The following is a 72,089-nucleotide window of genomic DNA, read 5'->3' on the forward strand; positions in this document are numbered from 1 at the left end:
TGGTTTCTTTAATATGAAATGAAAAGAAAAAGCAACAAAAGAAAAAAGTAAATTGGATGTTATTCAAATTAAAAACTTTGTGCATAAAATAACACTATTAAGAGAGTGAAAAGAAAGCCCACAGAATGGGAGAAAGTATTTGCAAATCATATATCTTCTAACGGATTAATAACCAGAATATATAGAGAACAACTTAACATCTAGAATTCAACAACAAGACAAACCATCCAATTAAAAAATGGACAGAGGACTTGAATAGATATTTCTCCAAAGAAGATATAAAAATGGCCAATAAGCGCATGAAAGAATTCTGAACATTATTAGTAATTAAGGGAATGAGAATCAAATCCACAATGAGATACAACTTCACACCTACTAGGATGAGTATATATATATATATATATATATTTTAATATATATTTATATGTATATATATTTATATACATATATATAAATGAAAATATGTTTTGGAGTGGATATAGAGTAATTGGAACCATAATACTTTCTTGGTGGTGATGTAAAAGGGTGCAGCTGCTGTGAAAAACAGTTTGGGAGTTCCTCAAAAGTTAGTCATAGAATTACCGTATGACCCAACAATCTCCCTTCTATGTATAACTCAGAAACATTGAAAATAGACCCTCAAACACACAACTGTACATCAGCATTCACAGCTGCATTATTCACAGTACTCGAAAGGCTGTAACAACCAAAGTGTTCATCAACAGATAAATGGACAAACAAAATGTTATATGCCTGCAATTGAATATTATCCAACCATAAAATGGAATGAATTTCTAATACATACTACAACATGGATGGATCTTGAAAACATGCTTTGTGAAATAATCCAGACACAAAATAACCAGTATTTAATGATTCCACTTACATAAGATACCTAAAATAAGTAAATCAAATTAATAGTGATAGAAAGTAGGATAGTGGTTACCAGGGGCTGTGGGTAAGAAGGAATGAGAGTTATTGCCTAATGGCTATAGAGTTTCTGTTTGAGGTGATAAAATATTTTAGGAATAGGTAATAGGATGGTTGCACAACACTGTGAGTGTAACTGATTGCACTGAATTTGACACTAAAAATTTTAAAATAGCAAATTTTCTGGGCTGTTTTCTCACTCTTTATCCTATAACCCTAGAACCCCTTTATGTGGGTGCCAGAAATCCAAAAAAGAGGGGATATATGTATATGTATAACTGATTCACTTTGCCATACAGTAGAAACTAATTCAACATCGTAAATCAACTATACTCCAATTAAAAAATTTAAAAAATAAATTTTAAAAAATGACAATGATAATCTGATAATAACTTCTACTTTTAAAATGAAGATACAGAAAACTAGATTGGAAGATAAACTTGAAAATTTCATTCAGGAAGTCTGTGGTATATCTTAAACTAGGATTATTGGCAATTCACCTCTTAACACAAATCTTCTCACCAACATCCTCAATACACACTGCATGTGCACACACCCACAAACACACACACACACCGTGTCCCTTAATTCTCATCATGTACTGGATGATCTTTAATGTATTTTAATAAATTACTCTCTTTAAGTTAGTGATTGCCCATTTTAAAATGTAATTTACACAGAGGGCAGTTAGATCTTTGCAGTATTCATTATGCTAGTATTTTAAACTCAAAGATATATCTGTGAGGGAACAGAGTTAAGGATGTCTTTAAAAAGTGGTTATACTACTGCATACCTATTAGAGTGGCCAAAATACAGAACATTGAAAACACTAGGGATATAGACAACAGGAACTCATTTTTACTTAATTATTTTTTATTGGAGTATAGTTGCTTTACAATATCGTGTTAGTTTCTACTGTACAGCAAAAAGAATCTGCTATATGTATACATATATCCCCTCTTTTTTGGATTTCTTTCCCACTTAGGTCATCATAGAGCACTGAGTAGAGTTCCATGTGCTATACAGTAGGTTCGGTTTGGTTATCTATTTTATGCATAGTACTGTACATATGTCAATACCAATCTCCCAATCCATCCCATGCGTCCTTCCCTCCTTGGTATCCATACATCTGCTCTCTACACCTGTGTCTCTATTTCTGCTTTGTAAATAAGTTTATCTGTATCATTTTTCTAGATACCACATATAAGTGATATTATACGATATTTGTTTTTCCCTTTCTGACTTACTTCACTCTGTACGAAAGTCTCTAGGTCCATTCACATCTCTGCAAATGGCACAATTTCATTCCTTTTTATGGCTGAGTAATGTTCATTGCAGCACTATTTACAATAGCCAGGACATGGAAGCAACCTAAATGTCCATCAATAGAGGAATGGATAAAGAAGATGTGGTACATATATACAGTGGAACAGGAACACTTATTCATTACTGGTGGGAATGAAAAATGGTACAGCCACTTTGGAAAATGGTTTGGCAGTTTCTTGCAAAACTAAACATACTCTTACATATGATCCAGTAATCTCAATATTTGATATTAACCCAAAGGAGTTGAAAACTCATGTCCACCTAAATAGCTGAACAAGAACGTTTATTGACACTTTATTCGTAATTGTCAAACCTTGGAAGCAAGCAAGATGTCCTTCGGTAGATGAATGGATAAATTGTGGTACATCCAGATTATTAAATATTATTTAGCAATAAAACTGAACTCTCAATCTGTGAAAAGACACGGAGGAAACTTAAAATACATACTACTAAGTTAAAGAAGTCAGCTTGAAAGACTATGCACTGTATGATTCTAATTACACGACACACTGAGAAAGGCAAAACTATAGAGACAATAAAAAGATCAGTGGTTCCCAGAGGTGAGGGGAAAGTGAGGAATGAATAGGTGAAGAGCAGAGGATTTATAGGGCAGTGAAAATACTCTGTATTATACTGTAATGGTGGATGCATGTCATTATTCATTTGTCCAAACCCATAGAATGTAGAACACCAAAAGTTAATTTTAATGTAAACTATGGACTCTGAGTGAGAATGATCTGTCAATGTAGGCCTGTCAATTTTAACAAAGGTACCACACTGGTGGGGATGTTGAAAATGGGGGAGGCTATGCATGTGTTGGAGCAGGGGGTATATGGGAAATCTCCATACCTTCTGCTCAACAAAAAAATTACTCTAAAAAGAAAGTCTATTAAAAACAAGTGGCTACTATAGATTTAATATTGAAGTATATGTGCAGCTCCAAATTTCTTAGATTTTTAATTCCTTTTGCAGTGGGATAGACATGATTTTGAACTATATGGGACTGGTTCTGACAGTTCTTTCTTATTTAAAGTCCTCAAATATTTCCATTCACTTCAGATATGGTTTACAGGTGGCCAAAATTACAAGCCAAATGGTTCACCAAGCAGTTTTGGGGCTACATGGTAATACATGGTGTCTCCAGCAGTAGTGAACTGAGAAGGCAAGTATCAAAGTTGAGTTACAGATATTTCTCCTACTTTGACCTGATTTACTGAATAAAGCTATCAAACGTCTACTCCAGAGCTTGTAAAAGCAGTTGTAAGTAACAAAGGATGAAAGTCTTTGGACTCAGACATTCCAAGGGATCCACCACTTTCTACTGTGTAGCATGTGCAAGTGATTCCATCTCTGAGCCTCAGTTTCCTTATCTAAAATATGGTAATAGTAAATACCTCCTAACAGCATTGTTGCGCCTATTAACTGAGATATGATGTAAAGCAACTAATCCAATAAATGATGGCTAATAATATCTAATACTGTAGTAGAATCATGCTCCTTCTTGTGAAATGATTTTTTGTCTGTCTGTACCACCACCAAGCCATGAGATTTTTGCTCTTACCAGTCATGAAAAATCAGATCTGGCTCTGGCTTAACTGCTTGGATGACTCTGGCCTCTAGGGATGAATAATCTCACACTTTCTGTTCTGATCTGAAGTGGGTATAGTTCTGTTGGAGGTACAATTAGAGAGAGTCAAGGCACACAAAGGTTAATAATAGAATGTACTCTTTAGCTCAATACCTTAAATTCCAAATTATTTGTGAAACAACCCTTCAAAAATGTGTTTGCATTGATACTTTATTTTTTCTTAATGTTTATATATATATATATATATATATATATATATATATATATCTGTTCTTTAAGATTCTGCTAATTTCTTACCTCTTCCATGGTACCTTTGCTGAGCTTTTTTTCTTATTCATTCTTGAAAAATATTTTTGGTACCTTAGTCCCTGCTCTTATCACAGTCTTCCTCAGAAAAGACTTTTTTGTGTTGGTGCTCATTGTCCCATTAGATAAGGAGCTCTTTGAGGGAGGAAGGCCTCTGTTTTGGACACTTCATGCATTCTGAGTAATACCTAACACAGTAGCTCAGACATATTAAGCAATTAGTATATATTTTTGAACTACCTCTGTTCTTTGGTCATCAATATAACTCATATGTACTAAAAATTTATCTGTGTTGTATATCTGTAAATTCAGTGCTTTAAATTCCTGAAGAACATTGTCAGAATACTTCAACCAGCAAACTCTTTACCGACCTAAAACCCTTTAAAATTATCACAGAAATATTTGTTACTAGAATACAAGAATATTTTCATTCATTCTCTGTAAAATCTACTTCATCAATTTACACCTCATCTAGACACATACTCAATGACGTAGAAACTCAAATTTCTGGCTGTGCTTTAAGCCCCCCTGCTTCTGAATACAAGACAAGAATGTGAGGGCTTTGTTACTGTACTGTTTTTATATCCAGGCATAAGTTATAGCAACAGAGAGCAGAGTTTCTTTGTGCTTTTCACTGGCTCTGGTTCGCTGCCTTAAATGGAGTAAGTCAAAGCCATGTTTTCATGCCATAGACATGCTATTCAAATACCAGTATGACCACATTTGAAAAGCCACCCTGTACCACTTTATTGTCACAGATGTCCTTTACATCTAGCAAGGGTTGTTTCTTCTCATGTCAACAGTAATTCACTTTAACAGCTGTCTCTTTTGACAAGCTTAGTGTCAGACTCTAAAATGACAGGGTGACAGTTTTCTTTTTCTTGAACAGAACATAGCAGATTAACTATTTGAATACAAGAGCATCAAATGTATTTAGAGCACATTTTAAATTTGTTTCTAACTAAGATGAATAGGCTTTGGGATCTTATTTATATGATTGTACTGTGTATTCAGCCACTGAAGCTAAAAATTCAAAGTATTTTTCAGGGTCCTTCATTCTGTATCTGAAGTCTGTTAATGTAAAACTAAAAAATTAAAAGGAGGTAAAGCAATTATTGAAAAAAACAGTGGAATTTGAGAAACTAGTGGAATAAGAACTTGAGTTGCATTGTCCAAACTCATCAAAGTTCTGTGTGGATCAGGCAAGAGTTAAAGTTCTTGCTAATATCACAGCTGATGGTATCATAAGCTAAATTTTTTTTCCATTGTAGACTGTGAGCTCATCATCTTCTCTAAGTAAAGCTAGCTATGAGAGTTGGTCCTGTGTGAAATAATGTACATAATGACAAGTCTGGTCTATTGTACTTTCATGGCTACCTTTTATGTGTTTTTCTTCCTTCGTCTAATGTCTGACTGCCTCCAAGTAAAACCCAGGCACTTTACCTGTCTCCTGTTTGATCCTCTTGAGTTAAACAAAAATTGAAGTACTTTCTGCCAGACACTGAGCTGTACACTGGGGATACTGGGAGGAACAAAGGCAGATATAACCCATACCTTCATGGAGTTTTCAGTCTATTAAGGTATTCATTTTCTATGAATACCATAACAAGTCATCATAAACTTAGCAGTTCAAAACAACACAAGTTTATTATCCCACAATTCTGTATGTGAGAGAAGGCTGAACACAGTGTTGCTCAACTAATACCTCTGCTTAGAAGCTTACGGTGTCAAAATCAAGGTATTCATAGTGCTGTATTCTCTTCTGCCGACTGTAGAAGAGAATATGTTTTCTTGATCATACAAGCTATTGGGAGAATTTAATTCCGTGTGGTTGTAGGATTGAGTTCTCCATTTTCTTGCTGGCTGTCAACTGAGGGTTGTTTCTAGCTTCTAGATGTCACCCACATTCTTTGTCTCATTGCCTCATTTCTCCATCTTCAAAGCAAGCAATGAAGAGTCCCTCTTAGGCTTCAATACTCTCTCTCTCTTTTCTTCTACTACATCTCTCTGACTTCAGCCGGGTTTCCTGCCTTTAAGAAGTCATGTGATTAGACCGGGCCCACCTGAGTAATCTTCCTATTGCAAGGCCCATAACCTTAATAACATCTTCAAAGTCTCTTTTGTCTTCTATGCTAAACATAGCTACAGGTTTTGCGGATTAAGGCATGCATGTCTTGGGAAAACCATTATTCTGCCAACTTCATGGGAAGAATAGAATAAAAACAAGGCTGTTAATTTATAAGAAAAGTACTGAATGCTATTTGGTAAATGTTACAAGAAGGACCTAACAGATAGGTTCTGGAAATATCTTCCTAAGGGAACGATTTCTAAGCTGCGTTATGAAGAATGAGTAGGAGTCAGCCAGAAGAATAATGGCATGTGGGAGAAAAGTTTCAGAAGGAAGAAGTAAGTATAAAAGTCTACAGATAAGAAAATAGTACTGAAGATACAATAGAGTCCATTTAAAGAACTGAAACAAAACCAGTATTGCTGCATCAAGGTGGGAAGTGGGGGGTGGTAGGGTTATAGGGCTGGAAAAGTGAACAGGAACAATGTCATTTGGGGTCCTCTGGCCTATGTTAAGTGTTTGGGTCTTTATCCTAAAAACATTGAAAGCCCATTGAAGATGTCTACCTATAAATGCCCCCATGCTTAAAACCTGTGGCATAGCGCCTAAAATTAAGGTGCAATATTATGTGTACCTTGGCATTTAGAAAAAACTGAAAAGGCCTCAAATGGCCTAATTGCAAGTTCCTCTTCCTATTATGGTCACTCAGAAAGGTTCCCTATCCTAACAACCATTATTATTACAGGGAAGGTACAATGACTGCTTATCCCTGAGAATAAGGTTTCAGTTCCATGACAGACCATGGAATTATTAAACAAGCCAATCATATAATCCCATGGGAACCAGGTATTACCTCCTCCTCTTAATATTATACTACTATGCTTGTTTCCCATGCCCCTGGTTTAAATTTGTTTCTGAGGACAAGCCCCATGTAGCCCTGCATATGTTGTCTCATCCTCCTCTAATCTGTGAGTATATGTGACTAATATACTGCTGTATATCTCATCTTTCCAGTGCCAGGTATTGTGTCTTTGGTCATCCACATAACCCTAGCAAAGGAATTCTATCCACACCAATGGGTAAAGAGCAGTTGAGTAAAATAAAACCTAGATCCCTTTCTTCACCCACAATTTTCATCTAGACCTTAACTACTTGTTAAGAGGGCACGTATAGTAATAAAAAATAGTAAATTGCACTAAATAATTTAGAGACAGATAACAATTTAACACCCTCCCTCAACCCCGGTCATGTGGGTTGGTAGACAGAGGATGTGTATTTTTATAGAGGAAAATCAGGGAGTGTATGGCCTCTCCCAAAAGAGTTTATTAACCATGTAATTATATTAATATAATTGGTAATGGGAGAAATATTTGGGGCATGGAGCTTTGACTAATGGCCCTCATTATACCACTTAAGCAACTAATGCTCCTCATTATACCACTTATATCCGTGCATAAAGTAGGTCTTGCCGGCCAGCTAAGAAAATCCTCAGGCCCAAAGTGAAAAGAGTTTATAATCAGGAGCCAAACTATCTAAATTTTATATCCAGTTCTACCACTAACTTGCAATATGACCTTAGATAGATCATTTCCCTCCTCTGTTTCTCAGTATTTCTATTTGGAGAAAATCCATAAATGGTTAGACTTAATAGTCTATAATTTTATTCACTTTTCACATTTTTAATTTTATAAAAATTCATGAATAAGACTTTAAAGAGATCAACTTATCACTGAACTCATAGACAATAATAAATATTGTGTAGCCTTTCAACAAGTGATGAGCTATTACAAATTCAGCTTCTGTGGTACAAGAGAATGATGTCTTTTCTTAGTTTATTAGAGTTCATGGAAAGTGGGTAAACCTTTCAGATATTAATTTCCACCTCTTCCAATAGCATTTGTGAAAGTCATGTTAAATAGTTTACTTGTCTGTCCCAGAGTTAATGCTTATTGTGACTTTATCACAATAAAATGTCACATCTGAGAATTGATTTATAAGGCTGCTTTGCTGAATGATAACTACCTTAATCAATTTGCACTTTTTCCATCTTAATCAGTTTTATCTAACAGGAAGAAGAAAAATTACTTATGATTAGTTTATAAAAGGTCAGTTCTCATTTCACTATGTATCTCTGACTTCCCCTAAGTGCTTACAGTTTAAATTCAGCTCAACATAAGGTACCAACTCACCTCTCCTAAACTAGGACTCAATAAAGCTTCCAGGAGCTGAAACTAAGGAAGTCGAAGAACTAATCACTATGGGTATTCTACATCCTTACAAGAATAAACACAGGCCTGTGATTAACCATATTGTTGGGGAAGAACATATTTTCCTCTATCCTTCTAGTTTCTTCTGGCTGGTCTGAGAATTAAGATGACATGAGACATATTAACAGGAGAAAAATCAAACAAAAACTTTAATGACATTATACATGGGAGAGACTCAGGAATATGTGTAACTTGCCAAAATGGCCAAAACCCTCACCTTAAAGATCATCCTCAGCTAAAGACAGAAGAGGATCTTGAGAGTGGGGACAGTTAGTTATGCAAGATTGCCAGGAAAAGCACAAATAACAATAATTAGTTTGTTATGCAAATTTAAGTAATTGCCTTCTCCACTGAAAAAAGTTTCGAGAAATTTGATAATCCTTCATTTCCTCATAGAGGAAGGGAGACACTCTTACAAAGAGATTCCCTTATAAATGTAAATGTTTCTTACAAAAGGGTAGTTTCTACATAGTTTTCAGTTTTTCTCATGTTTGATGTTTCTCAGAAAATAACAAAATTAAAATAATAAATATGACAAAAAGACATAGCTTTAAGGTGTTGAATTCTGCTCCCCTACAATCCCAGGACTCTGTCTCTAAGAAGACATCAAGGTCATAGTTGTCCCTTTTTATAACAACCTCAATATTCAGCTATGTATTAACAAACATGAGCTTACCTCAATGTAATTTTTTGTCTCAGTTTCAGGGATACAGCTATAGTCCTCAGTAATGTCCTCCGACAAAACTGAACCTCACTGCTCTTACATTGTGTGTTTTGTTCAGTAGACATATCTTCAACTAATGAAAGGAAGGAATGGTAAAAAATTGGTGATGAACAAAAGTAAATTAAATTTATCCCATCCCATATTTACTTTCTAAGACTTAACTGTATTACTCACCTATTTATAATGGCTTATTCCACTAAGCATAATGTCCTCAAAATTCATCCATGTTGTAACATGTGTCACAATTTCATTCCTTTCTAAGGCTAAATAATATTCTGTTTTTTGTATATTCCAAAATTTGTTTATCCATTCATCCATTAATGAACACATAAGTTTTCTTCCACCTTTTGGTTATTATGAATAAATGCTACTATGAACATTGGTTACAATGATATGAGTCCCAGCTTTAAATGTTTTGGAATATATACCTAGAAGTGAAATGCTGGATCACATGATAATACTATGTTTAATTATTTTTAAGAAACCACCAGATTGTTTTTCATGGCAACTGCACCAGTTTATATTTCCAACAGCAATGCACAAGGGTTCCAATTTCTTAGCATCCTCAGTATCACTTGTTATTTTTCTATTATGTTTAATAGCCATCCTAATGCATGTAAAGTAGTATCTACTTGTCATATTGATTTGCATTTCCCAATGTCTATTGATGTTGAGGATACTTTCATGTATTTATTTGGCTACCTGTAGGTCTTCTTTAGAGAAATGTCCTTCAATTCAACAACACAAAAGAAAGCAACCCAATTCAAAACTGCATACCACAGTTGATACACTACTTTATGCAAGAGCTATATAAATGTCTAGGAGCTACTATGTGTGCTCTGAACAAAGCCTTATGTTCTGTAGCCACAGGGATGACACTGCTGAAAATCAGACATAGTAACTTATCTTGCAATTGAGTAACTTACAAAGCAATTTGAACTCTCAGACTCACAAGGTATCTACTGTTAACGTGAGAGTATCAACAGGGAAAGAATGAGATCATGTAGGTTTGGATGGGAAAAACCTTATGAAGCTGGGGAATTGAGCCCTTAAATTATGATGAGTTTTTTGGCCAGTGGAAGAGGTCTTCCTACCCTCAGTGGAATTGGTCTCCCAACCCCCAGCAAAAGTGGCTTCCACAACCCCAGCAGAAGTGACTTCCCCATCCTTGGTGGCAACCACACCCACAGAGGTATTAGTCTTTCCACCTCCACCTCAGGGGATAAGCCCAACATTGCTTGAGGAAATGTTAACTGTCTCCCCTGAAGCAGATGTCATGGAAGATAATGCTGATTCTGCTCGAGATCCACACCCACAACATCCTCTGTGCTTCTGGGCCAGTAACTAGACTCAAGTCCCAACAGAATCCTAAAGGTAAAGTTGAAGGTATGATCTATGAGAAGGTACAGTACACTCCAAAAGAACAACTTGATTTTTCTAATTTATACAAGCAAAAATCTGGGAAACATGTATGGGATTGGATACCGAGGGTGTGATATATTCAGAAAGTTGGATCAGTGTGCATTTATTGATATGAGCCTATTAAAGCAGAAATTCTGGATTTAATGTTGCAGCTCGAGGAGTTAAAAATATCTCTAAAACTTTTTGGCTGATTGGCTGAAATGTGGATCAAAAGATGGTCCACTGTGAGTGAATGAGAAATGCCTGATCTTCCTTGATTTAATGTAGAGAAAATGATTCTGAGGCTTATGGATATTGTAATGTTGAAAGCAATTTGTCATTTAAGATCTACTCACCCACATTGGGAGGGTTCAGAACACACACCTTTCACTAATACTTCAAGAAATAAATGTGTGAGGGGAGCCTCCAGAATCCTTAAAGTGCTCTGTGATTGCTCTTTTCTGTAGGTCAGACCTTACAGTGGGAACTACAGCCACATAATTGAAAAACCTAGATGCAGTGTGAGTAATTGGATCCTTGGGTGGCAGGAGCCATATGGCAGCATTCAACTGCCAAAGGCAAGGTGGGTGTGGTTGCATATGCTGATTGGACATAGTAAGAAGGAAGTAGTAACTTCTGTATACTTATTTGTAAGACATTTGCATGTCATACACCTATAGGTGAAACAAAAAGTAGTCCTTTATAATTTTGTCATAAGGTAATTCCATCATCTGCAGATAATGACTCTCATTTTGAGAAATAGGTCTTAGGCTACTACTGGGATCAGTAGAGACTGAACACTTAACCAAGGACCACCAAGTTACCATGAAAACTGAGCTGTCCATAATAAACTGGGTGTTATCTGACTCAATAAGTCATAAAGTTGGATGTGCCCAGCAATACTACATTATCAAATGGAAATAGTATATACATGATTGGGCTTGCATAGGTTCTGAAGGCACAACTAACTTAGTTGAAGAAGTGGTCCAAATGAAGCAACTGACAAAGGATTAATCTCCAAAACATACAAGCAACTCATGCAGCTCAATATCAAAAAAATAAACAACCCAATCCAAAAATGGACAGAAGACCTAAATAGACATTTCTCCAAAGATATACAGATTGCCAACAAACACATGAAAGAATGCTCAACATCATTAATCATTAGAGAAATGCAAATCAAAACTACAATGAGATATCATCTCACACCGGTCAGACTGGCCATTATCAAAAAATCTACAAACAATAAATTCTGGAGAGGGTGTAGAGAAAAGGGAACACTCTTGCACTGTTGGTGAGAATGTAAATTGATACAGCCACTATGCAGAACAGTATGGAGGTTCCTTAAAAAACTACAAATAGAACTACCATACGACCCAGAAATCCCTCTACTGGGCATATACCCTGAGAAAACCATAAGTCAAAAAGAGCCATGTACCAAAATATTCATTGCAGCTCTATTTACAATAACCAGCACATGGAAGCAAACAAGGTGTCCATCAACAGATGAATGGATAAAGAAATATGGCACATGCATACCATGGAATATTACTCAGCCATAAAAAGGAATGAAACTGAGTTATTTGTAGTGAGGTGCATGGACCTAGAGACTGTCATACAGAGTGAAGTAAGTCAGAACGAGAAAAACAAATACTGTATGCTAACACATATATATGGAATATAAAAAAAAAAGAGAAAGAAAACAAAATGGTCAGAAGAACCTAGGGGCAAGATGGGAATAAAGACACAGATGTACTAGAGAATGGACTTGAGGATATGGGGAGGGGGAAGGGTAAGCTGGGACAAAGTGAGAGAGTGGCATGGACATATATACACTACCAAATGTAAAATAGGTAGCTAGTGGGAAGAAGTCTCATAGCACAGGGAGATCAGCTCGGTGCTTTGTGACCACCTAGAGGGGTGGGATAGGGAGGGTGGGAGGGAGGGAGATGCAAGAGGGAAGAGATATGGGGACATAAGTATATGTATAACTGATTCACTTTGTTTTAAAGCAGAAACTAACACATCACTGTAAAGCAATTATATTCCAATAAAGATGTTAAAAAAAAAATGAAGTGGTCCAAGTGCCCATGGTCCTGCTCTAGCTACACAGCCTTCTGTATCCCAGCCTGCACCTATAGCCTTATGGAAAACTTCCTATAATAAGTTGACAGAAGTAGAGAAGACTTGGACCTGGTTTAAAGATGATTCCACACAATTTGCAGTCACCACCTGAAACTGGACAGCTATAACACTACAGCCCCTCCCTGGGACATCAATAATGGAAAGTGATAAAGGAAACTCCTCCTAGTGGACAGAACTTTAGGCAGTGCATCTGGTTCTTTACTTTTCTTGGAAGGAGAAAATGCCAAATGTTTGATTATATACCTACTTATGAGCTGTTTCCAGTGGCTTAGCTGTATGTCCAAGAACTTGGAAGGAACATAATTAGAAAATTAGTAACAAAGAAATCTGAGGCAGAACAACATTAGCACAATGGCAAAGTAGGAATTTTCTACCATCATCCCTCCACAAAACATCTATTTTGACAACAACCCATGGACAAGAGTATCTTTGTGGAAGTTCAGGAGCCCAGCATAGAAATGAAAGAATACATTAGAGCAAAAAATCCAAGATTAAATACACTAAAGAGGGTAAGAACAGTGTCACTTTAACTACATCACACTTCCCACAAGACAGCACAGCTCAGTGTCAAGTGAGACCACCTTGATTTGTGATTTCTACGACAGGGAAAGTGAGATTAGAGTCGGTGAGTCTCTGGATTCCCCAACCAAGTGAGATTCTGCCCAAGACACTCACCTCTTTCATGCGTCACCTAGAATACTGATGTGATCCGTAAAGCTGAAGGACTGGGAGAGTCTTGGAGCACAGCAACTTCAGAGCTCATGAAAGGAATGCAGGTATTACTAACAGCTTTTTGGACCCATTCAGGAAGCCCACACATGAGCTTCTTTTGATGCCTTACTGCTGACCCCTTTAACTGATGCATGGGCACAGCCGGTGCTCCATGCAACTCATTCACATCCTGTGGTCTGCTCCATGCATACATGCCCATTGACAGGAAGTGCAACCCTTTTTAGAAGATTCACAACCATATGCAGAAAGCCATTCTGAATCTGTAGAATTAGGTGAAGACACACACACAAACAAATTGAGAATTTTAGGGCACCCCACTAGAGAAAACAAATGTGAGGCTTTCAGCACCCAGCATGACTTTGTAGGATTGAGAGAATAAAATCTTAAGAATACCCCCTCCACTTCCAGAAAGGAACAAGACATATGAAGTGGGCAATTCCATATAAAACTTCTGAAGGATCATAAGAATCCCTAGCTAGGCATACTGATGAAGGCATTTCTCTCCCCAAGCCTGTCAGTAAAGAGTGAATTAAGTAACTGTATCAAAAAATTTGACATCAGCAATGCAAGTTTAAAAGAAACATGAAAAATCAAGGAAACATGACACTACAAAAGAACCACAATTTTTTTTTTCAGTAACAAACCACAAAGAAATGGAGACCTACAAATTGCCTGACAAAGACTTCAAAATATTTGTCTTCTTTAGAAGCTTATGAGCTACAAGAGAACAAAGATAGATGACTCAATAAATTCAGGAAAAATATACATGAACAAAATGAGAGATTTGAGAAAGACATAGAAAATATGAAAAAGAAACAAACAGAATTTTTGGGCAAAAAGAATACAATGAATAAAATTTTTAAACTGCAATAGATGACTTATAATATCTATTAAATAAAATGATTCAATAATAACTTTACAGAAGAGAAAGCCCAAGACCCAGATGAGTTCACTAGTGAATTTTACTGAACATTTATGGAAGAAATTATACCAATATTCCATAATGTCTTTCAGAGAACAGAAGCAGAGAGAATGCTTCCTAAGTCATTCTCTGAGACCAACATTATCGTAATACCAAAATCAAAGATATTGTAAGAAAACTACAGACTAATATCTCTCATGAACATAGATTCAAAAATTATAAATAGTGAGCCAGAACCCCCGAATCAGTGGCTCCTTTAACCGCGTCCTGTCTGAGCAAAAAACAGACGACCTCCAGTGACCTACACGCAGAGGCAGGGCCAAATCTAAAGCTGAGCACCTGGGAGCTGTGAGAACAAAGAAGAGAAAGGGAAATCTCTCCCAGCAGCCTCAGAAGCAGTGGATTAAAGCTCCACAATCAACTTGATGTACCCTGCATCTGTGGAATACATGAATAGACAACAAATCATCCCAAATTGAGGAGGTGGATTTTGAGAGCAAGATTTATTTTTTCCCCTTTTCCTCTTTTTGTGAGTTTGTATGTGTATGCTTCTGTGTGAGATTTTGTCTGTATAGCTTTGCTTCCACCATTTCTCCTAGGGTTCTATCCGTCCATTTTTTCTGTTTGTTTGTTTTGTTTTTAAATTTTTTTCTTAATAATTAATTTTAATAACGATTTTATTTTACTATATCTTCTTTCGTTCTTTCTCTCTTTCTTTCTTTTTCTTTCTTTCTTTCTTTCTTTCTTTCTTTCTTCTTTCTTTCTTTCTTTCTTTCTTTCTTTCTTTCTTTCTTTCTTTCTTTCTTTCCTTCTTTCCCTCCTTTAGACAATGAAACATCTCAAATTGAGGAGGTGGACTTTGAGAGCAAGATTTATGATTTTTTCCACTTTTCCTCTTTTTGTGAGTGTGTATATGTATGCTTCTGTGTGAGAAATGGTCTGTATAGCTTTGCTTGCACCATTTTTCCTAAGGTTCTCTCTGCCCATTTTTAAATTTTTTTTCTTAATAATTATTTTTAATTTAATAACTTTATTGTATTTTGCTTTATTTTATTTTACTTTATCTTCTGTCTTTCATTCTTTTTTCCTTCCTTCCCTCTTTCCTTCCTTCCTCCCACTGTCCTTCCTTCCCTCCCTCGCTCTCTCCCTCCTTTCTTTCTTTCTTTATTTCCTTCTTTCCTTCTTTTCTTCTTTTCTTCTTTCTTCCTTCCTTCCTTCCTTCCCTCCTTTCTTTCTTTCTTTCTTTCTTCCTACTTCTACTAATTCTTTCTGTCTATATTTTCTCCCTTTTATTCTGGGTCGTGTGGATGAAAGGTTCTTGGTGCTGCAGCCAGAAGTCACTGTTGTGCCTCTGAGGTGGGAGAGTCAACTTCAGGACACTGGTCAACAAGAGACCTCCCAGCTGCACATAATATCAAACAGTGAAAATCCCGCAGAGACCTCCATCTCAACACAAGAACCCAGCTTCACTCAAAAACAAGCAAGCTACAGTGCTGGATACCCTATGCCAAACAACTAGCAAAACAGGAACACAACACCATCCACTAGAAGACAGGCTGCCTAAACTCATAATAAGTCCAGAGATATCCCAAAACACACCACCAGACATGGACCAGCACACCAGAGAGACAAGATCCAGCCTCATCCACCAGAACACAGGCACTAGTCCCCTCCACCAGGAAGCCTACACAACAAACTGAACCAACCTTAGCCACTGGAGACAGACATAAAAAACAACAGGAACTACAAACCTGCAGCCTGCAAAAAGGAGACCCCAAACACAGTAAGATAAGCAAAATAAGAAGACAGAAAAACACACAACAGATCAAGGAGCAAGATAAAAATGCACCAGACCTAACAAATGAAGAGGAAATAGGCAGTCTACCTGAAAAAGTACTCAGAATAATGAAAGTAAACATGATCCAAAGTCCTGGAAATAGAATAGACAAAATGCAATAAACATTTATCAAGGACGTAAAAGAACTAAAGATGAAACAAACAATGATGAACAACACAATAAATGAAATGAAAAATACTGTAGATGGGATCAATAGCAGAATAACTGAGGCAGAAGAACAGATAAGTGACCTGGAAGATAAAATAGTGGAAATAACTACTGCAGAGCAGAAAAAAGAGAAAAGAATGAAAAGAACTGAGGACAGTCTCATAGACATCGGGGACAACATTAAATGCACCAACATTCGAATTATAGGGGTTCCAGAAGAAGAAGAGAAAAAGAAAGGGACTGAGAAAATATTTGAAGAGGTTATAGTTGAAAACTTCTCTAATATGGGAAAGGAAATAGTTAATCAAGTCCAGGAAGCACAGAGAGCCCCATACAGGATAAATCCAAGGAAAATATGCCAAGACACATATTAATCAAACTGTCAAAAATTACACACAAAGAAAGCATATTAAAAGCAGAAAGGGAAAAACAAGAAGTAACACACAAGGGAATCCCCATAAGGTTAACAGCTGATCTCTTAGCAGAAACCCTGCCAGCCAGAAGGGAGTGGCAGGACATACTGAAACTGATGAAGGAGAAAAATCTGCAACCAAGATTACTATAAACAGCAAGGATCTCATTCAGATTTGATGGAGAAATTAAAACCTTTACAGACAAGCAAAAGCTGAGAGAGTTCAGCACCACCAAACCAGCTTTACAACAAATGCTAAAGGAACTTCTCTAGGCAAGTAACACAAGAGAAGGAAAAGACCTACAATAACGAATTCAAAACAATTTAGAAAATGGGAATAGGAATATACATATCGATAATTACCCTAAATGTAAATGGACTAAATGCTTCCTGCAAAACACACAAATTGGCTGAATGGATACAAAAACAACACTCATATATATGCTGTCTACAAGAGACTGACTTCAGACCTAGAGACACATACAGACTGAAAGTAAGGGGGTGGAAAAAGATATTCCATGCAAATGAAAACCAAAAGAAAGCTGAACTAGCAATTCTCATATCAGACAAAATAGACTTTAAAATAAAGACTATTACAAGAGACAAAGAAGGACACTAAATAATGATCAAGGGTTTGATCCAAGGAGAAGATATAACAATTGTAAATATTTATGCACCCAACATAGGAGTACCTCAATACATAAGGCAAATACTAACAGCCATAAAAGAGGAAATAGACAGTATCACATTCATAGTAGGGGACTTTAACACCCCACTTTCACCAATGGACAGATCATCCAAAATGAAAATAAAGAAGGAAACACAAGCTTTAAACGATACATTAAAGCAGATGGACTTAATTGATATTTATAGGACACTCCTTCCAAAAACAACAGAATACACATTTTTCTGAAGTGCTCATGGAACATTCTCCAAGATAGATCATATCTTGGGTCACAAATCAACCCTTTGCAAATTTAAGAAAATTGAAACTGTATCAAGTATCTTTTCTGACAACAGCGCCATAAGACTAGATATTAATTACAGGAAAAGATCTGTAAAAAAATACAAACACATGGAGGCTAAACAATATGCTACTTAATAACGAAGTGATCACTGAAGAAATCAAAGAGGAAATCAAAAAATAACTAGAAACAACTGACAATGGAGACACGATGACACAAAACCTATGGGATGCAGCAAAAGCAGTTCTAAGAGGGAACTGTATAGCAATACAAGCCCACTTTAAGAAACAGGAAATTTCTCGAATAAACAACCTAAACTTGCAGCTAAAGCAATTAGAGAAAGAACAAAAAACCCACAAAGTTAGCAGAAGGAAAGAAATCATAAAAATAAGATCAGAAATAAATGAAAAAGAAATGAAGGAAACAATAGCAAAGATCAATAAAACTAAAAGCTGTTTCTCTGAGAAGATAAACAAAATAGATAAACCACTAGCCAGACTCATCAAGAAAAAAAGGGAGAAGACTCAAATCAATAGAATTAGAAATGAAAAAGGAGAAGTAACAACTGACACTGCAGAAATACAAAAGATCATGAGAGATTACTACAAGCAACCCTATGCCAATAAAATGGACAATCTCGAAGAAATGGACAAATTCTTAGAAATGCACAACCTGCCAAGACTGAATCAGGAAGAAATAGAAAATATGAACAGACCAATCACAAGCACTGAAATTGAAACTGTGATTAAAAATCTTCCAACAAACAAAAGCCCAGGACCAGATGGCTTCACAGGAGAATTCTATCAAACATTTAGAGAAGAGCTAACACCTATCCTTCTTAAACTCTTCCAAAATATAGCAGAGGGAGGAACACTCCCAAATTCCTTCTATGAGGCAACCATCACCTTGACACCTTGACACTCTTGCACTGCTGTTGGGAATGTGAATTGGTACAGCCAATATGGAGAACAGTATGTAGGTTCCTTAAAAAACTACAAATAGAACTACCATATGACCCAGCAATCCCACTACTGGGCATATACCCTGAGAAAACCAAAATTCAAAAAGAGTCATGTACCAAAATGTTCATTGCAGCTCTATTTACAATAGCCCAGAGATGGAAACAGCCTAAGTGCCCATCATCGGATGAATGGATAAAGAAGATGTGGCACATATATACAATGGAATATTACTCAGCCTTAAAAAGAAACGAAATTGAGCTATTTGTAATGAGGTGGATAGACCTAGAGTCTGTCATACAGAGTGAAGTAGGTCAGAAAGAGAAAGACAAATACCGTATGCTAACACATATATATGGAATTTAAGGAAAAAAATATCATGAAGAACCTAGGGGTAAGACGGGAATAAAGACACAGGCCTCCTGGGAACAGACTTGAGGATATGGGGAGGGGGAAGCATGAGCTGTGACAAAGTGAGAGAGAGGCATGGACATATACACACCACCAAACTTAAGGTAGATAGCTGGTGGGAAGCAGCCGCATAGCACAGGGATATCAGCTCGGTGTTTTGTGACCGCCTGGAGGGGTGGGATTGGGAGGGTGGGGGGGAGGGAGACAGAAGACGGGAGAGATATGGGAACATATGTATATGTATAACTGATTCGCTTTGTTATAAAGCAGAAAGTAACACACCATTGTAAAGCAATTATACCCCAGTAAAGGTTTTTTGAAAAAAAAATAATAAAATAAAATAAAATAAAATAAAATAAAAAAGAATAAAGAGGGCTTCCCTGGTGGCGCAGTGGTTGAGAATCCGCCTGCCAATGCAGGGAACATGGGTTCGTGCCCCAGTCCAGGAGGATCCCACATGCCATGGAGCGGCTGGGCCCATGAGCCATGGCTGCTGAGCCTGCGCATCCGGAGCCTGTGATCGCAGCGGGAGTGTCCACAACAGTGAGAGGCCCATGTATGGCAAAAAAAAAATTTTTAAATATTATCAAAATGAATCCAACAATCTATGAAAAGAATTATACACCATAATGAAATGAGATTTATCTCTGGTATGCAAGGCTGGTTCACCATTCAAAAATCAATTAATATAATACATCACAACAGCAGGCTATAACAGGAAAATCACATGATAATATTAATAGATGCAGAAAATGCACTTGATGAAATCCAACACCCATTCAATGTAAAAACTCTAAGTAAAATAAGGACAGAGGGAAACTTTCACAACTTGATAAAGAATATCTACAAGTAGCTTAAAGCTAACATAATACTTAATAGAGAGAAACTTAAAACTTCACACTAAGATTAGAGACAAGGAAAGAATGTCTGTTCTCATCACTTTTTTTTACATTGTACTGGAAGTTCTAGATAATTCAGTAAGATAAGAAAATGAAATAAAATGTATACATATTGGGAAGGAAGAAATAAAATGGTATTTATTCACAGATGACATAACAACTTATGCAGAAAATCCAAAATAATCAACACCAAAACAAGCTCCTGGAACTCATATACCATTATAGAAAGATTCTGGTATTCAAGGTTAATTAACAAAAGTTAATTGTTTTTCTGTACACCAGCAACACACAAGTAAAATTTGAAATATACATCTGTTAAATTTATATTATATATAAAATAAAACCACTAAAAATTGAAAGAAACACTTAGGTATACATTTACAAAATAAGTACAAGATCTTTATAAGGAAAACAAAGCAAACAAACAAAAGCTCTGATAAACAAAATCATTGAAGAAATAAATAAATGGAGAGATATTCCATGTTCATGGATAGAAAGACAATAATGTCAAGATGACAGTTCTTCCCAACTTGAACTATACAGTGAAACCCTAATAAAAATCTCTAGAGATACTTTATGAATATTGATATATAATTCTAAATTTTATATGGAGAGACAAAAAACCCAGAATAGCCAACACAATAATGGAGAACAATGCTGAAATACTGACACTATCCTCTTCAAACTTACTCTAAAACTATAGTAATCAAGATACTGTCATACCAGTGAAATAAAATACTAGTACATCAATGGAAAAAATAGCCCATAAAAAGTCCCACATAAAAATAATCAACTGATCTTTGACAGAGGAACAAAAATAGTCATTTGCACTAATGGTGCAGAACAACTGATCCCCTGAATGCAATCTTCATCATCATTATCTAGACACAGACGTTATATCCTGCAGAATAACAAAGTTGAAATACATCACTGATCTAAATGAAAAATAAAAGTAAACCTAGATGATATTGCATATCACAATGACTTTTTTATCTACAACGCGAAAGACGCAATCCATGGAAGAAACAATCAATAAGCTGGACTGTATTATATTTAAAACTTCTTGGAAGAGAGACCTAATTGGTGAAGTAGGAGGAAGCTGAGCTCACATTTCTCATGAACACATCAAAAGTACAAATACATATGGAGTGTCTCTCACTGAAATTGACCTAGGGATTAGCTGAACAACTCTCCACAACCAAGGCTGTAAATAAAGATCCACACAGAGTCTGGTAGGGAGGAAAAGCAATCTGGTCAGCACTCCCACTGCTAGTGGGGGACACAATAAGGAAGAAAAATGTCAGACTTGAGGATCCTCCCTGGGAGCAAGAGGTTTGAGCCACATATTAGGCACCCCAGCTGCGGAGTCTGACACTGGAAAGAGAAGTGTCCTTAACCATTTTGAAAACCAGTAGGACAAACCAAATGGTTGTAAGACTCAAACCAAGACTCAACTCTTGGAGAGCCTGTGCACAAACTTTCTTACTCCCAGTCACAGCATGGAGACAGCAGATTGAAAACTGCCTAGGACACTGGCTGGCTTGGGAGAATTGGCCCAGCATGGAATTAAGCCTGTACTGGGCTCCTATTCCTGTCCCTCAAGCCCAGGCATTGCTCCTCACTAAGACCTTTATCAATAAGAGTGTGCATACTTGAAGGGAATGGGGTCAACTTGGATGCCTGTCCTGCCTCTGACCAAGGTAAAGGCAGCCACTGCCAGTGCACACTTTGGTACACACACTCAGAAAGGAGCGATGTTAGCTCCAGGGCAGAGACCACCAATAAAGGAGTGCCAATTCTTGTGTATGGTTTGAATGGAATGAAGCTAGTTCCAGGGTGGAGATCATCATTGTATGAGTGAGTGTCCCTGTGCACACTTGGGAGATGGAGAGGTCCACTCATTGGTATGGCACCAAGCCCTCTGGCCCAGACCTAGCTTCTAACCAATTTGCACACATCAGGGAAAGAGTAAAACCAGCACAGAAGTGCAGCCCTAAGCCCTCAGGCCCCAGCCATGCCCCAAACCAAGCTGGGGACAGCCAACACACTCAGGAGGAAGCCAACACACTCAGGAGGAAACCAACTCCCTCAGAGCTCTGGCTCTAGTCCATCCAACCCATCCCTAACTTCCACCAAGGTGGTGGCTGCCAGGATACCTCATCAGCCTATGTTCACTTCAGAACCAGCTCATGCACCAAAGCCACACATATTGCATAAGGAAGATCCCACACAATGTAACTCCTTCAAGGAAAGGTAACAGACAGAAAAAGAAAAAAAAATGGGAAAACAGAGAAATATGAATCAAACAAAAGAACATAAAAGAAAAAAATTACTGTAAAAAATCCTAATAAAACACAGGTAAATATTTTACCTGATAAGGAGTTCAAAAGAATAGTAACAAAAATGTTCACTGAAGTGGGGAAAAGAATAAATGAACACAGTAGGAATTTTAATACAGACCTGGAACATATAATCAGACAGAGCTGAAGAATACATTAAATAAAATGAAAAATACACTAGATGGAATTAACAACAGATTAGATGATACAGAAGAATGCATAAGCCATCTGGAAGATAGAATGATGAAAATCACACAATTAGCAGAGCAAAAAGAAAAAAATTGAAAAATGGGAATAGTTTAAGGGACCTCTGAGAGAGCATCAAGCATACTAATGTTCATATTTTGGAGGTCCCAGAAGGAGAAAAGAGAGAAAGGGGTCAAATATATATGTGATTAAATTATGGATGAAAATTTCCCAAAACTGAAGTAGGAAAGATACCCAGGCACAGGAAGCACACAGAGTCCCAAACAGATGAGCCAAAAGAGACCCACACCAAGACATACTATAATTTAAATGGCAAATGTTAAAGATAAAGAGAAAATTCTAAAGGCAACCAAAGAAAAAGAAAGACTTGCATACAAGGGAACCCTCTTAAGGTTATCAGCTGATTTTTCTGCAGAAATTTTGCAGGCCAAATGAGAGTGGCATGATGTATTTAAAGTCATGAAAGGAAAAAAAGAAAAAAAACTACAACCTAGGATATTCTATCCAGTAAGGTGTTATACTTCAGAATTGAAAGTGAGATAAAGAGCTTCTCAAACAAGCAAAAAGTAAAAAAGTTCCAAAGTACTAAACCAACTTTATAAAAAGTATTAAAGAGTCTTCTTTACGTGAAAAAGAAAAGGCCACAAAAAGAAATAAGAAATTAAAGGAAGGGGAAAATCCAACTGGTAACAACAAATAAAGGCTATGGACCAAACATTTTAATAAGCTAGTACAAATGTTAAAAGACAAAAATCGTAAAATGAACTATAACTACAATAAACAGTAAAGGCATAGACATGAAGATGTAAAATAAGGCATCAAAAACACAAAACATGGGGGGCTTCCCTGGTGGTGTGGTGGTTGAGAGTCCGCCTGCCAATGCAGGGGACACGGGTTCATGCACCGGTGGATCCCACATGCCACGGAGTGGCTGGACCCGTGAACCATGGTCACTGAGCCTGCACGTCTGGAGCCAGTGCTCCACAACAGGAGAGGACACAAGCATGAGAAGCCCGTGTACCGCAAAGAAAAAAGAAAAAAAAACATGGAGTGGGGAGTAAAGAGCATAGAGCCTTTAGAAAGTGTTTGAACTCAAATGATTATCAGTCTTAAAAAAATAGATACAGGTATAGGTCAACATATATGAAATACATGGTACCCACAAATCAAAAACCTACAACAGATGTACAAAAACTACAGAGAAAGGAACACAAACATATCACTAAAAAAAATCATCAAACCACAAGGGAAAATAATAAAGAACAGAGAAGACTACAAAAAACAACCAGAAAACAGGTAACAAAATGTCAATAAGCAAAAACTGATATATAATCACTGAAATGTCAATTGACTAAATTCTCCACTAAGGAGACATAGAGTAGCTGATTGGATTTTACAAAATGACCCATCAATATTCAGCCTACAAGAGTCTTACTTTAAAGCTAAAGAAACACACACACATGCTTAAAGTGAGGGGATAGAAAAATATATTCCATGAAAATGGAAATGAAAAGAAAGCTAGGGTAGCTTTTTTCTGTTATAGGGTAACATATAACAGACAATGTAGATTTTATTAAAAAAGTCTGCAATACAAGAAAAATTAGGGCATTATTTATTTATATAGGGAACAGTAAAAGGAGGAGTTACATTCATAAATATATATGCATCTAATATAGGAGCTCATAAGTATATAAAGCAAATACTAACAGACATAAAGGAAGAAATTGACAATAATACAATAATAATAATTGACACACTAGAACAGTTAGACTTGTAGATATGTACAGGACATTTCATACGAAAACAGCAGACTACACATTCTTCTAAACAGCACATGAAGCATTCTTTAGGATAGATCATGTGCTAGGCCACAAAATAAGTCTCAACAAATTTAAGATAATAGTAAATATATCAAGCATCTTTTTCAACCACAACAGTATGAAACTAGAAAACAATTAAAGAAAGAAAATGGAAAAAAGACAAATACATGGAGACTAAACAAAATGTTACTAAAAGACCCAATGGATCAATGAACCAATCAAAGTGGAAATGGGGAATAACCAGAGAAAATAAATATAAAAACACAACTTTCCAAAACCTATGGGCTGCAGCAAAAGCAGTTCTAGGAAGGAAGTTTATAGTAATAAATGTCTACCTCAAGAAACAAGAAAACTCTCACATGAACAACTTAACTTACCATCTAAAGGAGTAGAAAAAGAAAAACAAAGCCCAAAGTCAGCATATGAAAGAAACAATAAAGATCAAAGAGGAAGTAGGTAGAGGTTAAGTAAACAATTGGAAAGATTAATGAAAGCAAGAGTTATTTTTGAAAAGATAAATAAAATTGATAAGCCTTTAGCCAGGTTCCTTAAAAATAGAGAGAGAGAGAGAGAGAGAGAGAGGACTCAAATAAAACAAGAAATGAAAGAGAGGAAATTACAACAGATATCACAAAATGCAAACAGTCATAATAGACTACTCTGAAAATTTATATGCCAAAAACTTAGACAACCTAGAAAAAAATGGATAAATTCCTAGAAATATACAAACTTACAAACTGGGAAGAAATACATAATCTGAACCGACTGAATACTAGCATAGAAATTGAATCAGTAATCAAAAATTCCAAACAAACAAAAGTCTAGGACCAGACAGATTCATAGGAGAATTCTTGCAAGCATATAAAAAAGAGTTAATACTTATCCTTCTCAAACTAGTACAAAAAAAGAAAAATTGAAGGGAAGGGAATGCTCCCCAATTCATTCTATGTGGCTAGCATCACCCTGATACCAAAACCGGACAAAGACATTATAAAAACAGAAAATTATAGGCCAATATCCCTGATGAATATAGATGCAAAATATCCTCAACATAATATTAGCAGATAATTCCCAACAGTATATAAAATGAGTCATACATCAAGATCAAGTGGGACTTATTCCAGTGATGCAAAGATGGTTCAATATCTGCAAGTCAATCAATGAGATACACCACATCAACTAAAAGAAGAATACAAAACACATCATGATCTCAATAGATGCATAAAAGACATTTGATGAAATTCAAAATACCAGTCATGATAAATAATCTCAACAAAGTTGGTATAAATGGAACATACTTCAACATAATAAATGCCACAACTAACATCATACTCAATAGTGAAAAATTGAAAGCTTTTCTTCTAAAATCAGGAAAAAACTAAGAATGGTCATTCTCAACATTTCTATTTAACAGAGTATTGGAAATTCTAGCCTCAGCAATCAGACAAGAAAAAGAAATGAAATAATTCAAATTGGAAGGAAGAAGTAAATCTGTTTCTATGCACAGATGATATGATACTATATAAAGAAAACCCTAAAGTCTCCACAAAAAGAACTAATAGAACTAATAAATGAATTCAGTAATGTTTCAGGATACAAGATTAACATACAGACATCTATTGATTCTCCATGTATTCTCCAATAATTAACTCTCAGAAAAAGAAAGCAAGAAGACAATCCCATTTAAAATTGCCTCAAAATGAATAAAACACCTAGGAATAAATTTAGCCAAGGTGGTGAAACACCTATACTGTGAATAAATAAAAGATATACTGTGTTCATGAATTGGAACAATTAATATTGTTAAATTGTCTATACTACCTAAGCAATCTATAGATTTAATGCAATCTCTATAAAAATACCCATGAAATTTTTCATATGACTGGAAAAAATAATTCTAAAATTTGTATGGAACCACAAAATATCCTAAACAGCCAAAGTAATTTTGAGAAAATAAAGTTGGAGGTATCACACTCCCTGACTTCAGACTGTACTACAAAGCTACAATAGCTAAGAGAGCATGGTAGTGGCAAAAAGAACAAACACATAGGTCAAGAGAACAGAACAGAGAATACAGAAATAAACCCACAAATTTATGGTCAATTAATCTATGAGAAAGTAGACAAAAATATACAATGGTGAAAAGACAGTGTCTTCAATAAGTGGTGTTGGGAGAACTTGACAGTTTCATGTAAAAGAATAAAATAAAAATATTTTCTCACACCATATACAAATGTAAACTGAAAGTGAATTAAAGACCTAAATGTAAGACTGTAAGCCATAAAACGTCTAGAGGGAAACACTGATAGGGCACACTTTGTCATAAATCTTAGCAATATATATACGGATTTTTCTCTTCAGGTAAGGGAAACCAAAACACAAATGAACAAATGTCCCCTAATTAATCCTAAAGGTTTTTGCACAGCAATGGAAACAGTCAACAAAATGAAAAGACAACCTACTGAATTGGAGAAAATATTTACAAATCATATGTCTGATAAGTGGGTTAATATCTAAAATTTATAAAGAGCTCATAAAACTCAATATTTATAAAAACTATCTGATTAAGAAAGTGAGCAGAAGACCTGTACAGTTATATTGCTAAAGAAGACATACACATGGCTAACAAGCAGGAGAGAAGATGCTCTACATCCCTAAATCTCAGGGAAATGCAAATCAAAACCAAAATGACTTATCACCTCAAACCCGTCAGAATGGCTAGCACTTAAAAGACAACAAATTATAAATATTGTCGTAGATGTGGAGAAAAGGAAACCCCAGTTCACTGTTGCGGTAATATAAATTGATATCACTACTATGGAAAATAGTATAAAGATTCCTAAATAAATTAATAATATAACTACTATGTGATCCAGAAACTCCACTATTGGATATATATCCAAAAAAAATGAAGACACTAATTCTAAAATGTACATGCACCTCAATATTCATGTGAACATCCTTTACAATAGTCAACTTATGGAAGCAGCCTAACTGTCCACCAACAGATGAATGGCTAAAGAAGTTGTAATATATACAATAGAATATTACTCAGCCATTAAAAGAATGAAATGCTGCCATTTGCAACAACATGGATGGACCTGGACGGTATTAGGCTTAGTGAAGTAAGTCAGACTGGGAATGAAAAATACTGTATATTTTCACTTATATATGAAATTTTAAAAACAACCAAACAGATGAAAATAACAAAACTAGAACAGACACATAGATACAGAGAACAAACTAGTGGTTAGCAGCAGAGAGAGGAGAAGGTGGGTGGGCAACATAGGGGAAGGGGATTAAGAAGTACAAACTATTAGGTACTAAATAAATTATTGATGCAAATATATAATGTACAGCACAGAGAATACAACTAATATTTGATAATAACTTTAAATGGAATATAATCTATAGAGACTTCAAATCACTATATTGTACCCCTGAAACTAATATAACTTTGTAAACCAACTACATTTCAATAAAAATAAATAAAAATTAATTAATTAATAAAATTAAAAACTCCTTCTCTGAAAGATAATGTTAAGCAAATGAGAAGCCATTCCACATACTGGCAGAAAGTATTTGTGAAAGAAGAGCCTTATAAATGACTGCTATCCAAAATATACAAAGAATACTAAATATTCAACAGTAAGAAAACAAATAATTTAAAAATGTGCAAATGATCTCAAAAGACACTTCACAAAAGAAGACATATAAATGGTGAAAAAGCATATAAAAATATGCTCTACATTATAGGTCAACAGAGAAAGGCAAATGCAAATAAGATAGCAATATTCACCTATAAGAAAGGCCAAAATCCAGGACATTGATAATACCAAATACTAGTGAAAATGTGATGTAACAACTCTCATTACTTGCTGGTGGGAATGAACAATAGTACAGCCATTTTGGAGGACATTTTTGTTGTTCCTTTCAAAACTAAACATACTTTTACCATACAATTCAGCAATCACACACCTTGTTACTCATCCAAAGGGATGAAAACTTACATCAACCTAAAAAAATGCACAAGGATGTTCAGAGCAGTTTTATTCATAACTGCCATATCATTATTGCAACCATAATGTTCTTCTGAAGGTGAATGGATAAATAAACTGTGGTATAACCAGATAATGGAATATTAATTAACACTGAAAATATATAAATTATTGAGCTATGAAAAGACATGGAGGAAACTTAAGTGCATTTTACTAAATGAAAGAAACCAATTTGAAAAGTGTACACAATGTGTGATTTCAACTGCATGACATTCTGGAAAGGCAAAGCTACAACATCAGTAAAAAGGACAATAGTTGCAGGTTTACCCAGGTGAGAAAAATTAAATAGGTGGAGCCAAGTGACTTTTAGGTAAGTGAAACTATGCTGTATGATACATACATACATACATACATATGTATTAGGTATATGTCATTGTACATTTCTCCAAACACTTACAATATACAACACCTAGCATGAATGTTAATGGAAAATATGGAGTTTGGGTGTTAATAATGTGTCAACATAGGTTCATCAATTGTTACAAATGTATCATTCTAGTGGGGAATGTTGATAATTGAAGAAGCCATGTATGTGGGGGGCAAGGAATATATGAGAAATTCCTGTACATCCCCTTCAATTATGCCTTGAACCTTAAACTGCTCTAAAAACGTAAACAATTTATTTTTTTAAAAACAGAGGATATCAACATAAGACGATCAAGCAGAAAAGAATAATTTACAATAGATAACAAGTTATTTGAAAATATATACAATCAAAGGAAAAAATAAAAAAGAATTAAAAAAGCTTATGGAATTTGTGGAATATAGGAAAAATTATTAATATAAATATTATGGAAATCCCAGAAGTAGAATACAGAGGAACAGATGGAGAAATATTCCTGGAAGAAAGAATGGCTGGACACTTCCCCAAAATGGAGAAACATATGGACATCCAGGTACATGAAGCTCAAAACGCTCTAAAGAAATTTAACATAAAGATGACTTCACCAAGACACATAATCAAGAGTAAAAATCAAGTAAAAAGAATTTTGAAACTTGTAAGAGAAATGAGACTCATTAAATACAAAGGAATCCCCTTAAGGCTCTAGGCAATTTCACAAAAGAACCAATGCAGGCCAGAAGAGAGAGGGAAGATATTTTTAAGGTGTTGAAGGAAACAAAAACCCTGACAACCAGGAATATGACATAACATAAAGCTCTTCAAGAATGAAGAGATGTAGACAATCCCCCCCCCAAAAAAAACAGGAGTTAGCCATCATGGGAGTTAAGTATTACCAGACCTGATTTACAAGAAATACTAAAAGGTATTTCTTCAAGCTGAAATGAAGGATGTCAATTAGAAACATGAAAACATATGAAAGTATAAAACTCACTAGAAAATGAAAGTGTATACACAAATTCAGAAAACACTAATACAGTAATTGTGGTGTAAAAATCACATAACTAGCATAAAACTAAAAAGCACATAAGTTAGTTGTCAATGTATGCACAATATAAAAAGATGTAAATGGTGATACCAAAACCAAAAAATATTATGAGAATAAAAGGCTAGAATTTTTGTATGTGATCAAATTTAACATGTTACTAGATTAAAATAGACTATAATTATAAGATATTTTGTGAAATCCTTATGGTAACCAGCAAGCAAAAATCTATAGTGTATACATATATTGTAAAGAAAAAATAATCAAAGCATACACTACAGAAAGTCATCAAATTAAAAAAAAGACATAAAGAGAGGAAAAAAGAAACAGAGGAACTACAAAACAGCCAGAAAACAATAAGATGGCAATGGTAAATCCTTACCCTTTAATGATTAATTTAAATATAAATGAATTGAGTTATCAAATCAAAAGATATAGAGACTGAATAAATTTAAAAAGAGACCAAACTATATAGTGCCTATTAGAGGCTTCCCCAAGGACACACATAGATGGAAGAGTAAAGGGATACAAAAAGATATTCCATAAAAATAGAAGTTAACGAGCTGTACTTATATCAAACAAAACAGTATTTAAGTAAAAAACTTTCTCTATAGCCAGAGAAGGTCATTATATAATGATAAAGGGGGGTCAATTAACAAAAGGATATAACAACTGTAAATATATATGCACCCAACATTGGCACATCTTAATATAGAGAGTAAATATTAACAGAACTAAACAGAGAAATAAAATAAAAGGGATGTATACTTCAATATAATGAAGGCCATATATGCCAATACCACAGCCAAAACTCATACTCAATGATGAAAAGCTGAAAGCAATTCCTCTAAGATCAAGAAGAAAACAAATGTGAGCATTCTCACCACTTCTATATGACATAGTGCTGGAAGTCCTAGCTAGAGCAATTATGCAAACCATATCTATTGTTCATGAAGTGGAAGAATTTATATTGTGAAATGTTCATAATACCCAAAGCAATCTACAGATTCAGTGCAATAGTTATGAAAATTTCAATGGAATTTTTCACAGAAATTATAAGAAAAATTGAAAAATTCACATGGCATCACAAAAGACCCTGAATAACAAAAACAATATTTAACAAGAAGAACAAAATTCTTGGTATCACACTTCCTGACTTCGAATTATATTACACACCTATAGTAATCCAAACAGTATGGTGCTGGCATAAAAATAGACACTAAGAAGAATGGAACAGAATAGGTAACTATTTTACCTAATTTCATAGCGGCAAAGAGAAGCAAAAATGAGAAAACAGAGGAATTTGTCTCAATTAAAAGATCAAGAGAAATCCCCCTAAAAAGAACTAATAAAATAAACAATTAACTAGAAAAGAATTCAAAGTATTAGTAATACTAATGCAAACTTATTTAGGAAAAAGAGTAAATGAACACAGTGAGAAGTTTATCATGGGATTAGAAATATAAACAATAATCAGCCAGGACCAAAGAATACAATAACTAAAATGAAAAATACACTAGAAGGAATGAACAGCAGAGTAGGTGGTACAGAAAAGTGTATAAGTGATCTGGAAGATTGAATAATGGGAATCACCTAATTAGAACAAAAAAAAAAGATAAAAAAAATTAAAACATTTAAAGGGATATTTGGTATAACATCATGCATACCAACATTCACATTATAGGGGTCCAAGAATGAAAAAGGGACAGAAGGGGTTCAAAAATGTATTTAATGAAATTATGAAAACTTCCAAAACCTAAATAAGGAAACAGATATCCAGGTAGAATAAGCACAAACAATCTCAAACAAGATGAACCCAAACAGGCACACAACAAGAAATATAATTAACATGGTCAAAGTTAAAGAAAAAGAGAAAATTCTAAGGTAGCAAGAGCAAAACAAAGAATCATATACAATGGAACCCCCATAAGGCTATCAGCTGATTTTTCTGATGAAAATTTGAAGACCAGAACACAGTGGCATGATATACTTAAAGAGCTAAAAGTGAAAAACCTGCAACCTAGTATACTCCACCCAGCAAGATTATCATTTAGAATTGAAGGAGAGATCAAGAACTTCTCAGGCAAGCAAAAACTAAAGGAGTTTATCAATGCTCAAATTACCCTAAAAATAGTGCTAAAGGGTCTTCTCTATGTGGAAAAGAAAAGGCTATAACAAGAATCAAGTACTTATAGAAAAGGAGCAATCCTATTAGTAAAGGCAAATATATAGTAAAGGCTAAGGATCAAGACCCATCTATATGCTACTTATAAGAGACTCACTTCAGAGCTAAGACACATACAGAATGAAAGTGAAAGGATGGAAAAAGATAATTCATGTAAATGGAAATGAAAAGAAAGCTGGAGTAGTAATTCTCATATCAGAAAAGTAGACTTTGAAATAACATCTATTACAAAAGACAAAAAGGGCATTATATAATAATATAAGGATCAATAAAAGAATATGATATAACATTCATTAACATATATTCACCTAATATAGAAACATCTAAAAATATAAAGCAAACATTAACAGACATAAAGGGAAAAATTGACAATAACACAATGGTGGGGGATTTTAACACTACACTTACATCAATGAACAAATCATTGAGACAGAAAATCAATATGAAACAGTGGTGTTAATTCACACACAAGGCCAGTTAGACCTAATAAATATGTACAAGACATTTCCCCAAAAAACCAACAGAATACATATTCTTTTCTAGTGCACATGGAACGTTCTCAGGAATAGTTCACATGCTGGGCCACAAAACAAGTCTCAACAAATTTAAGAAGATTAAAATTATATCAAGCATTTTTTTTTTCTGCCCATGATGGTATGAAACTAGAAATTAATTACAGGAAGGAGAAAGTGAAAAGCACAAACATGTAAAGACTAAACAACATGCTACAAAAACAAAACAAAACAATGGGTTAATGAAGAAATCAAAGAGAAAATCATAAAATAACTCAAGTCAAAGGAAAAAGGAAACGTTTCACAAATCTATGGGAAGCAGCATAAGCAGTTATAAGAGGGAAGTTTACAGCAATAGAGGCCAACCTCAAGAGACAAGAAAAATCTCAAATAAACAACCTAACTTTCTATCTAAAGAAATTAGCAAAATAAGAACAAACAAATGCAAAAATCAGCAGAAGGAAGGGAATTATAAAGACCAGAGAAGAAATAAATAAAATAGAGATCAAAAAAACAATAGAAATAAACAGGGAAACCAAGAGCTGGTTCTTTGACAAGATAAACAAAATTAATAAACTTTTACTCAGGCTAACCAAGAATAAAAGAGAGAGATGAAAATAAACAAAGTAAGAAATGAAAGAGGAGAAATATAATCTGATACCATGGAGATAACAAAAAAAAAAAGAGAGAAAAGAACACTATAAACAGTTACATGCCAAAAAATTGGACAACCTAAAAGAAACAGACAAATTTCTAGAATCATACCACCTTCCAAACTGAATCAGGAAGAAATAGACAATACGATTAGACTAATTACAAGTAGTTAAATTAAATTTCTAATTAAAAAAAAAAAAACTCCAGACAAACAATGTCCAACACAGGATGGCTTCATAGAATAATTCTACCAAACATATAAAGTAAAGCTAATACCTATCATTATCAATCTACTTTAAAAAATAATAAAATAAATAAATAATAAAATAAAATAAAATAAATAAGGATAATGGAAGACTCCCAAATTCATTCTAAAAGACCACCATTACCTTGATAGCAAAACCAAAGACACTACAAAAAAGGAAAATTATAGGCCAATATCTTTGAAGAATATAGGTGCAAAAATCCTCAACAAAATATTAGCAAAACAGAATTCAACAAAATATAAAATGTATCAAAAACCAGATCAATTGGGATTTATTCCAGGTATATAAGGGTGGTTTAATATTCACAAATCAATCAATTTGATATACCACATTAACAAAAAGAAGGATAAAAATCATGGTAATCTCAATAGATGCAGACAAAAGCATTTGGCAAAATTCAACAGCTATTCATGATAAAAACTCTCATCAAATTTGCTATAAGGGGAACATATGTCAACATAATAAAAGCTATTTATGAAAATTCACTGCTAACATCATACTCAATAGGGCAATTGAAGTCCTTTCCTCTTAAATTAGGAACAAAACAAGGACGCACATTCTCAACACTTCTATTTAACACAATATTGGAAGTACTAGCCATAAAATCAGACAAGAAAAAGAAACAAATGGCATGAAAATTAGAATGAAAGAGATAAAACTGTCACTATTTGCAGATGACATGACACTGTATATAGAAAACTCTAAATTCTCCACACACAAAAAAAACACTATTAGAAGTAAAAAATGAGTTCAGTAAAGATGCAGGGTACAAGATTAATATACAGAAATCTATATATTTTCTATACACCAATAATGATCTATAAGAAATAGAAATTAAGGAAACATTCCCATTTACAATTGTATCAAAAATAATAAAATATCTAGGAATAAATATATCCAAGGAGGTAAAAAACCTGTACTCTGAAGGCTATAAAATATTGATTAAGGAAATTGAAAATGAATCAAAGAAATGAAAAGCTATATGTGTTCTTGGATTGGAATAATTGAAATTGTTAAAATGACCATACTACTCAAAGCAATTTACAGATTTAATACAATTCCTATAAAAATACCTATAACATTTTTCAAAGAAGTAGAAAAGCATCCTAAAATTTATATGGAACCACGAAGGATCCTGAATTCCAAAGCAATCTTGAAAAAAAAGAACAAAACTAGAAGTATCATGCCCCCTGCCTTCAGACTTTACAACAAAGTTATAGTAATCAAAACAGCATGGTACTGGCATAAGGCAGACATAGATCAATGAAACAGAATAGAGAGACCAGAAATGAACCCACTCACTTATGATCAATTGATCTGTGAAAAATGAGGAGAAAAGAGTCTTTTTGATACATGGTGCTGAGAATACTGGAGACTACATGTAAAAGAAGGAAGTAAGACCTGAAACAATAAAACTCCTAGAAGAGAACATAGGCAGAACACTCTTTGACATAAATAGTAACAATAATTTTTGGAGGTCAGACCCCAGGGAGAGGACTGGAGTTGGCTTCGTAAGATAGCCTGAGGGGGTTAGTATGCCACAGCTGAGGGAGTCCAGGTAAAGACCTGGGCCTACCGAGGAGGCAAGAGACCATTGTTGCTGGGTGTGCGAGGAGAGGGGTGGGCCTGTCATAGGAGCTTCTTTCTCCATGTGCTCACAGACGGCAGGGCACCAACTACATGAACTCCAGAGGTGGGCACAAACCACGGCTGTTAATTAGGACCCCAGAGGGGGGTGTATGGCTGCCGCCACTGTTACCAAGTTTCCTGTGAGCAAGTGCAGGTCACTCCCCACATCTTCCTGGGAGCCTGTGCAGCCCCCCACTGCCTAGTGTCCTGCAATCTGGGGCTAACTTCCCTGGGAGAATGCACGGTGCACCTCAGGCTGTAGCAACTTCCTGCCAGCTTCTGCCACCATAGGCACTCCCTACATATCCCATTTGTGACTGCCATATCCCTCCCTCTCCCTGGCATGAGTGAACAAGTGAGCCCTAATCAGCCATTGCTTTCACCCCCTCTTGCCTGGGTGGAGAACAGATGCCTGAGGGTGACCAACACCAAAAGAGGCAGGGCCAAAACCAAAGCTGAATCCCAGGAGCAGTGCAACAAAAGAAGAAAGAGGGAAATCTCTCTGTGCAGCTGCAGAAGCAGTGGATTAAACCCCTGCAATTGGCTTGGTAAACCTTGCATCTGTGAAATATCAGAATGAGAGTCCCCACAATCAAGGCTGTAGACTTTGAGGGCAAGTGTGGACTTTGGAGGCAAGTACACCTGGAAATAAGGTCAGATCAGAGACTAAGCTGGCCCCACAGTGCCCACAGCAGGTCCAGAGACCTACGTAGAAGTATTGGAGGACTTCCTAAGTAGGCAGGGATTGGTTGTGCTTCACTATGGGGGCAAGGATACTGACAGCTGACACCACAGGAAAATATTACTATTATTACTACTATATATATATTTTTTTCTGTTTTGTCCTACTGTTGTTGTTTTAAAAAAATTCTTATTTTTATTGAATTTTCTTTTCTTTTTTATGCTTTTATTTTTAATATATTTTTATCTTATTTTTTGCTATTTCTACTATACTTTTACAGTATATTGTGTTTTTCCTTGTTTTTGTCTTTGCTTTGTTATCTTACTTTTAACTATATTTTATATTTTTATATTTTTATATTCTGTATTCTTTTGTATTTTTTGCTTTCATCTTTTGTTTTTCTTTTTTATTTTAGTGTGTTTGTTTTATGCTTTCTTTGCATTTTTTTTTAGTTTGCTTTCTGCATATGATTTGTTTTTGTGAGTTTAGTTTTTAGCTTTGTTTTTGTTTGGGGTTTTGCTTATTGGTTACTCTCTTCTTTCTGTTTTCTCTGTTTTTCTATTCTTTTTGTTTGTGAGTGTGTGTGTGTGTTTCTTTGTGGGGTTTTGTCTCTTTAGTTTTGCTTTTACCATTTGTCTTGGGGTTTTGTTTGTTCATTTTTTCCCAAGCTGTGCAGCATGTGGGGCTTGGTGCTCTGACCAGGGGTCAGGCCTGAGCCTCCCAGGTGGGACAGCCGACTCCAGGATGTTGGACCACCAGAGAACTCCCAACCCCATTGAATATTAATCATTGAGAGCTATCCCAGAGGTCTCCATCTCAACATTAAGACCCAGGTCCACCCAACGGCCAGCAAGCTCCAGTGCTGGACACCTCATGGTAAACAACTGGCAAGACAGGAACACAGCACCACCCATTAGCAAACAGGCTGGCTAAAGCCATAATGAGCTCACAGACAACACAAAGCACACCACCAGATGGGCTCCTGCCCATCAGAGGGAGAAGATCCTGCTCCATCCACCAAAACACAGGCACCACTGCCCCACAACAAGATGCCAACAGAAGTCACTGGACAAAACTCACCCACAGGGACAGATACCAGAGGTAAGAGGAGCTACAATCCAGCAGCCTGTGGAAAGGAGACCACAAACACAGTAAGTTAAGCAAAATGGGAAGACAGAGAAATATGAAGCACATGAAGGAGAAAGGTAAAAACCCACAAGACCAAACAGATGAAGAGGAAATACACAGTCTACCTGAAAAAGAATTCAGAGTAATGATAGAAAAGATGATCAGAAATCTCAGAAATAAAATGGAGAAAATACAAGAAACGTTTAACCCTATAAGAACTAAAGAGCAAACAAACAGTGATTAACAACACAATAACTGCAATTAAAAATACTCTAGAAGGGATCAATAGCAGAATAACTGAGGCAGAAGAACGGAAAATTAACCTGGAAGATAGAATGGTGGAAATCACTGCCACGGAACAGAATAAAAAAAAAAAAAGATGAAAAGATGTGAGGACACTCTCAGACACTTCTGGGACAACATTAAATACACCAACATACAAATTATAGAGGTCCCACTTAAAGAAGAGGAAAAGAAAGGGTCTGAGAAAATATTTGAAGAGATTATAATTGAAAACTTCCTTAACATGGGAAAGGAAATAGTCAAGCAAGTGCAGGAAGTGCAGAATGTCCCATACAGAATAAACCCAAGGAGAAACAGGCTGAGACACATATTAATCAAATTATCAGAAATTAAATACAAAGAAAAAGTATTAAAAGCAGGAATGGAAAACCAAAAGATGACATACAAAGGAATCTCCATGTGCTTATCAGCTCATTTTACAGCAGAAACACTGCAGGCCAGAAGGCAGTGTAAAGATATATTTAAAGTGATGAAAGGGAAAAACATACAACCAAGATAAATATACCCAGCAAGAAGATCATGCAGATTTGAGAGAGAAATCAAAAGCTTTATAGACAAGCAAAAACTAATACAATTCAGCACCACCAAACCAGCTCTACAACAAATGCTAAAGGCTCTTCTCTAAGTGGGAAAAACAAGAGAAGAAAAGGACTTACAAAAAAAAACAATTAAAAAATGGTAATAGGAACATACATATCGATAATTACCTTAAATGTGAATGGATTAAAAGCGCCAATCAAAAACACAGAGTGGCTGAATGGATACAAAAATCAGATCCAAATATATGCTGTCTACAAGAGACCCATGTGAGACATAGGGACACATACGGAATAAAAGTGAGGGGATGGAATAAGATATTCTATGTAAATGGAAATCAAAAGAAAGCTGGAGTAGCAATATTCATATCAGTTAAAATAGACTTTATAATAAAGTATGTTACAAGAGGCAAGGAAGGGCACTACATAATGATAAAGGGATCAATCCAAGAAGAAGATATAACAATTATAAACATATAGGCACCCAACAAAGGAGCACCTTGATACATAAGACAAATGCTAACAGCCATAAAAGGAGAAATCAACAGTAACACAATAATAGTCAGAGACTTTAACACCTCATTTACACAAATGGACAGATCATCCAGACAGAAAATTAACAAGGAAACACAAGTTTTAAATGACACAATAGACCAATAGATTTAATTGATATTTATAGGATATTCCATCTGAAAACAGCAGAATGAACTTCCTTCTCAATTGTACACAGAACATTCTCCAGGATAGATCACATCCTGGGTTACAAATCAAGGCTTGGTAAATTTCAGAGATTTGAAATCATATCAAGCATCTTTTCCGACCACAATGCTATGAAATTAGAAATCAATTACAGGAATATACTGTAAAAAACACAAAAACATGAAGGCTAAACAATATGTTACAAAATAACCAAAACATAACTAAAGAAATCAAAGAGGAATTCAAAAAATACTGAGAGAAATATGACAATGAGCACATGAAGACCCAAAAACGTATGGGAAGCAGCAAAAGCTCTTCTAAGAGGGAAGTTTATAGCAATACAATCCAACCTCAAGAAACAAGAATAATCTCAAATAAACAACCTATCCTCACACCTAAGGCAACTAGAGAAAAAAGAACAAAAATACCCAAAGTTAGAAGAAGGAAAGAAATCATAATGATCAGAGCAGAAATAAATTTAAAAGAAATGAAGAAAACAATCACAAAGATCAATAAAACTAACAGCTGGGTCTTGGAGAAGATAAAAAAAATTGATAAACTTTTAGCCATACTCATCAACGAAATGAGGGACAGGACTCAAATCAATAAAGTTAGAAATGAAAAAGAAGTTACAACAGACACTGCAGAAATACAAACCATCATAAGAGACTACTATGAGCAACTATATGCCAATAATATGGAAAACCTGGAAGAAATATACAAATACTTAGAAAGGTATAACCTTCTAAGACTGAATGAGGAAGAAATAGAAAACATGAACATACCAATCGCAAGTAATGAAATTGAAACTGTGATGAAAAATCTTCTAACAAACAAACGTCCAGGACCAGATGGCTTCAAAGGTGAATTCTATCAAACATTTAGAGAAGAGCTAAGACGCATCCTTTTCAAACTCTTCCAAAAACCTGCAGACGAAAGAACACTTCCAAACTCATTCTATGAGGCCACCATCACCCTGATACCAAAACCAGACAAAGATGTCACAAAGAAGGAAATTACAGACCAATATCACTGATGAACATAGATGCAAAAATTCTCAACAAAATACTAGGAAACAGAATCCAACAGCACATTAAAAGGATCATACACTATGATAAAGTGGGATTTATCCCAGGGATGCAAGGATTCTGCAATATATGCAAATCAAGCAATGTGATACACCATATTAACAAATAGAAGAGTAAAAAACATATGATAGTCTCAATAGATGCAGGGAAAGCTCTTGACAAAATTCAACGCCAATTTATGGTAAAAACTCTCCAGAAATGGGCATAGATGGAACTACCTCAATGTAATAAAGGCCATATATAACAAACCCACTGAAAACTTCATTCTTAATGGTGAAAAACTGAAAGCATTTCCTCTAAGATCAGGAACAAGACAAGGATATCCACTCTGACCACTATTATACAGCATAGTTTTGGAAGTCCTAGCCATGGCAATCAGAGAAGAAAAAGAAAGAAAACTACTCCAAATTGGAAAAGAACTAAAACTGTCACTGTTTGCAGATGACATCATACTATACATAGAAAATCCTAAAGATATCACCAGAAAACTACTAGATCTAATCAATGAATTTGGTAAAGTTGCAGGATACAAAATTAATGCAGAGAAATCTCTTGCATTTCTATATACTAACAATGAAAGATCAGAAAGAGAAATTAAGGAGTATATCTCATTCACCAATGTGACAAAAACAATAAAATACCCAGGAATAAACCTACCTAACGAGGTAAAAGACCTGTACTTAGAAAACTATAAGACACTGATAAAAGAAATCAAAGATGACAGAAATATGGAGATATATATCATGTTCTTGGATTGGAAGAATCAATATTTTCAAAATGATTATACTACCCAAAGCAATCTACAGATTCAATGCAATCCCTATAAAATTATCAAGGACATTTTTCACAGAACTAGAACAAAAAAACTAAAAATTTTTAAGGAGACACAAAAGACCTTGATTAGCCAAAGCAATCTTGAGAAAGAAAATGGAACTGGAGGAATCAGACTCCCTGACTTCATACTATACAACAAAGATACAGTAATCAAGACAATATGGTACTGGCTCAAAACCAAATATAGATCAATGGAACAGGGTAGAACACCCGGAGATAAACCCACTTACCTATGCTCAACAAATCTGTGACAAAGGAGGCAAAGATATACAATGGAAAATAGACAGTCTCTTCAAAAAGTGGTGATGGGAAAACTGGAGAGCAACATGTAAAAGAAAGAAATTAGGGATTTCCCTGGTGCTGCCATGGTTAAGAGTCCACCTGGCAATGAAGGAGACATGGGTTCGATCCCTGATCCAGGAAGATTCCACATGCCACAGAGCAACTAATCCCATGTGCCACAACTACTGAGCTTGCATTCTAGAGCCTGTGAGCCACAACTACTGAAGCCCGGTCACCTAGAGCCCATGCTCTGCAACAAGAGAAGTTCCAAGAGCAAACTTACAGTGTGTTAGATTGTGGGGAGAGAATTAGTTTTATTTTTTCCCTACATGGGATAAAACACTGTGAAATTCAGTCTTCAACTGAAGGCCCTGAAATTCTTCTAAAACATAGCGCTTTGTTTCTTTCTTTAACAAAGTTTAAGCTAGTTTTAATAAATTAAAATGAGAAATTGCTTGTCTGTCCACTTCAGCTTTGTTTTATGCCCATTTCATACTGTTGTCTGTGTTGTAATTCATATTTTTGATACCATTTCTGATGTGTAAAATTGGTTGTCTTGTAAATATCTTATAAAGGGTTCAATTGTAAATAAACTATTGTGGCTGTTAAAATAAATAAAAAAATAAAATAAAATGAAATAAAATAAAATAAATGAGAAGCTCACACACAGCAAGGAAGGCCCGATGCAGTCAAAATGTAAATAATATTTAAAAAATGAAATTAGAACACTTCCTAACACCATACACAAAAATAAACTCAAAATGGATTAAAGACCTAAATGTGTGACCAGACACTATAAAACTCTTAGAGGAAAACGCAGGAAAACCACTCTTTGACATAAATCACAGCAAGATCTTATTTGACCCAACTCCCAGAGTAATGGAAATAAAAAGAAAAATAAACAAATGGGACCTAATGAAACTTAAAAGCTTTTGCACAGCAAAGGAAACCATAAACAAGATGAATAGACAACCCTCAGAATGGGATAAAATATTTGCAAATGAAGCAACTGACAAAGGATTAATCTCCAAAATATATAAACATCTCATGCAACTCAACAAACAAACCAATCTAAAAATGGGCAGAAGACATAAATAGATATTGCTCCAAAGAAGACATGCAGATGGCAAAAAAAACACATGAAAAGATGCTCAACATCACTAATTATTAGAGACATTCAAATCAAAACTACAGTGAGGTATCACCTCACACCGGTTAGAATGGGCATCATCAGAAAATCTATGAACAATAAATGCTGGAGACAGTGTGGAGTAAAGGGAATCCTCTTGCACTGTTGGTGGGAATATAAATTGATACAGCCACTATGCGGAACAGTATGGAGGTTCCTTAAAAGAATAAACATAGAATTACCATATGCCCCAGCAATACCATTATTGGGCATACACCCAGAGAAAACCATAATTCAAAAGACTCATGTGCCCGAATATTCACTGAAGCACTATTTACAATGACCACGTCATGGAAGCAACCTAAATGTCCATCGACAGACTAATGGATAAAGAAGATGTGGTACATATATATAATGTAATATTACTTAGCCATAAAAAGGAAAAAATTGGGTCATTTGTAGAGACGTGCATGGACCTAGAGACTGTCAGACAGAGTGAAGTAAATCAGAAAGAGAAAAACAAATATCATATATTAACGCATATATATGGAATGTAGGAAAATGGTACAGATCAACCGGTTTGCAAGGCAGAAAGAGAGACACAGATGTAGAGAACAAACGTACGGACACCAAGGGGGGAAAGTGGTGGGTGGGATGAATTGGGAGATTGGGATTGGCTTATATACAATAATATGTATAAAATGGATAGCTAATGAGAACCTGCTGTATAGCACAGGGAACTCCAATTTGCTGTACAGTAGAAACTAACACATCATTGTAAAACAACTATACCCCCTCAAAAAAAAAGTTAAATAAATAAATAATATGACTGATAATGGATTAATATTTAAATTTATAAACAACTCATAAAATTCAATATCAAAGAACCAAAGAACCCCACTAGAGAACTGGCAAAACTGAATAGACACTTTTCCAAAGAAGATATATAGGTGGTCAACCAGATAATGAAACAATGCTCAACATCACTAATTATCAGAGAAATGTAAATCAAAACAAAAATATCACCCTACATCTGTCAAAATGGCTGTCATCAAAATGTGTGCAAATAACAAATGTTGTTTGAGGATGTGGAGGAAAGGGGACCCTAGTATACTGTTGATGGGCTTGTTGATTGTTGTAACCACTGTGGAAACCAGTTTGGAGGTTCATCCAAAACTAAAAATAGAAGTACCATATGATACAGAAATTCTATGTTTGGGTATGTATCCAAAGAAAATGAAGACATCCATTCAAAAAGATACATGGACCCTAATGTTAATAGCAGTTTTATTTACAGCAGTCAAGAAATGGAAGCAACCTAAATGCCCATCAACAGATGAAGGATAATAATACATGGTATATATATATCATGTGAGATATATATATATATATATATATATCAACTGAATCTCTATCTCTGTATCTATACACACTGAATAGACTATTACTCAACCATAAAGGGAATAAAATTCTGTCATTTGCAGCAACATGGATGGACCTAGAGAATATTATGCTTAGTGAAATAAGTCAGACAGAGAATAATAAACACTGTATGTTAATCACTTATATGTGGAATCTAAAAAATAAATTGAAGGGAGGTACATATATTAAAAAAATGAAACAAACTCACAGATATAAAGACCAAACTGGTGGTTACCAATGGGGAGAAGAAACGTGGGAGGGGTGAGATAATGTTATGAGATTAAGAGACACAAACGACTATGTATAAAATAAATAAGCAAGAAGGATATATTGTACAGCACAAGAAAATATAGTCATTATTTTGTAATAACTTTAAAAGGAATATAATCTATAAAATATTGGATCAGTATGTTGCACACCTGAAACTAATATAATATTGTGATCAACTATATTTATATAAAAAAGTGATTTAATATTGAACAACAAAAAATAATGCCAGTCTTACTATGGCCACCATTAATTCCCAATCTGCCCTTAGCAAGCAACAGTAACTTCTTCATATGACACCATTCTCTGAAGTAATCAGTCAGCTACATGGTGGAAGGTTGATTATATTAGACACCTTCTGTCATGGAAGGGCAGTGTTTTGTTCTTGCTGAAATAGACACTCTAGGTATGGAATTTTCTTCTATACATGCATTGTTTCTGCCAAAACTACCATCTATGGACTTACAGTAGGCCTTATCTACAGTCATTATATAACACATAGCATTGCTTCTGCTCAAAGAAATCAATTTACAGCAAAAGAAGTGTGGCAATGGACTCATACTCATAGACTTCACTGGTTTTATCATGTTCCCCACCATTTTGAAACAGCTGCCGTGATCAAATGGTGATATGGCTTTTGAAGTCTCAGTATCTGTGCCATCTAGGTGGCAGTACATCACAGCATTGGATAAAGCTTCTCCAGAAGGGTGTATATGCTTTGAATAAGCATTCAATATATGGTGCTGTTTTTCCCATAGCCAGGATTCACAGGTCCAGGTATCAAGCAGTGAAAATAGGAGTGGCACTACTCACTAATACCCCTAGTGACCCACTAGCAAAAATTTTGCTTCCTGGTCCTGCAACCTTATGATTTTCTTGCATAGAGGTATTTGTTCCAGAAGGAGGAATACTTATACCAGGAGAAACAGTAATGAATTCATTACACTAGAAGTTAAGAATGTCACATGACCACACTGGGATACTTATGCCTCTGAATCAAAGGGTAGAAAAAGGAATAATGGTGTCAGCTAGGGTGATTGATCCCATCTACTAAGGATAAATTGTACTACTATTCCATAATAGGGGCATAGGAAAGCATATCTGGATTACAGGAGATTGCACAGGGTGTATCTTAGTATTACCATGTCCTGTGATTAAGGTTAGTGGAAAACTACAACTCAATCCAGGCAGGACTAACAATAGCGCAGACCCTTAAGGAATAAGGATTTGGGTCACCCCACCAGGTGAAAACTCAGGACCAGCTGAGATCATTGCTGAAAGCAAAAGCAATACCAAAGGGGTAGTAGAATAAGGTAGTTAACAAATACAAGCTACAACCATGTTACAAGTTACAGGATCTAGGACTGTGTCATGAGGAAGGTGAATTTCCTCTTTATATTATGAAAAATATTATGAATACATTTTTGTGTGTATATACATATATTGAGCAAATACCTTTGTTTTATTTCCTCTCTTGTTCCCTTTTCATTTAATGTAAGATATATTTATTTTCTATCAGTGTTTAATATTGTTAATTTTACATTCATAGTATTTATTTAAACAGGATATCAGGATAAGCATAAAGACCATTCAAGAACTTTACCCCCTCTTCTGGGGAAGAGATTAGTGAATTTTCGGTTGTGAGGATAGTTGTATCATGTTAGGTGGAATTATATCCTTGTTATTGTATTTATCTGGAGATTAAGTGAGGTTTAAAGAGATGTGTATGGGTGTCAAGTTGACAATGGATGGACTTGTGATGGCTGTGATGGTTAACTTTATGTGTTAACCTGACTGATGTAAGGGATGATTGGATAACTGGTAAATATAATACTATTTCTGAGGGAGTCTGTGAAGATATTTATGGAAGATATTAGTATTTGATTTAGTTGACTGAGTAAAGATGATCACCTTCACCAATGTAGGTAGGCATCATCCTATCCACTGAGGGCCTGCATAGAACAAAAAGGCAGAGGAGCGTCAAATTTGCATTCTTTGCTTGAACTAGGACACCCATTTTCTTTTGTCCTTGGACATCAGAATTACTAGTCCTCAGTCCTACAAATTCAGATAGGGACTTACACTATTGGCTCCCCTGGTTCTCAGGCCTTGAGATTCAGACTGAAATACATCAATGGCTTTCCTGGTTCTCCAGCTTACAGATAGCAGACTGTGGGACTTCTTGGCCTCTTTAATTCCTCACGTTTTGTTTTTCTGAGAATATCTTAATTTTTCCCTCATTTTTAAAGGCCAATTTTTCCAGATGTAGAGATCTTGGCTGATAGTTTTTTTTCAATACTTTAAATATAATCCCATCTCCATTTGACCTCCAAGATATTGAATGAAAAATTGGCTGATAATCCTATAGAGTGTCCATTATATGTAAAGGGTCATTTTTTTCTGTCCGTCTCTGTCTTTGGTATTCAACAGTTGATTATAGTGTGTCTCATTCTTATCATTTGGGAATATTTGGAGTTTGTTAAACTTTAAACTTTATAGATTCATGTATTTCAATCAAAGTTAGGAAGTTTGGCACCATAATTTCTCCAAGTTACCTCCCTGTTTATTCTTTCTCTTTTCCTTATGGGAATCCAATAATGTATATATTGGCCCACTCGGAGGTATACCACAAGTCCCTTAGGTTCTGTTTACTTTTCCTCCATCTTTTTTCTTCCTGCTCCATAGACTCAACAGTTTTCATTTTCCTACTTTCAAGTTTTCTGATTCTTTTTGCTGACTGCTTAAAATTGCTGTTGAACTCCTCTAGTGAATTTTATATTTTAGTTATTATAATTTTCATCTCCAGAATTTGTTTGGTTCCTTTTATATAGTTTCTACATGTTTGTTGATATTCTCATTTTGTTCATATGTCATTTTTCTGATCTCCTTTAGTTCTTTGTATGTGTTCTTTTTGCTCTTTGTACATAATTAATATAGTTGTATCAAAGTTATTGTCTAGTGTGTCTGATGTCCAGTCTTCTTCTGGGATATTACCATGTTTATTTTGTTGTTTTGAATGGGCCATGTTTTCCTGTGTCTTCATATGCCTTGAGACTTCATATAGAAAATTTGGTATTTGACTATTATAATGTTGTAACTATGAAAATCAGATTTTCCTCCTTCCCCAGTGCTTGTTACAGACTGTAGTCTATTTTTTTAGACCTTTCCAAACTATTTTTACATAAAATATTTTGTGTCATGTGTTATTAGTGATGACTCTTTTCCTTCATGTTCACTTAAAGATTGACAGAAATTTCTTTGGATGCAAGGAAATGAAACAAACAAAAACACAAAAAATATAAAAAAGAGAGAAGCAAAAAAAAAATCACCTCTCCAAGTTTTTCTGCTTTTATCAGTGCTGGGTCACTTCACACTTAGCTAGGCTTTTCTTACCATAAGTATCAGCCCAACCTGACAGATTAGCTTCTAAAGTCTTTTCTGAACATGTATCTTGCCTGGACATGTTCATGGCTTTCTAAATTTCTCAGTTTGCATGGATGCTTTGAACATTGTAATTTATCAAAGAGTCCCAGCTCAAATTCTCCTCTTTCTTAGATAGTTTATTGTCTGTCCTGAGACATCCATAATCTTTTGCCCCAAATTTCTTGGGTCTTTAGACCATCCTGAGACTTTCAAAAGTGCCCATTGCATTTTCTGAATGAGATCTACATTAGGCAGAACAGAGATGTGCATTTTTCATCAGTAGTTAGGTAGACACCAGACAGATTAGAAGAGCTCTACACAATAATTTGAAAGTAAGTTCTGCTCATCTTCCTGTAGTTTGAGAGAAGTAATTAGCAACCAGGTTGCTTCACTTGAAGACAAAGACAGATACCACAGCAAGAAGGGTGTAAGACAGGAATGAGTAAAAACACCACAAAACTTTCCAAAATTATTAAGACAGTTTTTTTTAAATTGGGTGTTTGATTCGTTGCTGTAAGGCTTTGAATGTTTTTCAGAGCACTGATAAACTAGCTCAGTTTCTACTTGTTGTGTTTTAATTATTTTAAAAAATGTTTCTGTGAGGAAATAAGAGCTTGGAGGCTTTTAGTTTGCCATTTTGCTGATATTACTCCCAGTGACACATATTGAAACAATATATTATTGTCATCATCAATGTCCAAATAATTTTGATGGGAAAAAAAGAATAAATGTAATATTAAATAAATAAAATATTTCTGTACTTGAAAAGGGGAAAATATCCATGAAGTGCATAATAAAGGCTTTTCAACAACCCACATAATAAAGATTCAATGGCTTTTCATTGAAAATGAACTGAGCACAATAAAAATATGACATGACAGCCAAAAAATATTAACGTGATATTATGACTTCAACTTGAGTACAATACTTGCAATCATGGATGAGATATTCTTTCTTGATTTACATTCTGGAGTCAATATCTGGAATATTGGTTTCCTCACAAGGCATCACTTTTTCTTCAAGCATTAAATGAATTAAAATATAGTGAGGATAGTGATAAAATTAGACACACTGTCATATGAGAAATATTTGAAATACCTCTGTTCATTTATCCAGAATAAGAAGTTTCCTGCAGGGCATAAGAGCTCTCTCCAAATATGTGAAAAGTTATCACATATAAAATATATTGGACTTGTTTGGTTTGCCCAAGTAATAATGTCAATTTCACAATGTCTGAGAGGATTATTTAACTAGGATCCATAGTGATATGTAAAAGGAGACAGATACAATGACAACATAAGAAAGAAATTTTTAATGCTAAGAAATTTCCAATTGACAACTTTTAGCATCACATGACTTTCTATCCTGTTTTATTGATCTACAATTCTGTTTTTGTACAGGTGTCATACTGTTTTGATAACTGTAGCTTTGTACTATAGTCTGAAGTTAGAGACACTGATTCCTCCAGCTCCGTTTTTCTTTCTCAAGATTGCTGTGAATTTGGGGATCTTTCGTGCCTCCATACAAATTTTAAGATTGTTTTGTCCTAGTTCTGTGAAAAAAAATGCCATTGGTAATTTGATAGGGATTGCATTGAATCTATAGATTGCTTTGGGTAGTATAGTCATTTTCATGATATTGATTCCTCCAATCCAAGAACATGTATATCTCTCTAACTGTTTATGTCATCTTTGATTTCTTTCATCAGTGTCTTAGTTTTTGGAGTAAGGGTCTTTTGCCTCCTTAGGTAGATTTATTCCTAAGTATTTTATTCTTTATAATGCAATGGTAAATGGGTTTCCTTAATTTCCCTTTTTGATCTTTCATTGTTAGTGTATAGAAGTGCAACAGATTTCTGTGTATTAATTTTGTATCCTGTAACTTTACTGAATTCATTGATGAGCTGTAGTAGTTTTCTGGTAGCATCTTCAGGATTTTCTATGTATAGTATATGTCATCTGCAAACAGCAACAGTTTTACTTCTTCTTTTCCAATTTAGATTCCCTTTATTTCTTTTTCTCCTCTGATTGCCATGGCTAGGACTTTCAAAACTATCAGTGCATTGAATAAAATTGGAAAGAGTTTACATTCTTGTCTTGTTCCTGATCTTAGAGGATAGAAAGCCCAGAAAAAAAACATGCATCTATGGTCAATTAATCTATGACAAAGGAGGCAAGGCTGTACAATGGAGGAATGATAGTTTCTTCAATAAGTGGTGCTGGGAACACTTGACATCTACATGTAAAAAAATGAAATTAGAACATTCTTTAACACCATACATAAATATAATCTCAAAAATAGATTAAAGACCTAAATGTAAGTTTGGATACTATAAAATTCTTAGAGGAAAACATAGGCAGAACACTCTTTGATGTAAATTGCAGCAATGTCTTTTTGTTCTGTCTCCTAGAGTAATGGAAATGAAAACAAAAATAAATAAATGGGACCTGATTAAACTCAAAAGCTTTTGCACAGCAAAGGAAACCATAAACAAAACAAAAAGACAACCCACAGAATGGAAGAAAATATCTTCAAATGATGTGACTGACAAGGGATTAATCTCCAAAATTTACAAACAGCTTATGTGGCTCAATATCAGAAAAAAAAAATACAAATTAAAAAGTGGGCAGAAAGCCTAAATAGATATTTCTCCAAAGAATACATACAGATGGCTAAAAAGCACATGAAAAGATACTTAACATCGCTAATTTTATAGAAATGTGAATCAAAACTACAATTAAATACCACCTCACACCATTCAGAATGGCCATCAGCAAAATGTCTACAAACAATAAATGCTGGAGAGGGTGTGGAGAAAAGGGAAACAACCTACACTGTTGGTGGGAATGTAAATTGGTACAGCCACTATGGAGGTTCCTTAAGAAACTAAAAATACAGCTACCATATGATCTAGCAATCCCATTCCTAAGCACATATCCAGAGAAATACTTGGTTCAAAAGGATACACTCACCCCAATGTTCATTGTAGCACTGTTTACAATAGCCACGACATTGAAGCAACTTAAATGTCCAATCAACTTAAATGTCCATCAACAGATGAATGGATAAAAAAGATATAGTACATATTTACAATGGAATATTATGCAGCCATTAAAAATTGAAATAATGCCATTTGCAGCAACATGGATGGATCTGGTGATTATCATACTAAGTGAAGTATGTCAGACAGAGAAAGACAAATATCATATGATATTGCTTATATGTGGAATCTAAAAATAAATGACATAAGTGAACTTATTTACAAAACAGATTCACAGACTTAGAGATTGAACTTATTATTACCAGGTGGGGAGGGTGGAGGGGAGGAATATATTGGGAGTTTGGGATTGACATGTACTCACTGCTGTATTTAAAACAAATAACCAATGAGGACTTACTGTATAGCACAGAGAACTCTGCTCAGTACTCTGTAATAATCTAAATGGGAAAAGAATTTGAAAAAGAATAGATACATGTATATGTAAAACCAGATCACTCTGCTGTATAGCTGAAACTAAAACAACATTGTTAATCAGCTATAATCCAATATAAAATAATTTTTAAAAATCACATGAGAGTCTACCCATGGGGATGTAAAATTGTATGTATTTCAAAACATTAGTCACTCACTTGGAATATAAAGTTTATTTTTAATTTTTTACATGTTGTAGGCAAAGATAAAAATCAAAGTGAGATTTAGAGTGAAAAATAAAGAGAGTAGCTGTCAAATGATCTATAAAGTTGTATCTATTCAGCACAGGTAAATTGTAACATTACCTATGGACTGGGGAAGAGTTTACTTTTTAAAAATATTTCCTTTTTATTAAAATATAATTGATTTACAATATTATATTAGTTTCACTTGTACAACATAAGAATTCATTATATTTACAGATTATACACTATTAAAAAGTATAACAATGTAATGGTTACAATTTCCTGTGGTATACTATTTATCCTTGTTCCTTATCTATTTTTTCATAGTAGTTGGTATCTCTTAAACTCATACTCCTAATTTGCCCCCCCTGCTTCCATCTCCACTTTTGTATGCAATATTTTTTTTCTATCTCTGTGTGTCAGTTAATATTTTGAAAATACATTAATTTGCATTATTTTTTAGATTCCAAGTATAAGTGATGGTATTTGTCTTTCTTTCTCTGACTTATTTTACCAAGTATAATATTCTGTAGATTCATCCACATTCACATTGCAGAAAATGGCAGAATTTCATTCTTTTTTGTGACTGAGTAATATATATATATATATATATATATATATATATATATATATATATATATATATATATATATATATAATCGCATCTTCCTTCTTTATACATCCATTTGTTGATGCATATTTGGTTTGCTTCCATATCTTGGCTATTATAACCAGTGCCGCTATGAACATTGGGGTGCATGTATCTTTTCTCATTAGTGTTTTCCTTTTTATCCAGATGTATACAACAGGAGTAGAATTGCTAGATCATATGGTAGTTTTATTTTAAGTTTTTGAGGAAGTTTCACACAGTTTTCCATAGTGACTGCAATAAATTATATTTACATTCCCACCAACAGTGTACTAGGGTAGTTTTTTCTCCCCATCTGCTCCAACATTTTCATTTGTAGCCATTCTGACAGATGTGAGGTGATACCTTATTGCTGTTTTTGATTTGCATTTCTATAATAACTAATGATGCTGAGCATCTTTTCATGTGCCTTTCAGCCATCTGTATGCCTTTTTTGGGAAGACTGTCTATTCAGAACTTCTGCATATTTTTAAATTGGGTTATTTTTATGTTGAGTTTGATGAGCAGTATATTTTGTGGATATTATCCCTTGTTGGTCCTATCACTTGCAAATATTTTCTCCCATTCTCTAGGCTCTTGTTTCATTCTGTCAGTAGTTTCCTTCACTGTGCAAAAGCTTTTGAATTGACCTAGTTCCCATTTGTTTATTTTTGCTTTTATTTCTTTGCCTTAGTATACAGAGCCAAAAAATTTTTGCTGTGATTTATGTCAAAGAATGTTCTGCCTATGTTCTTTTCTAGGAGTTTCATGGTTTCAGGTTTTACACTTAGGTCTTTAATCGATTTTGAGTTTATTTTTGTATATGAGGTGAGGTAATATTCTAACATCATTACTCTACCTATAGTTGTCCAATTTGCCCAGTACCACTTGTTAAAGAGACTGTCTTTTCCCCATTTCATATTCTTGCCTCCTTTGTAGTAAATTAATTGACTCTAAGTATGTGAGTTTAATTCTAGGTTCTCTATTGTGTTCCATTGATCTAGTGTCTGTGTGTGTGTGTGTGTGTGTGTGTGTGTGTGTGTGTGCGCAAGTGTCCTGTTGCTTTGATTACCATAGCTTTATGGTATAGTCTGGAGTCTAATGAGGGTAATACCTCTAGCTGTGTTCTTTTTTCTCAGAAATTCTTTGGCATTTTGGTGTCTTCTGTGGTCCCATATTAATTTTAGGATGATTTGTTGTAGTTCTGTGAAAAATGTCATGGGTATTTGATAGGGATTACATTATATCTATAGTTGCTTTGAGTAGTATAGACATTTTAACAGTATTAATTCTTCCAGTCCAAGAACACATTATACCTTTCCATTTCTTTGTATCATTTTCGTTTTCCTTCTTCAATGTTTTTTTTTGTTTGTTTGTTTTTTATAGGCCTTTCACCTCCTTGGATAACTTTATCCCTAGGTATTTTATTCCTTTTGATCTGATTTTTTTTTTTTTGCGCTATGCAGGCCTCTCACTGTTGTGGCCTCTCCCATTGCAGAGCACAAGCTCTGGACGTGCAGGCTCAGTGGCCATGGCTCACGGGCCTAGCCACTCCACAGCATGTGGGATCTTCCCAGACTGGGGCATGAACCCACGTCCCCTGCATCGGCAGGTGAACTCTCAACCACTGCACCACCAGGGAAGCTCCTTTTGATGTGATTTTAAATGACATTTAAATAAAATTATTTCCCCTTTCTGATATTTAATTATTAGTGAATAAAAATGCATTTCTGTATATTAATATCATATCTTGCAACTTTGCTTAATTCATTTATTTGTTCTAATAATTTTGGAGTGGAGACTTTAGATTTTTCTATATAAAATATCTTATCTGCAAATATTGGTAGTTTTACCTCTTCCCTTCCAGTTTGGATGCTTTTTATGTCTTTTGATTTTCTGCTGTGGCTAAGACCTCCAATTTTATGTGAAATAAAAGTGGCATGAGTGGGCATCCTCATCTTATTCCTGAATTTAGAGGAAAGGCTTTAAGCTTTTCAGCATTGAGTATGTTGTTGGCTGTGTGTTTGCCATAAATTGCCTTTATTATATTTAGATATACTCCCTCTATAACCATTCATATGAGAGTTCTTATTATTAATTGATATTTAAATTTGTCAAATCCTTTCTTTGCATCTATTGAGATAATCATGTGATTTTTATCCTTCCTTTTGTTAATTTGATGTTTCACATTGATTGATTTTGTAATGTTGAACCATTCTCTTGACCCTAGAATAAATCTATCTTGACCATGTTGTATGCTCCTTTTTATATATTCTTGGATTCAGTTTGCTAACATTATTTTTTAATTTCTGCATTTATATTCATCAATGATATTGGTCTGTAATTTTCCTTTCTTAAAGTGTTTTTATCTGATTTTGATATCAGTGTAAAGGTGGTCTCATAGAATGAACTTGGGATTGTTCCATTCTTTTAATTTTTTTGGAATAGTTTGAGATGGATTGGTATTAGCTCTTTATGTGTTTGGTAGAATTTCTCTGTGAAGCTGTTCAGTCCCGGACTTTAGTCTGCTTGTTTTTGTTGTTGTTCTCGTTGTTACAAATTCAGTGTCCCTACTAGTGTTTGCTCTGTTCAAATTGTCTATTTCTTCTTGATTCAGTCTTGGCAAGTTGTATATTTCTAGAAATTTGTCCATTTCTTTTAAGTTGTCCAATTTGTTGACATATTACTGTTTGTAGTAGTCTTACGATTTTTTGTATATTTTTGGTATTGGTTTTTATCTCTCCTCTTTCATTTCTTATTTTGTTTATTTGGGTCTTCTCTCTTTCATTTTTGGTGAGCTTGGCTAAATGTTTATCGGTTTTGTTTATCTTTACCAAGAAACCCAGTTCTTGATTTCATTGATCTTTTTTATTTCTTTCTAATCTCTATTTTATTGTTTCCCCTCTGATCCTTGTTATTTCCATCCTTATGCTGACTTTGGGCTTTGGTTTATCCTCCTTATCTAATTATTTTAGGTGGTAAGTTAGGTTGTTTATTTGAGATTTTTCTTGTTTCTTGAGGAAGGCCTGTATCACTATAAACTTTCCTTGTAGAACTGCTTTTGCTGTGTTCTATAGATTTTGGAGTGTTATGTTTTCATTTTCAATTGTCTCAAGGTATTTTTACTTTCCTCTTTGATGTCCTCATTGACTCACTGTTTTTTTAGTAGCATGTTGTTTAGTCTGCACATGTTTATTCTGTTCCAATTTTTCTTTCTGTAGTTGATTTCTAGTTTCATATCATTGTGGACAGAAAAAAAGTACTTAATGTAATTTCTATCCTATTAAATTTGTTGAGGCTTATTTTGTGGACTCGCATGTGATCTATCCTGGAAAATGTTCCATGTGTACTCAGCTGTGTATTCAGCTGTTTGGATATAATGTGCAATAGATATATAGTAAGTTTGACTGGTCTATTGTGTCAATTATGACCACTGTTGCCTTATTGATTTTCTGTCTGGATGATCTGTCAGTTAGATTTTCTATTATTTATACCTTCAGGCTTAATGCATGTGTCACTTTAGCAAAAAACACTGATAATAACATTTCCCATTTACTGAGTTCTTAGTTGTACAGGCACAGAATTAAGTGTTTTAGATATACTATCATAACATTTAATCCTCATAACAATCCTCTAAAACAGGTACTAGTATAAAACCTAGTTTGACAGATTAGAAATTTATTTCTTCAAGAGGTTAAATAACTTGTCCAGAGGTCACATATGTAGTAAGTGGAAGAGTGGAAATGTGAACCAATGTGTATTTTACACCAAAGATAAAGTTGTAATCACTATATGTTATGTCCATTTTAACCACAAAGTACACAACCACTGAGAAAATATTTTATTTACATCCTTAATAGATTTCTGGTATGCTGAGATTTCTAACCATGGTAAAATTTACATTAGCCAGACAAAATTCTGTTATAAGATCCAATGTTTCTTTTAGCTGTATTTTATTGGAAATATGAATAGGGAATTCAGATATATCAGTCTTTGCTCCTAATGATTTTTTGTTTATGTAAACTTCTATTAATTAAGCTTTATATAAGCTGCAAAAACAACTCATCAAGAAAAAATGCCTTTAATTGTTAAGATAAGAAAGTAGTATTTAAATAAGAATACAGACATGTATAATCATATGGAGTTTAGATAAGACCATGTATACAATATTATGCTTGTAGATGGTGGAGGCAAGTGTTTGCATCTACCACTATACAATTATTGGGAAGCCCTTCAACATTAACTTTTGCAGAATAGTTCTCCCATACATGTCAATGAACTACTCACCAATGAATTGTGATTTGAGCAGCATTGTGATACAGGGACTCAAATATTTCACCATACTTTTCTCTCTCTGTGATTGATTTTCCAACCAATAATATTAATCTTCTGAGGTGGAGCATGTTAAATGCTCCACTGAAAACTACAGCAGGGAAAATATACAGAAATCTGACTTATAACCTCATCTCTGCCATGAACTCATTATTTGCTTTGGAAATGGCATTTAGTTTCTAAACCTGCATTTGTTCTAAATAGGTGGAGAATTTGGACTAGGAAACCCTCAATGTTGTTTTAAATTGCAACATTATTCTTATGAAAAGTGAAAATGCTATAATGAAAAGATCACCAGTTAAATTATCTTTATTTATATTAGCTTATATTAATTGCCCAGTCACATAACTATTATGTAAATATATTTAATATGCATATAATATTTGTATTATATAGCTTAAAAATATTTTCACATAAATGAGCTTTTAAATTCCTGACATCAGCTCTGGAGAAAGAGTATATGATTTTTTTTTTTTTTACTAAATAACATTATCAACCCAATTTTACAGACAAGAAAATTAACTTGCTCAAGCCTACTATCCTAAAAAAAGAACATTTTTATACTAGAGTCTAAATTCCATGCTCATTCCACAGTAATAGTTAACATTAAAGGGGTTATTAAATGCTGAACAACATTTTAAGTACTTCAAAAGAAAGAGGTCATTTAATCTTCATAACAACGTCAAAGGCAAATATTGTTACTTGCATTCTACAGGTAAGAAACTAATAGATAAAGAAAATGTAATATAAATATACACACATGCACACACAGTGGAATACTATTAAGCCTTAAAAAGAAGGAAACCCTGCCATTTGTGACAACTTGGATGAACCTAAAGGACATTATGCTACATGAAAAAGCTAGACAGAGAAAGACAAATGCTATATGTTTTCACTTATATGTAGAATCTTAAAAATAATTTGAACTCATAGAAATAGAAAGTAGAGTGGTTGCCAAGAACTGGGGAGTAGGGGAAATGAAGAGATATTAGTCAAAGGATACAAGCTTTCAGTAACAAGATAAATGATTTCTGTGTATCTAATGTACAGCATGGTGATTCTAGTTAATAATACTGTATCATATACTTGATTTTACTAATAGTATGAATGTTAAGTGTTCTCAACACAAAACAAATTTATGTGAGGTGATGGATGTGTTATTTAACTTGATTTTGATAATCATTTTACAATATATACATATACCACTTGTAAACTTTAACTATATACAATTTCATTTGTCAATTATAACTCAATAAAGCTGGAAGAAACGGGGAAGGAAAAAAGTATATATTTTTATTCATTCAACAAATATTTTCAGGGTAACTACAATGTGTGAACAATTGTTTTAGAAATAAAAGATACAGCTCTTTAAAAATGAGCTTAGAGCCCTTCCTTTCATAAGCCATTTATTTTTTCTATAGTGCATATATTACACTAGCCAGTTGAATACACAGAAAATAGAGCTTTTGATCCTAATTTTTCTCATAATCACAAAGTCAAAGAGCCTCAAATCTCAAAGCCCAAGGGAAAAAAGATATGTGAAATCATAATGCACATAAAATCTATGCCAAACAAAACATTGTTATTAATTCTTACAAACCTCTCTATAATATTTAAGTTATTCATTAATTCATTTAATTTATCCACAAATATTTAACAGTTGCCTACAATGTGTCAATCATTGGGATAATTGCTGAGATATAATAGTGAACATGGATGAGGTTGTCCCTGACATCACAGAGGTTACAGTATCATAGCAGAGACAGTTAATAAACATACAAAACTACATTTTAAAATGTATTCACTGGGATTAAGAAAACAAACAAGGGGTAGTGGTGAAAGTTAATAGGAATGCTATTTTGGCAAGTAATTAAGGTAGATATATCTAACAGGGTTTATTCAATAAATTGATTTTTGACAAGACCAAGAAGACAATTCAAATGAGGAATAAATGTTTTCAAAAAATGGCACTGGAACAACTGGATTGCCACATACAAAAAGATTAATTTGAACTCTTACCTTATACTACACACAAACATTAACTCAAGATGGATCAAAGACCTAAGTGTAAGAGCTAAAACTATAAAACTCTTAGAAGAATACATATAGGTATAAATCTTCATGACATTGGATGAGGCAAATTTTATTTAGATAAAAAATCAAAAGCAAGAGAAGGAGCCTAAAGATGGCAGAAGAGTAAGAGGTGGAGATCACCTTCCTCCCCACAAATACATCAGAAATACATCTACATGTGAAACAACCCCTACAGAACACCTACTGAATGCAGGCAGAAGACCTCAGACTGCCCAAAAGGCAAGAAACTCCCCACATACCTGGATAGGGCAAAAGAAAAAAGAAAAGACAAAAGAATACGGATGGGACCTGCACCAGTGGGAGGGAGCTGTGAAGGATAAAAGGTTTCCACACACTAGGAAGCCCATTCGCGGGCAGAGACTGCAGGTGTTGGAGGGGGAAAGCTTCAGAGCCACGGAGGAGAGCACAGCAACAGGGGTGCAGAGGGCAAAATGGAGAGATTTACACACGGAGGATTGGTACCGACCAGCATGCACCAGCCCGAGAGGCTTGTCTGCTCACCCGCTGGGGCGGACGGGGGCTGGAAGCTGAGGCTCAGGCTTTGGAGGTCAGATCCCAGGGAAAAGAATGGGATTGGCTGCATGAACACAGTCTGAAAGGGGCTACTGCATCACAGCTAGGGAGGAGAGAGTCCAGGAAAATGTCTGGAACTGCCGAAGAGGTAAGAAACTTTTTCTTGTCTCTTTTTTTCGTAGTGCGTGAAGAGAGGGGACTAAGAGCACTGCCTAAATGAGCTCCAAAGACAGGCATGAGCCGCGGCTATCAGTGCAAACCCCAGAGACAGGCATGAGATGCTAAGGCTGCTGCTGCAGCCACCAAGAAGCCTGTGTGCAATCACAGGTAACTATCCACACCTCCCCTCCCTGGAGCCTGTGCAGCCTCTCACTGCCAGGGCCCCGTGATCCAGGGACAATCTCCCCGGGAGAACAAACAGCATGCCTCAGGCTGTTGCAATGTCACACCAGCCTCTGCTTCCCCAGGCTTGCCCCACATTCTATACCCCTACCTCGCCCCACCCCACCCCCACCGCCCTCTTCCCCACGCCCTCCTGAGTGAGCCAGAGCCCACTAATGAGCTGCTACTTTAACCTCCTCCTGTATGAGGGAAGAACAGACACCCTCAGGCGACCTACACACAAAGGCAGGGCCAAAACTAAAGCTGAACTCCAGGAGCTGTGCGAACAAAGAAAAGAAAGGGAAATCTCTCCCAGCAGCCTCAGGAGCAGGGGATTAAATCTCCACAATCAACTTGATTTACCCTGCATCTGTGGAATACCTGAATAGGCAATGTTTCATCCCAAATTGAGGAGGTGGGGTTTGGGAGAAACGATATACTTTTTTCCCTTTTTCTCTTTTTGTAACTTTGTATGTGTAAGCTTCTGTGTGTGATTTTGTCTGTATAGCTTTCATTTTACCATTTGTCTTGGATTCAGCCTGTCTTTTTTTTTATTATAGTTTTTAGAACTTGCCATCAATGGCGCATTTGTTTTTTGCTTTGGTTGCTATCTCCTTTCTTTCTTTTATTTAATTAATTTTAATAATTAATTTTTATTTTAATAAACTTATTTTATTATTTTATTTCATTTTATTTTATTTATTTATTTGTTTATTTTTATCTCCCTTTTTTTTTTGCGGTATGCAGTCTCACTGTTCTGCCCCCTCCCATTGAGGAGCACAGGCTCCAGACGCACAGGCTCAGTGGCCATGGCTCACAGGCCCAGCCACTCCACGGCATATGGGATCTTCCTGGACTGGGGCACGAACTCGTGTCCCCTGCATTGGCAGGCAGACTCTCAACCACTGTGCCAACAGGGAAGCCCTTTCTCCCTTTCATTCTGAGCCATGTGGATGACAGTGTCTTGGTGCTCCAACCAGGTGTCAAAGCTTTCCCTCTGAGGTGAGAGAGCCAAATTCAGGACATAAGTCCACCAGAGACCTACAGGCTCCAGGTAATATCAACGAAAATCTCCCAGAGATGTCCATCTGAATGCCAAGACCCAGCTCCAATCAATGACAGCAAGCTAGAGTGCTAGACACCCTATGCCAAACAGCTAGCAAGACAGGAACACAGGCAAACACATTAGCAGAGAGGCTGCCGAAAATCATAATAAGGCCACAGACACCCCAAAACACACCAGGAGATGTGGAACTTCCCACCAGAAAGCGAAGATCCAGGCTCACCAACCAGAACACAGGCACTACTCCCCTCCACCATGAAGCATACACAACCCACTGAACAAACCTTAGCCACTGGAGGCAGACACCAAAAACGATGGGAGCTACAAATCTGCAGCTTATGAAAAGGAGACCCCAAACAAAGTAAGATAAGCAAAATGAGAAGACAGAGAAACACACAGCATATGAAAGAGCAAGGTAAAAACCCACCAGAAATAACAAATAAAGAGGAAATAGGCAGTCAACTGGAAAATGTATTCAGAATAATGATAGTAAAGATGATCCAAAATCTTGGTAATAGAATGGAGAAAATACAAGAAACGTTTAACAAGGACCTAGAAGAAGTAAAGAGCAAACAAACAATGATGAAGAACACAATAAATGAAATTAAAAATTCTCTAGGAGGAATCAATAGCAGAATACATGAGGCAGAAGATCGGATAAGTGACATGGAAGATAAAAAAGGGGATATAACTACTGCAGAGCAGAATAAAGAAAAAAGAATGAAAATAATTGAGGACATTCTCAGAGACATCAGGGACAACATTACATGCACCAACATTTGAATTATAGGGGTGCCAGAAGAAGAAGAGAAAAAGAAAGGGACTGAGAAAATATTTGAAGAGATTATAGTTGGAAACTTCCCTAATATGGGGAAGGAAATAGCTAATCAAGTCCAGGAAGCACAGAGAGTCCCATGCAGGATAAATCCAAGGAGAAACATGCCAAGACACATAATAATCAAACTATCAATAATTAAATACAAAGAAAACATATTAAAAACAGCAAAGGAAAAAAGAACAAATAACATAGAAGGGAATTCCCATAACGTTAACAGCTGAACGTTCAGCAGAAACTCTGCAAGCCAGAAGAGAGTGGCAGGATATATTTAAAGTGATGAAAGGGAAAAACCTACGACTAAGATTACTCTACCCAGCAAGGATCTCATTCAGATTTGATGGAGAAATTAAAATCTTTACAGAGAAGCAAAAGCTAACAGTATTCAGCACCACCAAATGAGCTTTAAAGCAAATGCTAAAGGAACTTCTCTAGGTAGGAAACACAAGAGAAGGAAAGACCTACAAAAACTAACCAAAAACAATTAAGAAAATGTTAACAGGAACATACATATTGATAATTATCTTAAATATAAATGGATTAAATGCTCCAACCAAAAGACATAGATTGGCTGAATGGACACATAAACAAGACCCATATATGTGCTGTCTCCAAGAGACCCACTTCAGACCTAGGGACACATACATACTGAAAGTGAACTGATGGAAAAAGATATTCCATGAAAATGGAAATCAAAAGAAGGCTGGAGTAGCAGTTATCATATTAGTCAAAATAGAAATTAAAACAAAAATTATTAGAAGAGACAAAGAAGGACACTACATAATGATCAAGGGATCAATCCAAGAATAATATAAAACAGTTGTAAATATTTATGCACTGACCATAGGAGCACCTCAATACATAAGGCAAATACTAACAGCCATAGAAGGGGAAATCACCATAACACAATCAGAGTAGGGGACTTTAACACCCCACTTTCACCAATGGACAGATCATCCAAAATGAAAATAAATAAGGAAACACAAGCTTTAAACGATACATTAAACAAGAGGGACTTAATTGATATTCATGGGATATTCCATCCAAAAAAACAGAATACACTTTCTTCTCAAGTGCTCATGGAACATTCTCCAGGATAGATCATATCTTGGGTCACAAATCAAGCCTTGGTAAATTTAAGAAATTTAGAATCGTATCAAGTATCTTTTCCAACCACAGTGCTATGAGATTAGATATAAATTACAGGAAAATACCTGTAAAAACTAGAAACAAATTGAGGCTAATGAACACACTACTTACTAACCAACAGATCACTGAAGAAATCAAAGAGGAAATAAAAAAATACTTAGAAACAAATGACAGTGTAAACACGATGACACAAAACCTACGGGATGCAGCAAAAGCAGTTCTATGAGGGAAGATTAGAGCAATGCAATCCTACCTTAACAAACAAGAAGCATCTCAGATAAACAACCTAACCTTACATCTGAAGCAATTAGAGAAAGAGGAATAAAAATCTCCAAAATTAGCAGAAGGAAAGAAATCATAAAGATCAGATCAGAAATAAATGAAAATGATATGAAGGAAACAATAGCAATGATCAATAAAACTAAAAGATGGTTCTTTGAGAAGATAAAGAAAATTGATAAACCATTATCCAGACTCATCAAGCAAAACAGGGAGAAGACTCAATCAATAGAATTAGAAATAAAAAAGGAGAAGTAACAACTGCCACTGCAGAAATACAAAGGATCATGAGAGATTAGTACAAGCAAGTATATGCCAATAAAATGGACAACCTGAAAGAAATGGACAAATCCTTAGAAAAGCACAACCTTCCAAGACTGAACCAAGAAGAAATAGAAAATATGAACAGACCAATCACAAATAATGAAATTGAAACTGTGATTAAAAATCTTCAAACAAAAAGAGACCAGGACCAGATGGCTTCACAGGCGAATTCTATCAAACATTTAGAGGTGAGCTAACACTTATACTTTTCAAACTCTTCCAAAATATAGCAGGTGGTGGAACACTCCCAAATTCATTCTATGAGGCCACAATCACCCTGATACCAAAACCAGAGAAAGATGTCACAAAAAAAGACAAATACAGGCTAATATCACTGATGAACATAGATGCAAAATTCCCCATCAAAATACTAGCAAACAGAGTCCAACAGCACATTAAAAGGATCATACACCATGATCAAGTGGGTTTTATCCCAGGAATGCAAGGATTCATCAATATACGCAAATCAATCAATGTGATACACCATATTAACAAATAGAAGGAGAAAAACCATATGATCATCTCAATAGATGCCGAAAAATCTTTCAACGAAATTCATCACCCATTTATGGTAAAACCCTCCAGAAGGTAGGCATAGAGGGAAATTTTGTCAATATAATAAATGCCAGAACTAGAACAACAAAAAAACTCACAATTTGTGTGGAAACACAAAAGACCTCAAATAGCCAAAGTGATCTTGAGAAAGAAAACCTGAGCTTGAGGAATCAGGCTCCCTGTCTTCAAAATATACTACAAAGCTACAGTAATCCAGACACTATGGTACTGACATAAAAACAGAAATATAGATCAAAGGAACAGGATAGAAAGCCCAGAGATAAACCCATGCACATATGATCACCTTATTTTTGATAAAGGAGGCAAGCATGTACAAAGGAGAAAAGACAGCCTCTTCAATAATTGGTGCTATAAAACTGGACAGCTACGTGTAAAAAATGAAATTAGAATACTCCCTAACACCACACACAAAAATAAATTCAAAATGGATTAAAACCTAAATGTAAGGACAGACGTTATCAAATTTTAGAGGAAAACATAGGCAGAACACTCTATGACATAAATCACAGAAAGATACTTTTTGACCCACCTCCTAGAGAAATGGAAATAAAAACAAAAATAAACAAATGGGACCTAATGAAATTTAAAAGCTTTTGCACAGCAAAGGAAACCATAAACAAGAAGAAAAGACAACCCTCACAATGGGAGAAAATATTTGCAAATGAAGCAACTGACAAAGGATTAATCATCAAAATATACAAGCAGCTCATGCCTCTCAATATCAAAAAAACAAAAAACCTAAACCAAAAAAGCACAGAAGACCTAAATAGATATTTCTTCAAAGAAGATACACAGATTGCCAACAATGCTTAACATTAATCATTACAGAAATGCAAATCAAAACTAAAATGAGATATCATCTCACAGCAGTCACAATGGCCATCATCAAAAATCTACAAACAATAAAGGCTGGAGAGGGTGTGGAGAAAAGGTAACCCTTTTGCAGTTCTGGTGGGTATGTAAATTGATACAGCCACTATGGAGAACAGTATCGAGGTTCCTTCAAAAACTTAAAAACGGAACTACCATATGACCCAGCAATCCCACTACTGGTCATATACCCTGAGAAAACCAAAATTCAAAAAGTGTCATGTACCAAAATGTTCATTGCAGCTCTATTCACAATAGCCAGGACATGGAAGCAACCTAAGTGTCCATCAACAGATGAATGGATAAAGCAGATGTGGCACACGTATACAATGGAATATTACTCAGCCATCAAAAGGAGTGAAACTGAGTTATTTGTAGTGAGGTGGATTGACCTAGAGACTGTCATATAGAGTGAAGTAAGTCAGAAAGAGAAAAACAAATACCATATGCTAACACATATATATGGAATCTAAAAAAAACAAAAAGAAAAAGTTCAGAAGAAACTAGGGACAAGACAGGAATAAAGATGCAGACCTCTTAGAGAATGGACTTGAAGATACAGGGAGGGGGAAGGGTAAGCTGGGACAAGGTGAGAGAATGGCATGGACATATATACACTAACAAACATAAAATACATAGCTAGTGGGAAGCAGCTTCATAGCACAAGGAGATCAGCTGGGTGCTTTGTGACCAACTAGAGGGGTGGGATAGGGAGGGTGTGAGGCAGGGAGATGTAAGAGGGAAGAGATATGGGGACATATGTATATGTATAACTGATTCACTTTGTTATAAAGCAGAAACTGACACACCATTGTAAAGCAATTATACACAATAAAGATGTTTAAAAATTAATGAGTAAAATAAATAAATAAATAATAACAACAACAAAGTCAGAAAGAGAAATTCAATATCATATGCTAACACATATATATGGAATCTAAAAAAAAAAAAATTCATGAAGAACCTAGGGGCAAGACAGGAATAAAGATGCAGACCTACCAGAGAATAGACTTGGGGACACAGGGAGGACGAATGGTAAGCTGGGACAAAGTGAGAGAGTGGCATGGACATATATACACTACCAAATGTAAAATAGATAGCTAGTGGGAAGCAGCCGCATAGCACAGGGAGATCAGCTCGGTGCTTTGTTACCACCTAGAGGGGTGGGTGGGAGGGAGGGAGACACAAGAGGGAAGAGATATGGCGTTATATGTATATGTATAGCTGATTCACTTTGTTATAAAGCAGAAACTAACACACCATTGTAAAGCAATTATACTCTAATAAAGATGTTAAAAAAAAAGAAAAACAAAAGAGGATAACAAAAAAAAGCAAAAGTAACAAAGGAAGATAAATAGAATTTCATCAAAATTTAAAATTTTGTACTCCAAATCATACCATGAATTTAAAAGGCAGCCAATCTCATGGGAGAAAATATTTGCAAATCATATATCTGATAAGATAATTGTATACAGAATAGATAAAGAACACTTACAGTTCAATAATAAAAGGCTGATAAGAAATTAAATGACAATTTAAATTGGGGAAATAATTTGAACAGATGTTTTTTCAGTGAAGGTATACAAATTGTCAATAAGCACCTGAAGAGATACTCATCATCATTAATGATTAGGGAAATGCAACTCTAATCTACAGTGAGAAACTATGGCACATGCACTAGAATGACTAACATCAAAAATACAGGCAGTAACAGTGTTAGATTAGATGTGGAGAATTGGAACACTTATGCATTGCTTATAGGAATGTGAAATGTTGTAAAGTCACTTTGGAAAACAGTCTGGCAGTTCCTCACAATTTAAACATAGAGCTATCATGTAGCCGATTAATTGTACTTCTAGATATATACCAAAATAATTGGAAACATGTCTACAGAAAAACTTTCACATGAATGCTCATGGGAGCATTATTCTAAGGGCCACAACTTGGAAAGTATCCAATGTCCATCACCTGACCAATGGATAAACATAATATGATTAATCCATGTCATGGAATATTATTAATCCTTAAAAAGAATGAAATACTGATACATGCTGCAACATGGATGAACATTGAAAATATTGTGATAAGTGAAAAAAGCCAGAATAGGGCATTTCATGATGATATTTATATAAAATATCCAGAGAAGTAAAATCTATAAGCATAAATTATATTAGTGGTTTTCAATTATTAGCTGAGAATAAGAGGAAATAGAAAATAATTGCTAATAGATACAGGGTTTTGTGGGGGATGATGAAAACATTCTGAAACAGATAGTGGTGATGGTGGAACAATTTAGAATCTTCTAAAATCCACAGAATTTTACACTTTACAAGTGTTAATTTTATGGCATATGAGTTACACCTAAATAAATCTGTTATTTAAAGAATGCCAAAAGACAGAGAGAATATTACTGTAGCTGTGACCCACAGATCATATACCACACTTGTAACAGCCACTGCTACTACTGCCAATGTTGTTTTTTGACACCCATGAAATTGGTGATTAGCCACTGAAAATCTGAGTCCAACCACTGGAATTCCTTCTCAGTCTTTACACATCCATGACTTTGTTTGCCAGCATATATATGGTAATAGGAAGAAGCATCTATCTCCTTTCTGCCTTCCTATTTTCACAAGATTGCTTGTAATTGGTGAAACCTCATTCTCCTCAGGAGTAAAAGAAAAGAAATGTAAGGTATGTAGCTTTCTGTTTTGTTTTGGTCTGCTTTCCAAACTCTGCACTACAGGAAGCTAAGGGCAGATTATTAGTTGAGTGATCCAGTACCAAGTAACTCACCATAGAATACCTCTCCCAAAGTATGGCATTTAAGCTACAACATCAATAATAAGGGACCACACATTAGCCAAGTAAAAATCCATGGGAAGCATTATAGGTAGTGGGAGTAACATGTATGAGAATCCTGAATTGAGAGACTACTTGTCTTCTTGAGTTCAGAAAGAAAGGCTTTCTATCTCTGTCTCTTTTTATGTTACCATAAAAAGATATTATATAGTTATTGACTATATACCACACAATGTACATTTCATATCTTTGACTCATTTATTTTGCAGCTGGAAGTTTGTACCGCTTAATAACACTCACCTATTTCTTTCTTCCTTCCACCACCCTCCACTATGGAACTCACCTGTTGGTTCTCTGTATCTATAACTCTGCTTCTATTTTGTTATGTTTGTTCATTTGTTTTGCTTTTAGATTCAACATGTAAGTGAAATAATACAGTATTTTTCTTTCTCTGTTTGACTTATTTCACTTAGCATATTACCCACTAGTCCTATCCATCCATGTTGTTTCAAATGGCAAGATTTCATTCTTTTATATGGCCCAGTAATATTAATATTCCATTATATAGATATATATATAACACATCTTCTTTATATATAAAGAAGATATCATGTACCTTCTTTATTTATAAATATATATATATATATATATATATATATATATATCTATCTATCTCACAACTTCTTTAGCCATTCATTTATTTATGGGCACTTGGGATGCTTCCATATCTTGGCTATTGTAAATAATGCTTCAGTGTACATAGGGATGCATATATCCTTTCTAATTAGTGTTTTTGTTTTCTTCACATAAGTACCCAGGGGAGAAATTTCTGGATCATATGGTAGTTCTATTTTTAATTTTTTGAGGAATCTCTTTATTGTTTTCCATGGTGGCTGTACTAATTTACATTCCTCCTAACAGTGCACGAGTGTTCCCTTTCATTCACATCCTTGCCAACACTTGCTTTTTTTGGTCTTTTTGATAATAGCCACTCTGACAGATGTGAGGTGATATCTCATTGTAGTTTTGATTTGTATTTCCCTGATGATTAATGATGTTGAGCATCTTTACATGTGCCTGTTGGTCACTGAATGTCTTCTTTGGAAAATTTGTATTCAGGTCTCCTGCAGATATTTTAATTGGGTTGTTTGCCTTTTTGATGTTGAGTTATTTGATTTTTTTGTTTTGACCTTTAACCCTTTTTCAGATATATTATTTGCAAGTATCTTTTTCCATACAGTAGATAGCCTTTTTGTTTTATTGATATTTTCCTTAGCTGTGCAACAGGTTTTTAGCTTTATATTTTCCCATTTGTTTATTTTTACTTTTGTTTCCTTTGCTTTAGGAGATATATCCAAATATATATTACTAAGATCATTGTCAGAGTACATACTGCCTATGTTTTCTTCTAGAAGTTTTATGATTTAACGTCTTATATCTAATTCTTCAATCCATTTTGTATTTACTTTTGTGAATGATGTGAAAGAATTGTCCAGTTTGATTCTTCTGCATGTAACTGTTTAGTTTTCCTAACACCATTTATTGAAGGTTTATTGAGGCTGTCTTTTCCCCATGGTATATTCTTGCCTCCTTTGTTGTAGATTAATTAACTATATAAGTGTGGGTTCACTTCTGGGCCTCTATTCTGTTCCATTGATATATGTGTCTGTTTTTGTGCCAGTACCATGTGGCTTTGATTACTTTAGCTTTGTAAATAGTACAGTTTAAAATATGGGAGTATGATATCTCCAGCTTTGTTCTTCTTCTCAAGATTGTTTTGACTACTCAGTGTCTTTTGTGTTTCCACACAAATTATAGAATATTTTGCTCTAGTTCTGTGAAAAATGCCACTTGTATTTTGATAGGGATTGCATTGAATCTGTAGATTACCTAAGGTACTATGGTCATTTTAATGATAATAATTCTTCCAATTCAGGAACACAGAATATCTTTCCATCTGTTTGTGTTGTCTTCAATTTATTTTGCCTGTGTCACAGATTTCTGAGTACAAGTCTTTTACCTCCATAGTTAGGTTTATCCCTAAGTTTTTTGTTTTTGTTGCAATTGTAAATGGGATTGTTTTCTTAATTTCTCTTTCTGATAGTTTGTAGATGGATAGAAATGCAGTCCATTTCTCTATACTAATTTTGTCTCATTCAAATTACCAAATTCATTGATGAGCTCTAGTAATTTTTTGGTGGTATCTTGATTTTCTATGTATAGTATTTTTTAAACATCTTTATTGGAGTATAATTGCTTTACAATGGTGTGTTACTTTCTGCTTTATAACAAAGTGAATCAGTTATACATATACATATGTCCCCATATCTCTTCCCTCTTGCATCTCCCTCCCTCCCACCCTCCCTATCCCACACCTCTAGGTGGTCACAAAGCACTGAGCTGATATCCCTGTGCTATGTGGCTGCTTCCCACTAGCTAGCTATTTTACATTTGCTAGTGTATATATGTCCATGCCACTCTCTCACTTTGTCCCAGCTTACCCTTCCCTCTCTCCGTATCCTCAAGTCCATTCTCTAATAGGTCTTCATCTTTATTCCCATCTTGCCCCTAGGTTCTTCTGACCAGTTTCTTTCTCTTTTTTTTCAGATTCCATATATTTGTGTTAGCATACAGTATTTGTTTCTCTCTTTCTGACTTACTCCACTCTGTATGACAATCTCTAGGTCCATCCACCTCACTACAAATAACTCAGTTTCATTCTTTTTGATGGCTGAGTAATATTCCATTGTATATATGTGCCACATCTTCTTTATCCATTCATCTGTTGATGGACACAGGTTGTTTCCATGTCCTGGCTATTGTAAATAGAGCTGCAATGAACATTTTGGTACATGACTCTTTGAATTTTGGTTTTCTCAGGGTATATGCCCAGTAGTGGGATTGCTGGGTTGTATGGTAGTTTTAGTTTTAAGTTTTTGAAGGAACCTCCATACTGTTCTCTATAGTGGCTGTATCAATTTACATTCCTACCAAAAGTGCAAGAGGGTTACCTCTTCTCCACACCCTCTCCAGCCTTTATTGTTTGTAGATTTTTGATGATGGCCGTTGTGACTGGTGTGAGATGTTATCTCATTGCAGTTTTGATTTACATTTCTGTAATGATTAATGTTGTTAAGCATTGTTTCATTTGTTTGTTGGCAATCTGTATATCTTCTTTGGAGAAATCTCTGTTTAGGTCTTCTGCCCATTTTGGATTGGGTTGTTTTTTTTTTTGATATTGAGCTGCATATGTTGCTTGTATGTTTTGGAGATTAATCCTTTGTCAGTTGCTTCATTTGCAAATATTTTCTCCCATTCTGAGGGCTGTCTTTTTGTCTTGTTTATGTATAGTATTATGTCTTCTGCAAACAGTGATAGTTTTATCTCTTCCTTTCCAATTGGGATTCCTTTTATTACTTTTCCTTGATTGATTACTCTGGCTATGACTTCCAGTACTATGTTGAATAAAAGTGGTGAGAATAGGCATCCTTTTCTTCTTCCTGATCTTAGAAGAAATGCTTTCAGGTTTTCACCATTGAGTATGTTAGCTGTGAGCTTGTAATACATGGCCGTTTCTTATGTGGAGGTATGTTCCTTATATACACACATGTTAATAGTTTTATCATAAATGGAGATTGAAACTTGTCAAAATTTTTCATTTATTTCTGCTCTGATTTTTATGATTTCTTTCTTTCTAGTAAATTTGGGTCTTCTTTTATACTTCATTTAGATGTAAGGTTAGGTTGATTATTTGAGTTTAATTTTTTCTTGTTTCCTGACATAGGCTTTTATTGCTATAAACTTCCTTCTTAGAACATCTTTTCTGCATCACATATATTTTGGATTATTGTGTTTTTCTTTTAATTTGTCTCCAGGTATTTTTGAATTTCTTCTTTGGTTTCTTCAGTGATCCACTTGTTGTTTAGTGACATATTGTTTATCCTCCACTTGTTCATGGTTTTGTGTTTTTTTTTTTTCTTGTGGTTGATTTCTAGTCTCATAATATTGTGGTCAGAAAAATATGCTTGATATGATTTCAGCTTTCTTAAATTTACTGAGATATGTTTTGTGACCTAGCAAGTGATCTATCCTGGAGAATGTTCCATGTGCACTTGAAAAGAACATATATTCCGCTGACTTTGGATGGAATACTCCCTCTCTCTGTCTCTGTCTCTGTCTCCCTCTGTATATATACACACATATATATATATAAATGACATCTGGTATATGTTGTTTAAGTCAGTGTTTCCTTATTGATTTTCTCTCTGGATGATCTCTCCATTGATGTAAGTATTAATGTACCCTATTATTATTGTGTTCCTGTCAGTTTCTCCCTTTATGTCTGTTAATATTTGCTTTACATATTTACATGCTCCTATGTTGCATGCATATATACTTAAAATCGTATATTATTCCTGGATTTAACCCTTAATCATTATGTAATATTCTCCTTTGTCTCTTGTTACAGTCTTTGTTTTAAAGTCTATTTAGTCTAACATAAGTATTGCTACCTTGGCTTTCTTTTCTTTTCCTTTTGCATGCAATACATTTTTTTTCCATCCCCTCACTTTCAGGTGGTGTGTTTCTTAAGATCTTAAGTGAGTTCCTTATAGACAGTATATATATACATATATGAGATTGGTTTTTGTATCCAGTCTGCTACTCTATGTCTGTTGATTGGAGAACTTATTTCATTTAACTTAAAGTGATTGTTGATAGGTATGTACTTGTTGCAGTTTTGTTCATTGATTTTTGTAATTTTTATAATTCCTTTTTGTTCCTTTCTTCATCTTTTGTTCTTTTCTCTTGAGATTTTATGACTCTCTCTAGTGTTATGCTTGGTTTCCCTATTCTTTTGTTTGTGAGTGTAGTACAGATATTCTAAAAATATTTATTTATTTATTTATTTATTTATTTTGGCTGTGCTGAGTCTTAGTTGCGGTACACGGGATCTTCATTTTGGCATGTGTGCTTTTTAGTTGTGGCATGAGGACTTATAGTTGCAGCATGCATGTGGGATCTAGTTCCCTGACCAAGGATCAAACCCGGGCCCCCTGCATTGGGAGCATGGAGTCTTACCCACTGAACCACCAGGGAAATCCCTATTGTAGATTTTTGGTTTGTGCTTAACATGAGGTTAATATATAGCAATATATATGTATATGTATTATTTTAATTTGCAGATCTGTTAACAACCCTGCATTTTTACTCTCCCCTCACATGTTTGCTCTTTTTTGACATGATATTTTAAATCTTTTTTGTATCTCCCTTAACTACTTATTGTGGATATAGATGAATTTACTGCTTTTGTCTTTTAACTTTCCTACTTTATACATGGTTGAGTTACTATCTTTACTGTATATTTGCTGTTATAAATGAGATTTTTTTCCTTTTGTAATTTCCATGTTTCTATTTGTGGCCTTTTCTTTTTCACTTAGAGAAGTCCCTTTAACATCTCTTGTAAAATTGGTTTGGTGGTGCAAACTCTTTTAGCTTTTGATTGTCTGTAAAACTTTTGATCTCTCCCTCAAATCTAAATGAAAGTCTTGCTGGGTAGAGTATTCTTGGTTGTAGGTTTTTCCCTTTCATCACTTTAAATATATTGTGTCACTCCCTTCTGGCCTGCAGAATTTCTGCTGAAAAGTCAGCTGATAGCCTTATGTGAGTTCCCTTTTACA

Source organism: Stenella coeruleoalba (assembly GCF_951394435.1).
Source record: "Stenella coeruleoalba genome assembly, chromosome: X".
NCBI lineage: Eukaryota > Metazoa > Chordata > Mammalia > Artiodactyla > Delphinidae > Stenella > Stenella coeruleoalba.